The sequence below is a fragment of the Chlamydotis macqueenii genome, chromosome 1, assembly GCF_036417535.1.
Source record: "Chlamydotis macqueenii isolate bChlMac1 chromosome 1, bChlMac1.mat, whole genome shotgun sequence".
In the NCBI taxonomy this organism is placed as follows: domain Eukaryota; kingdom Metazoa; phylum Chordata; class Aves; order Otidiformes; family Otididae; genus Chlamydotis; species Chlamydotis macqueenii.
The window spans coordinates 134495487-134566823 of NC_141556.1; the positions used below are offsets into that span (position 1 = coordinate 134495487).

The 71337-nt window shown below is 42.6% G+C and overlaps 2 protein-coding genes across 6 annotated transcripts; both read left to right on the forward strand.

Annotated features, from left to right (window-relative positions):
* The first annotated feature begins 340 nt into the window (after positions 1–340).
* On the forward strand, positions 341–14353 carry ASB11 (ankyrin repeat and SOCS box containing 11). Of its 3 annotated transcripts, none has more exons than XM_010117019.2 (7): positions 341–590; positions 3584–3663; positions 6560–6667; positions 9281–9431; positions 9635–9769; positions 10698–10889; positions 13913–14353. In XM_010117019.2, the coding sequence occupies exons 1-7, from the start codon at positions 341–343 to the stop codon at positions 14035–14037; spliced, it is 1041 nt and encodes a 346-aa protein (XP_010115321.2). In that variant the 3' UTR covers positions 14038–14353. The 3 variants fall into 3 exon arrangements, with proteins under 3 accessions (XP_010115321.2, XP_010115323.1, XP_010115324.1); XM_010117021.2 differs by having other exon boundaries at positions 413–590; positions 6611–6667; XM_010117022.2 differs by lacking the exon at positions 341–590 and adding an exon at positions 1839–1929.
* Positions 14354–29337: 14984 nt separating this feature from the next.
* Positions 29338–45868, forward strand: ASB9 (ankyrin repeat and SOCS box containing 9). Of its 3 annotated transcripts, XM_086767749.1 has the most exons (8): positions 29338–29639; positions 34958–35037; positions 36177–36284; positions 37207–37357; positions 37917–38051; positions 39596–39787; positions 42910–43066; positions 44293–44419. In XM_086767749.1, the coding sequence occupies exons 1-7, from the start codon at positions 29546–29548 to the stop codon at positions 43032–43034; spliced, it is 885 nt and encodes a 294-aa protein (XP_086623875.1). In that variant the 5' UTR covers positions 29338–29545; the 3' UTR covers positions 43035–43066; positions 44293–44419. The 3 variants fall into 3 exon arrangements, with proteins under 3 accessions (XP_086623875.1, XP_086623890.1, XP_086623882.1); XM_086767764.1 differs by lacking the exons at positions 39596–39787; positions 42910–43066 and having other exon boundaries at positions 44293–45868; XM_086767756.1 differs by lacking the exons at positions 36177–36284; positions 42910–43066 and having other exon boundaries at positions 44293–45868.
* Positions 45869–71337: the final 25469 nt, after the last annotated feature.

Below are 71337 nucleotides of genomic sequence, written 5' to 3' on the forward strand. Positions count from 1 at the left end.
ACCATGATGGGAAAGACAGAAAAGTATTCTTTTTGCAGTATCTCTGAACAGTTTCTGTAACTTTACCTATGCAGCCTTTGGAAATGGAACTGCTACATCAAAGAATAAATGCAATGTGGATGAATAGGCTTTCAGGCAGTATGGGGAGCATCTATCTGAAGTTTTATTCTAATTCATGTGGGTTTGGAAAGGATTTTCTGTTTGTTTCTTGTATGGCATGGGATGTTCAAACTATCTTATCCTTGGTATTGTTATTTAGTATCAAATAGCCCATACCAAATAAAACCAGAATGTATTTTTGGTAACTGAGGAACAGCAGGTTCTGGAGGGTTTAAAATAGATGACATACGATACCAAGAATAGCCCGGTGCAATTTAGCCGACCTGAGGAACTGTTCAAAGAGCAAACCAAAATGGAGGGCAGTTCTCTACTCCATGCTTTCACTAACATTTATTTCGCCATTTTTGCTTTGTTTTGCTTCAAGCTTTTAATTAAGATTTCCTTGGCTTTGCTGACCCATTTCTATATTGTCAAAGGCAACAGAAAGGAGGCTGCCAGGATAGCAGAAGAGATCTATGGAATAGTCCCAGGTAAAGTAAAAATATGGACACGCTAACATTTAAATGTGTATTTGCAACATTTTTGTAACTTGAGGATTTAAATCACTGACTTGCCATGAAATGAGGAATCTGTTGCTAAACGCATGGGTGAATGTTTCAACCTGAAATGCCTTCCATTTCTGGGGTCTTTGCAGTGTCAGTTTGTGTTGGCATGATTTAGGTGTGCAAAATCTGAGACTCCAATGATTACCCAGCTAGAATGAGGACATTTGCTCAAGGCACTCTAGTAAATAGAGAGATTGTTCTCGGAAGCAAGGCATTCTTTAGCAGGGGTTACAGATGGTTTTACTAAATAGCTAGCTTTTCTGCCAGAGAATATTTGGGGAAAAGTTTTAGCATGTTGATTTTCTGAAAGGAGATACTAGGAGGATATAACTAACAAGTTTATGAATCCAAGCCAAGAACCCCTGTTTTGTTAAATCAGATGATAAAAATGAGTACAGCTAAAATTATTCTGAAAAATATATGGCACAGAAATATATTGTATTTAGTAGGCTATTTAGTAGGTAATTTTTTTTTTTCAAGTGATTTTACTCCTTTACATCACTACCACAATAATGAGTAGACACGTGTTTGCATGCCTGGTAATTCCACTAATTAAAATGACACAGTATTTTAAATTTACTACTAATGAGGACATATTTTTCTAGTTGAAGATTCTGATCAACCTTATGACATCACAGATTTTTATGTGACTCATTTGTTGGGCAGTTGCTTCATGATGACTAGTGCCTCCATGAACAAGCATAGGAACGTGACCAGACATGGGTGGTGCGAGATGGCCACCCAAAGCAGAGGGATTAAGCTCTGGCCAAGAGAAATACTGCAGCAAAGCATTTTTTACAAAGCCTTTATATACAGACATGTCTGGGTTATGAATTTTTTTGTTATTCTCCAGAATATAATTCCAATCATTTATTACTGTGATTTTTTTTCCAAGTGCCTTCAGACAAGTATAGTCAGATACGTGGCAAACAGCAACTTTTCCTTCATGCAGGTTCCTATCGCAGTGCGTTGAAGTTTAGTTGACCACAACATATTTTTATCTGCAAGATGCCATTTGCAAAGAGCCACTAAGGATAATCTTACAAAACAAAAGATCATGTGATGCTGTTGCTGGGGCACTATATTGGGTTACAGGCAAAGCTTCACAGCCTTTTCTCTTTGCAGTCAAGTAGCGTAGCAGCAGGGCAGCTTAATTTCTCTGTAGACATTTGAAAAGGCACAGTGTTTTCAGACATGTCACTCACAACTGTGAAGGGAAGATGTACCCCGTACGGGAACTATATTTGCCACACGTTTCAGGGAGGTAGGTTACTGTGGCTGGCATGGAAGTATGCAGCAGCATGTGTTTTCATGGTGAGGTCTGTGTGTGCGTACACATGCATTGTAAATTGTAAATGCATGTGACGTGCGCTTGCACATGCTATACTGTATGCATAAAAGGTTAAATAAGGCACTGTAGTTCTGTTTTCGGAGATACTTTGGAATGTTCCTACTGTATAAGGGCCCTGGTTTTTGTCACTTTTCATGTCTTCTGACTTTCTGAACTGAGCTTGCCTGTTTCAGTCACCAGCATGATGAGGGATGTGGGGTTTTTTGGATATTTTCAGAAAAATGTTTCTCAGTCCCTACCTGGTTCCTGTTTCCATCATTTTTGCCTGCTGCATCCTACTTGTTCCTTAGGAGCCTGGTCATATATTGTGCCTGCTGGTCTTTCCATGCCAGCTTCCTGCCTTAGCAGCCCAGGAACAGCTCTTTAAATAAACATAAACAAAAGTAATAACTATAGTTAAAACCATAACCCCATGAGCTGAAGTGCCGGTTCTCGGCTAACAAAAGTTGATTCTTGGCCAAGGCTGAAACGTCTGTTATGTCCTTGGCCTCAAGTCCCCAGGTATGTGTCTGTGCCTCTCATTGATTTCTCCCTGCTTCGGGTAACGTCTGAAACGGAGATAAATCACCCTTTCCATTCTCTCTGGTGTGCAGCATAGCTGAAAAAAAATAAACAGGACAAGGGTTTCAAATATAGTGCTCATGGGGCTGCTGCAAACACTGATATTGCCTCTGTCCTGTGGCACTGTAAATGCAGCTGGCCTTTGGAGAAATACTTGCTGCACCCTGTGTCACGGTATGGTTGTAAATTTTAATATAGGACAACTCTACTTGAGTTGCAGGGATTTAACTTGGGCTAACTGACTGAGCCTGTAGGTAGTATCTAAGCTAAATATTTTTTTTTTCTTGGCGCATAAATTGATTAAGAGAGGAAAAAGGGCAAGCTAGCCTACATAGAATCAGAATAGTTTGGGTTGGAAAGGACATGAAGGAGTCTGAACAGTTCAACAACTCAAAATTATTAAGGAAGAAAAGTAAAACTTCCGGCAGAATTTATGTCTTTTCTGAAACCTTCCAGTGAGAAGGAGGATGAAACCTGCTACCTGATAGTTTGAGCTGGAGGATATTATTTATGAAATTGTCAGTTCAGAAAATAAAACTGCCAGCGACATGCCAGAATTCATTTGATGGACAACTCATCCCTGTGTCTCTCTGCTATGAGTCTCTTAACAGAGTGCAAGAGAAGCTGGAATATGATTTGTGACAAAAGCTCTGTAGGAAAGACAGAGGCTGATATGGTTTTGAATAGGAGAATTGCAGGTCTCTGAAGTCCTTGGGTGAGTTCCAGCAGCACTAAACTCATGGTCTGCACTGAAGCATGTTTTTAGCCATTTTTAGAAGTTCTGCCAAGAAGATTTTGTTTAGGTCCCTTAGCAAGAGGCTGGTTTTCTCAGGAGTGCTGAGCCCTCAGCTGCTCTGCTGAAATCAATTTATCAAACAGTTTCACCGCTGACCCCACATTGATTTCAGTCCCGATTGGCATTTACACGCAGCTGTTTGTTCCCTGACTTCCCTGGAGCTGCTTTTGCGGCTCACCTGAATTGACTCCCATGTGTTGGCTGTTTCAGGCAGCTGGGCAGACCGATCTCCTCTTCATGACGCTGCCTTCCAAGGACGCCTTCTCTCTCTGAAAACCTTGATTGCACAGGTAAAAGCCCACAGGTAAAGAAAAGGTTGGGAAGCAGCGTAGTTTCAATTGAATTGCATCGGTGAGTTGGTGGGCTGGTAGTAGACTGCAGCACGGCATAAGAAATGCTGTTGTATAAATAATATATCTGCATTCACGCCTTTGGGAACATATTAGTTTGCTTTGTTAGGATGCTGGGGACAAGCCCAGGACAAAGACTTACAGCTTGTAGCTTGCTGCATGATAAACAATGATCCTTGGGCTCTTTCTCAATTATAAACCATGCAAACTGGGCTTGAGAATAGGGACACTATGTATATCAGCTATTTTAAAAAAATCGGTGAAAAGCTGTAAAAGTACATCTTGACAACCCTCTGCTCCAAGTGAAACCAAGAGTTCAGGCAAAAGAAAGAGAGGAGGAAAGAACATACTAGAGAGGACAAGAAGCTGGATATGAAAGTGGGCAGCTCTGACAGGACAGGTTATGGTTCTTTGTGCCTGCACACCGTCTTCCTTACCACCTTTGCTTAAACTCAATGCCCTCGTCTGGCACAAATGAGCAACTGCCCCCCACCCTCTCCTGCAGTCGAGACAACTACAGGGAAATTAATTCCCTGAGTGTAAGTTCTGTGATTGGCCATCAGACTTCTTATATTCAAGGTAAATAATTTTTACCGGTGAGGCTACAGCTTGAAGGGACAACATCCTCAAGGAGTGGAGCTGCCAGTGTGAAAGCCTCCGCTCCAGACATCTGCTGAGGCATGGCTGCAGCTAAAAGAGGTTGCTCTTTACAGGCAGTATTCCCCCTCCCATTTCTTGGTCCCTCTTTCCTTCACCTGCTGATACCAAATTATTTTTACAGAAAAGCAAGTGATGAAGGTTAGGGATAATAAGGAAGAGGGCTTATTCATTCGGGGCTTTACCAGTTTTCTGATCCCCTCTATCACCATTTAGGCTGACCTTACACCATCTTATTAGTGAGGGGCATCCGGTGATGTGGTTATACACTAGATGGCCTGGTTATACTGGTCATGGTTGTACACTGGAGAAGCATCCAGCATTGTGGTTATGCATCATTTAGTTAATCCACCCTTTCTCCTTCTCCTGAAGACATTTAATTTTGGGAGTGAGGGATGAGGGTCCTTGCTGATGAAAAGTGAACACGGCAGCAATGCTTATAGAGGGTGAATCGGAGCTGATTCACCATGGCTTGATAAATCTGGGACAAAGCTGTTCATGGAGCAGCATAATCATTGCTCATTGCTCCTAATATAGTTGCACTACTAGCCTAAAATTAAATATGGAGCTGTACCTTAGGGTTATGTGGGACATTCTGAAGTCTTTGCTGTAGGACTAGAGCTTTCAAGGAAGCCAGAGTGGCTTCTGCTCCCCAGGAGATGCCTGGGCTTAAGGGGACAATGGAGCGCTGAAGTTTTAAAAGAGCTCAAGAACTCAGCAATGCCTGTTCCTGCACCAAAAGACGAATTTGATTTTTCACATACCTTGAGAACAAGGTTTAACATGAGTGATGTTTGGCAAACAGCTACAGTAAGATCTATAACTCATTCTCCATTGCTGTTTGCCCAAGTTATCAGTACTTACTCTTTCGCTTGCAACGAGTGAGTTTCATTTGTTAAGTGTATATTCTGAATAATGATAGAGAATAGATCTCCTTATTAGGACTCTCTAGAAGACATTCGTCTTGAAGGAATGTGCTGATCATTAAGTGTGAAACATCTATACAATTAGAAAATGGAATAATCTCAACTTTTTTTCCAAGGTTTTATCTATCCCCCTGGCACTGATGTCATGCACTGGAAGCTTTTACACTAATAATGCTTTCACATGACTGCAAAACGATTGCTTTTCTATCACAGCATTTCTATCTTAAACTGATTACTGTGGTGTCTTTTAATGTTCATTGCATTGGGACTGGGGACTTTTTTACAGTGCTGTATCGCTCACAGATACTTATTTCTGCCCATCGCGTTTGCTACTGTGAATCACGAAGTGCATTGCTGCCATCTTGTGAGCTGCCTAGTTTATAGCACAACAAGTAGAGACCAACTGTGTTATAAAATAAAAGACGACAAGCGGAAAATGGAGCTGCTTCCAGGCCTGTTACTTACCAGTAGATTTAGCTGCATTCTGGGGAAAACACATATGACAACTGTTTTCTCCTGTTTAAATTTGTCTGGTTTCTGTTTGCCCAGGAATAGATGTCAGAACTGTCGTTTAGGCTAACACTTATAACGAGGCATTTGTAAATCACAGTTCTTCCTTCCAGTGTAAAACGTTTCCTGGGTGGTCAAATAAGAGTCACTGATTCATGGGTGGGATTTGTCTCATCTATCTTGTGGGTTTACCAGGTACTTACAACCTCTGAGTGATACATGCTGGGGACCCCATATAGTCAGTGGAAGTACTTTTAGGACACAATTCATCTGACCTACTAGAAACAACTCCTTTAGCATCGGATGAACCATATCCTAGGGGATCCTGTTTCTCCCCACTGAAGGAGCCAAGGGCTCCAGCCGAGCGGTGGCAGATGTGTCCCCATTCAGGGAGGCAAATCCCACAAGCTGTAGCTCCTGGTGCTGGATTTACTAGGGAAGGGAATGCCACCCTTATAAGTTAAAGGATTTTGATGTCTTTCCTGCATTGTGAAGAAGTAGAAATAGAAGGCATAGCTTGTCCTTGCTTCCTCTGTAGCCCCGTCACCAGCTGCTGTCTTTAGGGATGAGCACTGAAGCACCAAGCAGCATTAATCCCACCCATGCACCTTCCCTGGACACGCACCCAGCGGTGTGGCTCTCCCCCGCCATGCTCCAACCTCCCTCTGCACCTGCGCCAGCCCCGAGGGAGCTGCGTGGTTCAGGCAAGGCTTTTCCCTCATGCCCCTTGCTCTGTGTTGCAGGGTTTTGACGTGAACCTGGTAACGACGGACCGTGTGTCGGCTCTCCACGAGGCCTGCCTGGGCGGCCACGTCGCCTGTGCGAAGGTGCTGCTGGAGAATGGCGCTCAGGTCAGTCCCAGGGACGCGGCTGGGGATATGGGCACCTGGAGTATGGATGCTCCCTGCATCAGTGGGGATGTTTGACAGGCTGCTTGCAGGGCAGGGCCAGGCTGCAGATGGAGAGGAGCATCCTGGGCAGAAATGGGGGAAAATAAAACAGTGTTTGTTTCCATTGGTAATGGATTTGCTGTACGCCAGTGGTTGCTTGGGTCACCCCGTTATTCTGTTTTGTTTTCCCTCTGTATGTGAAACATAGTCATGATTGATGGAAAAGGAATGAGAGATGCTAGGTGAAAATAACCTTGAAGAAAATGACTTATCCCTTTTTTAGTCCCATAATGATCACGGGGATTGCCTCCCGTTTTCTGTGGAATGGTTGGGGAGTCTCACATAAGTAAAAACAGATGCGCTTAAAACAATTAAACTTTTATCTGCTAATAAAATGATGTTTCCTCCAGTTGGACCTAAGGTAGAATACATGTTTAAAATGTCGATACAGGAATGGATTAAATATATAAGAATATATTTCATTCAGCTAGGTTTTCAAATACAATTTATATGGCAAGAAACTGAGCAGCACTGCAACAGGCAATCAAGCAATCCTCTGTAGAAGAAAATACATTTGTTAGATTCCTAAACTGTATGCCAAATTTCAGTCCCTTAGAAAGATGAAAGGAAAACCCCTTTCTGCTCAGTTTTATTTGATTTTTGTATATTAGTATCATTGCTTTTTTTTGTAACTCAGAGAAATCATCTCTGAACTACCTGTTGCTTTCCTAAGAAACCAGCCTGTTCCTAGTATAATATACAGCTCCAGTGTTTTTTGGTTTTTGCTTTTGCCCTGCTCTCTGTTCATAAATAAAGCTGCTGGCCCTCTTGTGGAATGGTGCTGACAGACCCCCAGTGCCTCCCGCAGCTCCAGCCACATCTGCCCAATGAGGCTGGGGGAGACAGGGGCAGTGATGGGCTGCAGGGCTGCAGCATGTATTCTGTCTGAAATACAGATATCCCCAGAGCACAGGTATTTCTTTCCTTTTGCTGCTTTAGAAGCTGTGCAGGACAAGGGACAGTTTAGCTCAGCAATTAGCAGGAGGGGAGGAAGATCAAGGCAGAGGCTGGGATCTGTAGTGATTATGCCGTTGAAACAGAGTCTTAGTCGGAGCCTTGCAATTTCAGGAACAGCAAACTGCATTTTGGGCTCCAAAATGTGAGCAGATAGATGTCCCCCATGCTGTGGTACCTGGTATCTCCACATGCCATGCCAGCTTGCCCACCTCCTGGCCCTGTCATCATTATTTTCCAGCCAGGTCCATTCCCCTCACTGGTTTTCCACAAAGGTGAGCTAGCAAAGGAGGCACCAAGGAGCAAGGGATGCCTTCTGCAACATACCTGCCTAATCTGCAAGCGCAGCTTCACATTGGGGAGTGTGGCCTCACACCAGCTGCTGCATGGTTGGAACTTGCTGGGGACAGCAAGGACTGAAACACTGGAAAAGGCAAGCACCGGCTTGTGGTTGTGGGAAAAGCACCTTGTGGTAAAAGGAGTTAACTCCTACAGCATCATAAACGAGTCAGTAGTTCAGATGGACATGAACAAATGGAATCTCATAAGGTATCAACTGCAGACAGTCTGCTCCTGAATCACCTGGAATAAACCAATAGGTTCTTAAACATCACTGCCTTTCTCCACTTTAAAGGCAAAATGCCTTGCTAGTTAAATTGTGTGAGTTAAGGTCTTTCTGCTCTGGTGCTCCAACCCCTTTGTGATGCAGCTCCTGTGCTTGCACAGGTAGCGAAGTCCTCCAGCTTCCCTGGTGGCCCAGGACTTCTCCAGCCCTCCTTCTCCCATCTCTTTCTTCTTCTCCCTGATCTGGAATCTGCACAAATTGCCATGTGCTTGCATCTTCCATTGCTCTTGTCCAGTGTGCCACATGCAGATTTGCTTCATAAATTGCCTCTGAGGGCTTGCTATGTGAACACAGCAGCGACGGCTCTGTGCACAACACGAGCCAGGGACTCTACTGTCCCAGGGAGAATGACAGACGGTGGTTCTTGCCAGGTCTTCACATTGGAGGTGGAGGAAGGAATTTTTTTCTCTCTTAGAGACACACACACACGCACACATGCATATGAACAGAAAATCAAGCTCCTTTTCTGTTCAGGATTAAGACTATGTTTCTGTGAAATTTCCTTTGCTAGAAATGCATTTTCAGGTGAAAGTATTAAACACGAAGAAAACTTTTTATTTTAAAAGCAAAGTCATTTTCATCTGAGTGTATTTAGCATTAGGTTGGTGCAAACTAGATGATCATGAAGATATTGAAGTTCTCCACATTAAAAAAAAAATATAATATCTGTTTTCTGAGCAACTCTAGAAGGAGCATTCATAGCAGGCAGTTGCTACTTTATGCCACTAGCTATCCAGGAAAAACAGCAGACCTCAAAGGAGAATGTTATATAAGTTGTGCCACAACATATAACTCGGAAAGCTGTTAACAAAATCAATTCTGAAATTAAACAAGACAAGCGTCTTTTTCTGGTGCATTTCTGGTGTGCATATGAGGCATGTTGCAAGGGCGTTCCTCTTAAATCGGATTATCCTGAGCGTTTCTTGCTGTTCCAGGTCAACGCAGTCACCATTGACGGCATCACTCCCCTGTTTAACGCCTGCTGCAGTGGCAGTGTGGCCTGTGTCAACATGCTGCTCGAGTTCGGGGCCAAGCCGCAGCTCAGGAACCACCTTGCATCGCCCATTCATGAAGCGGTCAAGAGAGGTAACATTCAGGCTGTGAGTGAAGCTAACAATAACTGAGGAATAAATCTTTTATTGATGTTAAAATACTTTTGAAAAAAAAAGTTGTCTGTACTGGTATGGATAAATAGGCTTGGCTTATTCCCAGCTCTTGTGCCTCACTGGTTGCATCTGGGTGGATTCTGCTCTACAGGACTTCAGTGACATCTCTTCTTCTCTCCACAGGTCACAGGGAGTGCATGGAGATCCTTCTGGCCCATGAGGTTGACATTGACCAAGAAGACCTGCAGCACGGAACCCCACTCTACGTGGCTTGCACGTACCAGAGGACAGACTGCGTCAAGAAGCTTTTGGAGCTAGGTACACCTGGAAAAGGGGCCGAGGGAGAGCTGTGGTGGTGGGAGCCAGCGCTGTTGGTCTCTCCGAGCTGCCTCTCTGCTGCAAACATCATGGGTTACTTCCACCAGAGGTGTTCGGGAAGCCCGAGTCTTACAGACTCATTTGAGGCTATTAAAAATTTCACCTGCATTCATGAAGAATTTATTATTTTCTCGTTAAAAAAAGCCCTAACTACAGAGAACCTCCCTGAGACTGTCTGAATGTGAAAATAAAATACTTTTAGTTTTCTAGAAAGATAACAACACAGACAATGCTGGCTAATACTATGGCCAAAATCAACTCTTGATTATGATCAACTGCCATGCTAAGCATTAACTTCACTTCCTGCTCAGTGGATGATGAAGACAGCAGTAAAGCTGCTTGAGAGAATAATCACTGCAGGTCCAGGCACAGCCTATGAGCCAACATAAATTTTTGCTGTCAGCGTACATGACCTGACTTACGCCTGTTCAAAGTGTGGCCCTGCTGTGCCTGGCAAGCCCAGGGTGAGCATTTCGCTTGCTGTGCTCCTGGAGTTATTACAACGAGGTACCTAAAGGGACTTTCTCCCCCACTCTCCATAATTAAATTAACATAATCTATGTTAGATTTTATGTTATTAACAGCTTTACAGAGCATATGGTAGGCTTTGAACATCTATTGTGGTGAAGGTCAAGCTGCTTAGTTCTGTCCATCGCAGACAGGGTTCGGTGGCTCAGCAGACATTTATACAGTAAGTATTTGACCTGCTGAGTTTCGTGCTGCTGCTATTGAGAGAAATGAGGGAGGCCTGTGTGCTGCCTGTTCCCTTCATTTATTGAGGCTACTGGTGGAAGCCAGCCCATGTGGTGCGGGTTCGGACAGTTCCTGCTGCCTCCCAGATCTAACCATCCACTATTCTTCGCTCAAGGAGCCAACGTTAATGCAGGGAAGCGATTAGACACCCCTCTTCATGCAGCAGCAAGGAAATCCAGCGTGGAGGTAGTCGTCTTGCTGACAGACTATGGTGCTGACCCGAAATGCAGAAATGCTGAACTCAAGTGTGCCCTGGATCTTGCCATACCCAACAGCAAAGTGGAGCAAGTGCTTCTGCTTCGGGAAGGTAATGGTTTCCTTTCTTCTTTTTTTTTCTTTTTTTCTTTTTTTTAAGTAGAACAGTATTTACTTCCTTTACCTAAATACATTTTCTTAACTGCTTTTATAAGTAATTCTCTGTATAAGTTCTCTCATCTTCTCTACCAATTTCAAACCTGCGGCACATGACACAGAAATGAGTAAGAGATCTCCGTTTCATTGCTAGATCTGCAACCAAGTGTTAGGGGTTTAGTGGGTAAATAGGTCAGTTATTCTGTGCTTTCTTTTCCTGTCTACTGAAGGAACATGATACGTATTTACCTATCAGGACTTTAAGGATTAAAAACTGCTATGAGAATTTATTCATGCATAATATTTTAGTACCGCCATCTTGTGTTCAACCCAGCACCGTGGCTCAGTGTCCTGCTTCCCACAGAAAAAGCGACACAAATGTGCGTGCCCTCCGTGGCTAGGAGAAAGCACAGCTGTTTGCCCGGTGGCTATTCAGCGTGGCAGCACACAGCTCTTCCATGAAGTTCATGGGGCTGTAATCCTGGCACAAACCAGCAGTGCCCTTTGCAGCTTACTTTCAGCCTTCCTATGATTAATTATCTTTCCAGTCTTCTGGAAGAAACTTCTGAGCAAAAATGAATCTGGATCCTCTTGTGCCATTTTCACCTGCACCACATACAGCCAGAATTTGATGCATCCAAAAGCAATACCCCTGGGATATACATAGGTTGAATTAAGTCATCCCCCCCCCACTAACCTCTGTGTTTCCCACCTTGCTGGTACTGTTAGTCGGTCTATGACCCCTGGGGCTTTGCCGACATGGAGGGTGAATGGTGGTCGCCCATGCAGGCAGCCATCTACCTTCCTGAGCCTGCTCACTCTCCACCAAGGAGCAAAGCACGATGTGCACAGAGAGCCAGCTTCCAGCTGCAAAATAGCTCTTTGATGGTAAATTAATATTGCCAATGTTGCGCATAGGCTTTGTGCCGGCCCTCTGCACACAGGTGAGTTTTATGGAGGAAATGAAACATTGCCTTAATATCCAGCTGTCCTGCTCCCTTCCTCTGTGGTCTGTCATGAAGAGCTTTAATTTATCATGTCTAAAACCTTCTGGGAGGACTTTTGCTTCAATGCTCCTCATCTCTTATGACTTCTGTCATCTGAGATGTTCAGGGCTCAGCAATGGCAGACTGCGTGAACAAAGGCACTGCTTGCAGCTGTCCTGTTCCCGTTGCCCTGTGTGATTAAGAGTTTGTGTAGATCAAGAAATATTCCAATACTAATAATTTTCTCTTCCTGAATCTTCTTTTTGACTTCAGCTTTCAACTTCTCACCTCCTCCTTTCATACAGTCAGAGGGATTATAGGGGCACTTCACCTCGTGTTGGCTCCTCACTTTTCAGAAATGAAGTTTCCTCTGTTTCCTTGCCTTTCCCATCAGTCCCACTTTCAGATACTTTGCTGTATCTAATGTCTACAATTGCCCTTTTCACCTACTTCTGTGTTTTCTGAGGTCCTTCTGTATGAAATAAGCACCCCAGGGACCTGTCTTTAGGGGTTTTCTTTATACTCCTGGACTTCTCTTCTGTGGTTACTTAAATGGCTCCACTTAATTGCTCCACTTCCTAGCTATTAAGTGATGTGAAATATAAAATGTTTCTGTTTTCCTAACTGCTCTGGGAGATGGTAGCTTCTTTCTTCACTTGCAGTGACAGTAATAAAAGTGCTCTTTTGTCTATGTCCCATAATTTTCTATTAATTTCTTCTCAAAGGGGCATTATCAGCCTGTTTAGGCTCCTAAATTTTTCCGTAGTAAAAGCACACGTTATGAAGCTTGCCTGGAAGATACAGGGACGGGCTTTTAAGCACACATCTCTATCCATTGCTCGCCAAACACTGCTGTGATCGCTACTTTTTGGTCGGAAACGGGAGGGGTAGGGCTGAGCGAGGGCTCCAAAACTGAACCCCTCTGAGGAGGCCTAAAAGCTTGACCGGGAGCAGCTCCAGCAAGAGGAAGATGAAGGGGAGGCAGTGTCACATTCACTAGCAAGTTGCATTTGCACCTGCAAGCATGCTATTGCAGAAGCAATGGAACCACATTTCCTCTGGTTTTGTGCCTGCTGTGCCCCTTGCCTGGCCAGCAGTGGCATGGGTTGGGGGGACCTGCCTGGTCCCCCTGTGGAGAAGGCACCAGGGCAGCACCACGGGGAGCCACCTCCCGGCCTCCCGATGAGTTCTCCCATGGCTTTCCTACCAGTGGACCCTCCGTTATTTAACAACAGTTTTTTTCATATGCAGCAACATTTCCCTGGAGGCAAGGAAAGGCCAAAAAGGCTTCTCTTTTATTTATTTATTTATTTATTTATTTTAAATTTGTTTTTTACCCTTGGTGCCTTTTTGCACAAAACTTTTGGGGACTTTCTGTCTTTGAGATGTTTTCCTTTCAGTCAGACTTAATTAAACTTGGATGACACATTAAGAACTAGTTTTGGGGAGCAGTGTGCTCATGCAAAAAAGCTAAGTTGCAGCTATTATTTGTGCAGGTAGCTGCTGAGACAGCGGCGGTTGGAAGAAGCATGTTCTGTATATATGAGCAACTAACTGTGTTTACCATATCCACTCAATTATGGCTGGTCTACACTGAGCACCTCTGCAGCTCCTCTTAATCCCTCTTGTCTTTATCCTCACAGCACTGCTGGGAGTTGTCTTACTCCCTGAGCAAGGGCTATGCATCCTGGTGCTCTCTCCCCAGTGCAGACACCTTTATGGTATTTTAAGTATTTGCTCAAGAAAAGATGCAGAAAAGCCTAGCTGTGCATGCAGAAAAAGACTTTCAGTGCTCATAGTTTTCAAATTGCTGAACCAATTTTGACACCGTAAATTAGATATGAACGATCATATATTAAGCTCTCCCTGACTTCAGCAAGTTGATGTGTAGTGCTTGATCTCATTTGCAAATATTGCTGGTACTTGTTGCTTTCTGACTTATACTGGTGATGGAGTTGGGGGTCTTTGTTCTTGCCTTTTTTTTTTCCTCCAGGTCCTGCCAGCCTTGCTCAGTTGTGCCGGTTGTGTATCCGAAAGCACCTGGGTCGGTCGTGCCTATATAAAGTCCACAAGCTGCACCTGCCTGAGCCACTTGAGAACTTTCTCCTTTATCGATAAGTCTGTGACTATTTTTAAAGAAAGAGGAACAAATGGTTGTTTACTCCAAAATTATTATACCAAAGAAAAAAAAAATCAAAGACATCATTTACTGTCTGCTTTGGATACCAAACATTAGCTGGTGTGTGACAGTGTAAATTGAGACCGCCTTTTCACAGACAGTGACTGATACTATGGATACAGTTCCCTCCCAGTTCGTTGCCACATCCACTTACAGCAGCCTGAGAAGCTGTAATACATGAACAGCACTCTTGACATGTGTTTGTAGATGCACATGCACACATCCACCTACCCACAGACACGCACAGAGATTTCTCCTGCATTTAGTATTATATTTTTTTCCTGTAGTATCTGTGCAGCTTCTTCCTCTTGTCTATCCCATCTCACTGTCAAAATCATGGTAGTGGCTGTTATTCAAGAGGGTTGGACTAGCTGACCTTTAAAGCTCCCTTCCAACACAATCTATTCTATGATTCTATGATTATTCCAGTAGTTTGAGAATGAAAGCCTTCAGTGCCCACCCTCAGGCGTAATGAATTGCACGTCTTTTGTCAGCTTTGACTTTGCATCCTGTCACCTCTTTCCCCTGGTCTAGTGGAGCCATAACAGCCTCTGGCTGTCCAGCCACTCTATGTGCCCTCGCCCTAAGCCCAGCTGCCCCCTACACTAACACATCTTGTCCTCTGAGGTGCAAATGGTATATCAAAGCAGATGCACCAGTTTGGAGTAAGCCCACAAAAATCTGTGAAATTCTTTAAAAAACCTTCCTCTCTTCTAATAGAAGTCCTAAGCTATATCAGCTGAGATCTTTCTGTGTTCATTACATGAACTATTTTTCTCAGTTGAATTCCAGGACAGAACTGCAAATGCTTTCATAGGCACAGTAGGTGAGCTCTCAATGTCTGTCCCTTGCAAAGCTTAAAGATAACCAAAGGAAGAAGTTGCTTCTCTTCTTTCAGGCTTTGCCTGCTTTGATGTTTCTCAAGATAAGTCCTCGGACTGCAGAGCAAAAGAGAAGCAGGACCCCTAAGGATGGTTGTGCATCATGTAAATGTTCTTGATGGAAATTGCTCCCCAGGAGCAGAAGTTTGCAGGCTTGTCTGCTCCCTCGTCCCCTACTCTAGAGGCTTTCATTACCTCCCTGGAAGAAGGGATTTTTAAAGTGTTACGACTCTGCCCATTGTGGCATTAGTTTAAATATCATCAGGGTTAGTAGCTTGAACACAGCAAAGCTGAAAATGTGCACCTCTTTGAGCTGAGAAATATGGGATCCAATGAGTAGTGCAATGCCTGCGTAGCTCTGTAAAGGTTTGTTTGTTTTCCCCGTGGAGGTTGTTCCGAGGGGAGAAATGTTTCTTCAGACCTGAGTTTTGGCAGACTTCTGCCATGAGACAAGCAATGACATTTCACTAGTTGTAGTAAAATGGGAAGTAGAGTTGAAAGGAGAGTCTGTCTCCACTTAGCTCAACTTCACAGGTCCAAGAGGCTGATGACACATTTTCAAGCTATGAAATGTAGTGGCTTCGTTACAAGCTGTGCATGCTGGTACCAATTTTCACTGCCCATCCATCTTAAGTCAGGGGGAATTGGCCTGCTGGAGCCTGAGTACGGGACTGGATTCCAGCAGCCTTTGAGATCCTGTCCCTGCTCCAGCAGCAGCTGCCTCTCTGGTTCGATGCTAATCCCTTAATTTCACCATGAAGGTTTCCCTCTCTGGGACATAGGTCTAATGTTTCCCGTACTTCCTTATGATTAATTCAGCACAAGTAAGATAAATTGTGCTCCCAGCAGTTCATGAGACTGGGCCTGCAGTATTACAGCCAGAAATTAATGTAGTTTTCAGCCTGTGTTTGCACATATTGAATGCTGTCTCATGGCAAGAGCTATTGCCCATAAAGTTGTCAGTGACATGAATGACCTTGTATAGCACAGTATATCATAAATCTCTGAGATTTGAACTCTAAATTCTCAAGAGCCTCTGAAAATCAAATACTATCAAGAAAGAAATGTCTATATTAATTTGGTGTCAGCAGATCTCTCTCAGTCTTATCTTTACAACCAGCTCCCCTGCTCTGTTTTTAAGGTGGCAATCAGAATACCATCCTCTATTGAAACAGAGAGACGAGACAGAGCCACAGCTGTGTGGGTTGTCAGACTTGCATTGCAATCAAGGAACTAAGGCAATTTATGGGATCTGTTTTGGAATGTGTAATACTGAACTGATTTCCTACTGCGATCATCAATGAAAGCAGTATTTCATTTGCATAGAATTTTAGACTGAAAAAATATATCTCTGTTAAGGAAATGCAAAGTCTATTCAGCCTTTCAGAAAGGTTTATGTTAAGAAGCAGCAGAAGCTGCCCTATATTTATTACCAATACTAGCTTCCCATCAAAAAATCACCTCGCCTTTGCTTCCTCCTGGAGATATCATTCTTCCTAAAATTCAGTATATCAGAGAGTCTGGAGGGAACAGAGCCTTAATAAATCAGAAGAGAAGTCCTGATGTTAAGAAATTTCATTAGAAACTCTACCGAGACTTTCTTGCTCTTATGTCAAAAGATTGTTACCCATTTAATTGTCATTGACTGTGCTTTGTGTTGTAACAATGCATGGAAATATTACTGAGGAAATAGCTGAAGGAATAGCCACATTTTTGCAAATATGCCATCTCATGTAAGAATAGGGAAAGGCTGGGACAATTTTCTAGGAGACAACTGAATCTCATTGGTGATTTTTCAGAATGAGTTTGAAAAACATGTCAGGTGTGGATACAGCTGCTTTTCCCCAGGCAGGAGAAGGGCTAACTAACCTCACAAGGTCTCTTTCCTTCAAAACAGGTGGTGTCTTCTATGTCATTCTATGATCATTGATAGAAACCAGTTATTTGGGTAAAATATGGTTTTCCTGGGAACACAGCATTTTTTTTTTTTTTTTGTGCTGCAATGTCCACTGCTATACCACATCCCTATGACTTTACCCCCAACAACTGCCAGTACTGTCTGCTTCAGTGAAAAGTGCTGCGTATCTCAACAGGACTGATAACACAACGTACTGGCTATGGGAAAAGTTCTTCTGAACCACAAACGCTTCTGATTCTGAGTACAGACACTGACTTGCAGCATAAAGCACGAGCATGGGCTGTGGATGCTTGCTAGCCATAAACTCCCTGGTCCTGAGTATATTTTGCAGGAGTGGCTTAAATAGGTTATTGCTGTGCAATATAAATCCAAAAGACTTCCTCTTACCATTCTCAATCTGTTGGGACACTTTTGAGTTTTCTTATCCAGCAGGAGACATGCCACTGTTGTTCACAGTTTGCAGAAATTTGTAAAGACAGTTGTGGTGACACTCTTCTTGCTCTCCCCTTGTTGCCATCTCAGCACCTTGGCCCAAAACCTGGCTCCACAGGTTTCCCTGTAGCTTGAGAGCACTTTTTTTTTTTCCCAGAGTCTCATCTGCAAACAGTCTAGCTAATGGGCCACCTCCTCAGGGACACACAACAGTGAAAATAAATGGACCAAGACATTTTGAAAGGGTTTAATGAACAATATTTCTCACGGTAGGTAGGAAAACTTACATTCTAATTTGGCCCCTAAAATTTCTCTGTTTTCATCTCCTGACAAGCCTGTTGGGTTCAAGGTGACCTCTCTCTCCTTCAGCACAACTTGACTATTGGCATTTAACAAACCTCCATCCTCTCTAGGACTCAACTTTTCATAACAGACGTGCTAGACCCCAGTTTTCTGTCTGACTGACTGAATCTCCCATTCACAGAGTGCCTTCACATGCCGACATCCCACCTTCCTAGGCAGATGCAGGCTCTAAGGGACGCTGTCCATCCATCCATCCACCTGTGTACTCCCTCTTCTTGTGATGGGACGTGCCCATGCCACTTTGGACGGTGGGACTAGGGACTAGTCTTCTCTGGCCTCTGTCTTCCGCTAGGGAACTTGAGCCTAGTCAACATCCACCTCATGGCATTTAGACTTCTTGCCACCCATGCTAGAAATTAGTGTTGTGTTGCCCCTGTGCAAACCCATGTGAAAGGGGTCAGCATACTCTCTGTGGAAAAATCGGTCCTCCACTCGCTGTCTGCTCTGCAAGGCAGGAGGCGCAGGGCTGCCGGACACCTTTGTGTCTCAAATCTGACCTCTGTCTTCCACAGTGCAACTCTGCTATTGGCATTTAACAGCCCTCCAGTCCTTATTGGATTGAAAACTGGTGGTGTGTCCCAGCAGGGCATTAGGGCAAGTCTGATACTAATGAAAATGAAACACATTCACTGACTTTTAGTTGAAAAATCTAGCTGACCTACATGCTAGGCTGACAGTTCATGATGCCTTTGTGTATGTTTTTTCAGAAATTAACTTTTTTTCACACACCAATTGTTCCTCACTGTCATTTTTTTGTAATGTTCCACAAGAGTTGTATAATATGTTAGTGTCAAATACAGATTATTCCACACAAATCTTCTGTCTAATTTTATTTTTATTTCCTGAAAATTCCTTTCTCTTGAGCTGAGAAGCTCATGATGCACATTGCAAGCAAACAGAAAACTACGTCAGGTTTGGAATTGAAAAATCTTCAATAAAAGGTACAAGAAATTGTGGAAGAAAGCAAAATTTGCATATTCAGTTGAGAATAACATCTGGAAGTGGGGAGAGAGATGAATCAGCAGAGAATGTCATTCTAGCATTTTGTTTAACAAGCCAAAGCAACACATTAGTCAGCCACTCATTGCAACTAACTAACGATGGATCAAGTTACATATGTGTGAAAGATTTTGAACTTATTTTTTGGTGAATGAAAATTATATATCCAGAACTTTCATTCACAACAATCAGAACAAAACTATTGTAAATGCAAAAACCTGCCACACATCAATATAGCAATTTTAGTCATTATGCACCTAGTCTGTGATATTATCTTATACATGTCTGGGTTACCAGAATCACAGTCCCTAACTTGACTTACTGTCATTCAAGCACAAAACTGACACCTGAGAAATACAATTATGTTCCAGCTATGTAAAAAAAAAATAAAGTGATTTTGATATTTATGGTAATGAGTTATTTAATGCTTTTAGCTACAAGACGTACCAAACTCTGTGGTTACAGCTATCACTACAGCTACTACTACCTAGTACCAAACTAGGAACATGGGAAGAAGTGAGACTCCCAGAACTGACTTTGTGGGGAAGTCTTGTGATTTGGGTTTAAACCCATGTTTTCTTGAAACAAGCTAATGGACTAATATGCAGGGCTTTCCAGTTTTGACCTTTTCCCCAGACATAGAGATTCAGTGGAAAAGATCTGAAGATGGTGAGAGAAGAAATATCCTACTATTTAATAGCTTTTCAGGGTTGGAGGCTGAGGCTATTTAATCTGATCTCCATAATGCAAACCACGGGATCTCACCTCGTAATTGCGCTAACCAAGACTGTGCTTTGGGCTACAGCATGTTTGACAAAACATGAAGGGCACGCAGGCTCCCCTGCCCAGCCAGCTTCCCCAAAAGCCACTCCGCCTCTGCTAGCACCCCAGCCCTGGGGAGATGGTAGGTTGAGGGTTGTTTTCTCCTTTGCATACATCTGTTCTTGCCCAGAGCCAGGAGACGGTGTGCCGTACCAGAGGGTGGTTCCTGGCCAAAGCCTGCTGAGTTAGCGCCTGTGATTCTGGTAATCCAAACTTGCAGAAAATAAGATGAAAAATAAGATCAGTAAGAACAAAAATTGCTATATTGACTATGTGATGGGTTTTTTTAGCATTGGATAGATGAATTTTGCAGCATCCTAGCATATGTTTAGCTGTATGTTACTGTAGGCTTGCTAGCATTATGTTTTTGTGGTGTTCATTTTCTGCCAGGTCTCCCTGCTGACTGTAGAGGTTAACATGCTGTAACAGTGTAGAAATTAGACAAGATGGAAATCGGGGGAGATTTAGAGATTTCCAGAGAAAACTTGTTCTAACATTTATTTTCTGTCCTAGGAGTGTTTCTGAGTAAAATGTGCTTCTTCTTTTTTTTTTTTTTTTCTTAGGAAAAGGAGAATTAAAAACTCCACAGGCCTTAATCATTTAATGATGCCCATGTTGTGCTCCACTGACTTTACATGTTAATCCCAAGTTGTTTGTTTGTTTGTTTTTTTCCTGGGGTGATGAGGAACATATATTATGCTTTCTGTTTTGATAAGGCAGATGTATGAACTTACTGAATCCTGGAGAAAGTTAATTTAGAGCTAGGATGTTAACAATCTTTGTCACTGCACTTTTCTCGCAGTAGATGCTGACTAAATACCAATTTTACACTAGTCACAATGAACAAATGGTTATAGGTAGTGAAAATGGCCCTGTGTTTCTTTGAAGGTTGGTGTAGCAATCCCCATGAGGGTGATAGGGTTTATTAACAGTGGAAACAAGGCATATTTTTTTTTCACATTTTTATACATTAACAAAAAAAAAAGTATAGCAACTAGTTGTGGCAACTGGGAGAGAAGTATTAAATGAAGAATACTAATAGTGGCTACTGGCTACTATTATACTGGAATACTCATAGTAACACTGGCTGAGCACAAGGAATGTGTCAGGGGCACATCACATTCAGTGACTAAAAGGTTCATCATTTTATTACGTTTCAGATATTAAATCAGAGTATAGCTATCCCCAAATATGTTGCAAATAATATGTCCACTTTTCAGATGGACCTTTGTGAATTGCTCCCTGCTTAAAGATCATTCTCAAACTCTGTGTAAACACTACTGCTCCCTTTTCATGCTGTCTCCATCACAATGTAAGCTGAAATTTTTTTAAGGACACTGGCCCAGAGGCACATCCTTTGCTTATTTATTTGTATCTCATTATCCTGCAGAGAGATGCTTGCTTTCAGCAGTTTCAGAAGGTGAGCTCCTGCTGCTGGTAGCCTGGGATGTGTACAAAGATACCCTGGCTTTGTTCCAGGAGCTTTGCGCTTTTCATCACTGAACACCTGTCAGAGACCACTCTTCCCCTGATATCCAGAATGGCTCCTAATTAATGAGTGAGACAATTTTGGTTTGCTACTTGTGCTATCAGTGCCACTACAGATTTGCAGCAAGGCATATATATGAAACGTGGCATCCTGAGCAACTACAGTGACTAAGGAACGGATTTTTTGGGCTGAGGTTTTCCAAGACTTCAGTGAAAAGTTTCCTCTAAAACAATGCCAACAAGTGGCGCCAGCTTGGTTCCACAAGCAGGTTCCCACAAGCTGTTGGTGTAGGTAGGGCAAGAAATTTCACCCTGAGCTTGGCACCGCTTTTTTGCTAGAACTGCTTTCTGGTTCTGACCTCAAAGTGCTCCCCTCCCACCCACTGCGGGGAGCCATGGTAGCAAGGCACCATAGCTGCTCTACCTGTCCATGGGGAAGGCAGCTCATCGAACATTTATTAAAGTCTTTCAGCTGAAATGACTCATTCTGTGTGAAAATTTTCCCTGTCTAAATTGATGAGAAATACCTAGGCTTTTCATGCTTCCAGCCTTTTGGGAAGGAATATGTTTTTGCCACTGACCATGAAATCACTTGTTAGTGATTTTTTTTTCTTTTTTTTTTTTTTTTTTGTCTTAGGCATAGCAACTTAAAAGTCTCATCCTTGTGAGATTTTAACAGATAATTCTCTTTGCCAGTATAAATCTCTAGCAAACTTAGTTGTCAGAAGAAAAAGTAAGCTGAGTGAGGAGGTTGCTCCAGATCTTCAGATGCCTACCCCAACAGCATTATGAAGAGAGGTGGTGAGAAAATAATATCTGTCTGCAAACTGCTCCCCTTTTTGACATGGAGAATGATTTAGAGAACTCTTTTTTTCTGGTCTGCAGCTGCAGGTAACTTCCAGGTCTGCTCTGAAGAGAGTGGGTGCATGGAGAACTGGCCCCTCCAAGCAGTCTGAGGGGATGCTCAGGCCAGGAGGATACAGGAGCGTGTGGGTTTGACCCCCAATGCCTCCCTGCACCCCTGCCAGGGCAAGAGCTGGGTGCAAACCTTTGCCTTCCCACCACCAGCCAAATGGCAGTCAACATCCCAGGGAGGCTCTGCCATTCGTGGTCTCAGAGACGGGGGATGATCCTAGGGCCTGGTATGGAGTGGCCCACACGGCAGGTGAGGTGCAGCCTCAGAAGAGGTCAGCTGGAGGCTGCTGTGCACCAAGGATGTCCTCACAGCTGGAGGAAGAGGAGGGCCAGGTGCACAGTGGTCTTTATGCTTCAGCTTCAGGTAAGCCTTGCACTCTGTACAACAGTTTCCAGAGGCACTTTCCCTTCTCCCACAACATCAGATATTCAGATAAGTGGTGACCAGGACAAGCCTGTATACTTGTCACTGTACTAAGATCATAATCCTTTAGGAAGGGAAACTCTTATTTCTATAGTATCAGCATTATGAATCAGCATCCGTTGGCTGTTTCAGAGGATTTCCAGCCTCATGCAAAACAAAAGGCAAGCTGTGCTTGGGAACAGCAAAGGAAACGTCTACCAAGGCACAGTACTGCTGTAGATGGCTGCTTATTGCAGCCTCAAATTTGCATTTTCAAGACAGAAAATATGGATAGCTCCTGGTGTGAGCAGCTAATTTTTCTGATACCAGGTGTATGGATTTCTTAGGACCGAAGATAACATTGGGAACAATTTGGATCCTATGGGCTTGACTTAGGCTATTCTGCAAGCCCTGTTCTCCACAGCACTGCATGCCATCTTCCAGGAGTGGGGCAGGGAGACAAGAAGTATGTTGTTCAGGAGAGCCTAGTAATTTCCCTCACCTTAATAACTGGCTAACAATCTTTGCCAAAAGAAAATCAGAGCACCTGCTATGCCGGTGAGATGCTGGAGGGAACAGAACCAGATGCAAGGTCTGGGGACATTTTCTCTCTCTGCCCTTATTGCCCAAGTGATTGAGCTGGCAGTGTAGCTTTCTGCAGGCCACTTTTGGAAGCCACAGAAGCCTCAGTTCAGGACAAGTGCTTAAGGGATCACGAGCTAGTTTTTATGCAAGGCCACAAATTGCATGTTGCAGTAGTGACAAGGTGCTGGTAACTTTCCCCATGGGAAAGTCCTGGGAGGCCATGGCTGTGAGAACAGCTGGAGCATGCTGGCTGTTCCCATCCCAGGCAAGAAGTGTGGAAAGATACATCACATGAGCGAAATTTCTAGAGGTAAGCTCCAACAAGGTCTGGAAAGCAGCCCATGAGTGTGGGTGGAAGAGCTTACTGCAATGCAATTTGCTAGATGAGCAGTGAACATCCAACGCCAGTGAAACTGGGGCAGAGAAGCACCAGAGCAGAGGAGCCCCTTAATTAGACGCTTCCATCCCACGAGCCATTTATCACCCTCCCATCTGCCTTTCTGATGCTCTTCAAGTTACTGCTGTTGCCTCCTGGTACTGATAGGCAGTGGGAAGAGAGAGCAACCAGGGGAAGACATGGGAAGTTTCTTGGTTTGGTAAAACTCACCAGGGGTCTTTGGGCTTGGGATGATGATGTGTGTTGGCAGCCTGCATACTGGGGAATGTGCTCTGAATGGGACCTGCCACCATGAGCACTCCTTAGTAGGGCTAACTCCCTGACCTCTGCGGCACTGAGCTTGCTTGTAATACATTTGGGTTTTCTCCACACTGGTCTGATCACTGAGATTGATGGAAGAGTATCATAACTTTTTTTTTTTCTTTTAAATTGAAATTGTTTGGGTTTTTTTCTGACAAACCTGATGGGTTTTTTTTTTTGTAGAAATTATTTTGCTTTCTTCAGAAATGTCTATTTTACACTAGAAAGTTTGGGAACCAAAAAGATTTGCCAGCAAGCCGAAGAATTTGCACTGTTTTTCAAAACTAATAATGAGAAGTTAGAAAAGAGGAAGAGAGAAAAATTGAAATCTGCTCTATCGCTGGATTTGGGTTTCACTTAAATTCAGTATTGGACAAGACTACCTTACAGTTAGCCAAATTCTAGGAGACTGTGGTAAAAAATTACCAGAGCTCTCAAATACTAGGTTAAGGGTCTTGCTGTCATTACACCTACCATCTTCTTACTGGTGTATATGTGTCACATGAGATCATTTCACCACAGTAGTAACCTGGCAGTGTTGACAAACCATGATTGCAATCCATGAAACAGGACAAAAACATCATAAGAAAGACCTGAAATCACATTAATTTGAAAAAAAAAAAAATCAGGGTTTGAATTATTTTTGCATGGATTGTAGTGTGCAAGTTTTAAAGCCAGTTCAGAAAGCAATGTCAAAATTTATTTTGTAGCATATGATGACACTTACGCAGATGTTCACTGAGAGACATTTGGCACCAGATGGTGAAAAATGGACTGTTGCTTCTCTTCTCTTCACCAGGAGGATGCTCCTAATCCGCTCTTTGCCTCAAAGAAAGTACAAGAAACTTGTGTGCAAACTCTCATGCTAAATTTGTCCTTCTCCCTGGGAAATGTTGGCGCTTCTGTACACCTGCAATGAGCTAAAGCACAGATCCAGGTGCTGCTGACACCAAGATGTGTTTGCTACTTCCTTCGGTGTTTGTTGGCTTTGATTTAGAGACTCTCTTGTTAAGAAAACCTGCCAACATGCATAAGGGAACGGCATTTACTTGCAGAAGTCTGTCTGGTCCCCAACCAGGCTGACGGGATGTGTGCAAAGGAAAGTTTCTGCAAGAGTGACAGGAAGGGAAAATAAAAACATTACAGGCTCTGAACAACTGTAAGAGAAGGAAAGCTTCTGGAGGAGAGACTTGATGTGAGGAAAGGAAATTAGGGATACAAGAACTGGACAATATCATGAGTTTCCCCAAGGGAGAACTTCACTCTGTGTCTGCTCAAAGATTTCACAGCAGCTTTGCAAAGAAAACCCAGGCGCCTCTGGAAATGACGCTGGTGATTTATTACTCCTGCGGACAAGCTCTGTCAGATTTAACTGCTGTAATTTAAAACGTGGCTGTCCCAGACGCTTGCCTTGCTCGTCAGCTGGAAATTTCTGCCTAAGGGGAGAATGGGACATGTGCTAGTGTCTCAGGGCTCAAGTTTACAGGCTGGAGAAGAAAACTGTTTTTATGGGGTTCAGAGCTAACACAATGGACTATGTACTAAGTTGCAGCATCAGTTTGTGGCCAGTGCTGTCATCCCTGGTGAGGGTGTGGGTAACCTCTATTGAAAGTGGGGAACAGAACAGGGGTCAACAGCTTAGACCAATGCAGCTAAATCTGACAGAGCTGTCTGTCAAAATCCTCCCCTTTGAGATGTCGGTGCCCCAAAGACAAGTTTTTGTGATTGAGGCATTGGACAACGCTGACCTTCTGCTGGAGTGAAGAGGTTTCACCCTCAGTTGTTGCATCCAGATGCTGTGTGGTACACAGTACATAACAGGAGCTGATGGGTGGTCCGGGTTGGGTCATTCGGCTGTGAATGTAGCCATCCTTTTAAGGTGGGTTTCAGTTGATTAAACGTACACACCTACATCTCCATTCATCATTTAGGGCTCCATTTTAGAGTCAGTGGAGGCTGACTGTACAAGCCCAATTCATGTCCTCTCAGAGTAGACATCTAAAATAGGTCAGATGAATCATGGTCTTAAAATGCCTATTTCTCTTCACTAGCTGTAAAGGAAAGCTGGGATTTCTAGCTCTGATTATGAAGTTAAATTGAACAAATCCCATGTTTTGTGTCCAATTTTTCAAAAATTTTATGTAATTCTGTAGTTTGCTTCCTCAGAAACCAATGCTGAATTTGCACGCCAAGGCAGATTTACCAGCAGTGCGTTTTCACTGTTCGTAGCAATATTTGTGCTAATAATAGTAATAAGTGTTATACTTGTCCAAAATAGTAAATAATGATGAAGTGTTTTCTGCAATGAATAATTGATAGGCACAATTTAAAAACTGATTAGCAAGTGGGAGAAAAAATATCAAGACAGCAGAACATTTCACTGAATTATTTATAAAAATGTAAATTTTTGAAGGAGGAAAAAATGTGATTCTGTTTATAAGATATGCTGTAAACAGAAAAAGTAATATTGAGTGTCACAGGTTCAACTTTACTGTGTACCTTTATCCACCAAGGATGGTTGCTTTTGAATAATGATGAAGTGATTTCTGTAGCTGGCTCTGTTTATGTAGAACTTAGGGTTGTAGGTGCTATTTAAATGGAAAATAGTATTGTAATGACTAAAAGCTCTGGTGTGTCTCTGTGTTGTGTAAACTGTTTCTGATCTGTATTTGAAGTTGTGTGCTGTTTATCTTGAGATCCAAGTCGATGTTAAAACATGTTCCCTTGTTGCTGGAAAATATTCTGCTTGCTTCCAAAAAAAGATTTGCAACTAAGGAGGTTAAATGAATCAAAGCTTTCTTGTGTACTCCTGGCACCCAGCGAGACTGTATAGACTCTATAGAAATCTCCTGACTCTGGGAAGTTTTATTTGAGGAGTTTCATTTGGCTTGATATTGCCATTTATATAAAAATTATGCTTAAGAAGCAAGTGACTCTAGATGGTAAAATAATAGTATTTGCCACACCAGGCCAAAGCCAGCACACTGTCTCTGTAGGTATGTCTGAGCTACTAGGTGAAGCCAGAGCCCAAGAGACAACTAATGTCCATCAAACTCTTGACCTATGTGTTTTCTAGCTACTCTCTGCTGCAATCTGCCTGCATATCAGGATAAGGGTGTCTGTGGTATAACTCAGAGTAGTATGATTCTTGATCGGCAGAGAAGGTGACTCCACTCTCAGCTCTGAGCATGCCCTACACTTGCAAATGATGTGAAAGAGAGCTTGGGCTCACACTAAAGCAATATTTCAGGGCTTGAACCTTCCCTCTGAAGCTCCCTAGAGCTCACTGCTCCAGGGACTCATGCTTCATTGCCAATGTATGTATAACCAATAAGGCTTTGGGAGATAATGGTACATGTCTTATACTAGAGGTTCTAGGAACCTCACACACTGATTTCCTGGCTGCCCATACTATTGTGGGGAAAAATCACAGCAAAGAGAAAGGAATGCAATTGTGAAACTAGGAAGAAAAGTGATGTTTCTTTCTTTTTCACTCTGTTCTCTCTGTCACTAATTTAGCCTTTTTACTCACTGTGCCGCTACTACAAACTTAGCAGAATCTAGAACTAGACTCCTTACAGCTGTAAAAAGTACCAACCTCATTAATGCATGTGACACAGAACGTAGGTGAAATCTGGCCTAACAGCAAATAATTCTTTGTGGAGAAGGTGTGCATGTGCTGGAGAGAGGCTGTGGTGAACAGCACAGGACAAATGCAAAGGGTGGGGAAATCCAGGAACCTGCTTTTTCACAAATTGCAAGAAAAATATTTATGGACCTATGATTTGAAAATAAGGTCCCATTCATCATGGATGAGGACTACAAAAGCATTTCCAGAAGTGACAAATCCTGGGAAAAAATTGTTTTTCCATCACTTACTTTACATGTTAATCACCAAATCCAATATTTATGCCACTAAACTCAAGCAATACTAAACGGGAAAAATTGTTTTTCCATTGCTTACTTTACATGTTAATCACCAAATCCAATATTTATGCCACTTTCTCCATTTACACATTTTTTTCCCACAACATTTTAAATGCAGAAATTTCAATGGCTAAGACACAAATGTAATTTCCAGTCAGACCAAAGTGTCGGCTCTCATCCAGCATGCCGGGCCAAAGCCAGGAGCCAGGAGGCACTGAGCAGGGAGAGCCCTGCCAGGGGTTGGCCCTGTCCTCATCCGTATTTCATCAGCAGTTGCGCATCAGCATGTGGCCAGGTTGCCTTCACAGATTACCTGCTGGCAGGGTTTGTGGATGATGTTCCGCTGCTGTTTGTATCTTTTAATATAACTGACTATTTTTAAAGGTATCGATAAACAAACCCTAAATATGATTCCAGATCTCTTGCATGTGTTGTAGGTAGGAATAGAAATGAAACTAAAGTGTTTAGGCTTAGCTGAGTTAGCATCAGAATTAGCCCAGGATTAGCAACTTTGTATCTCCAAATGCACAAATGCAAATTCTACTGTAGTAGACAAATTGGAAAAAAAACCCAAAACCTTAATTTTTATTTACATGGTTTAGACTTTTGCATGGAAGTTTTGCCTACCTGTACTTGTACACAAGTAGGCAAATATTCAGTAACAGAAAAAGGATAAAATCATAGAATCATAGAACAGTTTGGGTTTGAAGGGACCTTTAAAGGCCATCTAGTCCAACCCCCCTACAAGGAGCAGGGACATCTCCAACCAGATCAGGTTGCTCAGAGCCCTGTCCAACCTGGCCTTGAATGTTTTCAGTGATGGGGCATCTACCACCTCTCTGGGCAACCTGTGCTGGTGTTCCACCACCCTCAGTGTAAAAAATTTTTTCCTTATGTCCAGTCTGAATCTACCTCCCTTTATTTTAAACCCATTACCCCTCGTCCTATCACAACAGGCCCTGCTAAAGTGTTCCTCCTCATCTTTCCTCTAAGTCCCCTTTAGGTACTGGAAGGACGCTATAATGTCTCCCCAGAGCCTCCTCTTCTCCAGGCTGATTTCACGTTTGGAAATTATACTAATTTGGAAAAGAAATAAGTGCAAATGGAGATCGTCCATGTGCAAAAAGATCCAGATAAATGAGACAGAGGTCCTCTTGAAAAAAGATTGCCATTTGTTTGCTGGTACTGGTTTGCAGTTTGTTTTTGACCGAGAAATTGCTTAAAAATAAAAGGCCACTGCTCAGATATGAAACCCCTAGTGTGACTGTGACTCAGTGAAATCGATTGAACCAGGGGGGAAGGAAACGAGCCCGCACAACACTGCGATTTCCATGCCACGGAGACAGCAGTGGGACTCCAGCGGGAAGTGCAGCTCCCCGGACATGTGGTTTCAATATCTGTAGGGTACGCGGCGACCACTGCTGCGCAGCAGGCGTTCGGCTCTCCATTTCTTGCATGCCGTCATGGGCTTGGAAGATAAGAGGGGTGGTTTTACACAGCGTACGGTGTCCAGGGAGGTGCGTGGCAAAGCTGTCTGCAAATAACTTTCTCAGGAGTGGTGCAGATCCGTGTGCGTCTGTATCTATGCAGGTTTTCTTTGCAAATCCCCTGCAGGCAGACTTTGCTCAGCTAGTTGAACTGGGTCTTTCTGTCTTGTTTTTTTGGCAAACTAAGAATTTCCTTCCTGATAAAAAAACGGACGGCAGGCGCCCCGATTGGGTGCCGCGTTGGAGAGGATGTGACATCAGGCACATCTCTCGCTTCGCCGGATTGCTGGCTGCTTCCCAGGGCAGCCAGGGAGCTGTTTCGTTAAATCTCAACCCAGGTACTCGAGTTTCTGCACAAAGTGCCGACGGCACCACGTCCCAGTCTGCTGCAAGGTCTGTTTGACTTGTGTGTGCTGAGTCTGCTTAATAGATCACTCCCACTGCCGGGGGCTCACTGGGGGCGATGGAATTTGAACTCTCCAGACTGACCGTGAAGTGAAAAAAACAGAAATTGGACAGACAGGGCTGAGATGGATGATGAGGGAACAAATCGGAACGCCAGCAAATTGCAAGGAGCCGGAGGCCAGACGTCTGCAACGTCTCTATCAAACCCACTGATGAGGGGTAAGTAACGCTCCTGACTCACCACCAGCCTTTGCCTCTGCCAGCATCGGCAGAGGGCAAGGTCAGGCTACGGTGGCACGCTGCTCCCAATGTCCTGCTTCCAGGGCAGGTCCACAGTCCATCCCACACAATGTCCCCACACCCTCACACTTCAGAAAGAATTTTAATAAGTTTTACCTATTCAAGACTGAATTTTTGGTTGGTTTTTTTTTTGGTATATCACAGAACAGAGTATCTGATTCTGTACAGCAGTTTATACAAGTGGAAACAAATGTAGCACTTGAACTACAGCATGCTGAAAAATAAGTTTCAGTGTGGCATATTTGGCTTAGATTAGTGCCAGCTGGATGCTCAGCACTGGCTCAGTTCCTCTTTTCTTTTTCTTTCTTTTCATTCCCTTCCTCCTTCTTTTCCTCCTGTCCTTTCTCCTTTCTTCTTATCTTCTTTTTTCTTTTTCTTTTTCTTTTTTTTTTTTTTATTTTTCTTCTTCTTTTCCCTTTCTTTCCTTTTTTTTTTTTTTTCAGATAAGCAGACCCAAGTCGTTTTGCCCAGGCTGACCCACCAGCCCTTGGGGGTTCTTCCGCAATGGCCAGGACATTGTGGTCAGTTGTGACCAATGATGTTGTGGCCATGGGTGAACAGTTATTCAGACAAATGGCCTCACTCTGATCACTGCTCTGTTGTTGACCAAAAGCCATTGAAAATACGACACACTGGCAAAAGACAAGTAATTTAACTTCATGTAACAGTTTAGCTAGACATGTTCCCTATAGCTCTGTTTTCTGAGAAGCTACCGCTACAGCTCAGGGCAAGTGCAGCAGGAACGAGGTAAATTAAGATAATGTGACTTTACACTCTCCTTCCTCCTTTCCTAGGCGGTTCAGGACACTTCCATATATACCAAATAGAAAATTAAGACCCTAAAACCAGATGATAGGTACATCTACTGTGTTGTCTGCCTCTCCTCATGAGTGTTGCATATGTACATACTGAGGCTGGGGTGGGAGGGAAGGGACGGCGATGTGGTTAACAGTATGAACTGAACCAGGTCCACACAGGAGATGAGCTCCAGCAAAATGCAAGCTGGAAGGAGAGGAGCCCACATGCCTCACTGCTGCACACACATTATTTGCCTCTTTGAAAATCAGAGTTCAGTCCATTTCTCTCGTGTCTGCCTGTTCCTCAGCAGAGTCAATAAGCTCTGCTGGTGACTTACAGCAGGAATGTATTTGGCTCTGGCTACATACATCAAAAACTTCAGGTGAAAACCTTTAAATATGAAAAATACCATTCATAGTACTGTTATACATAATGCCATAGGCATATGTGTGTACAAATGTGTAAGCAAGAGCATACTTCAGGAGAAAGGATTTCAAAGCCCCTTGCAACTTGTGCCGTGCATGACCACTGCAGAAGGAAACCAGCCCAGGGACAGGCACCGAGTGTGCGACACCCTCCACATGGTCAGAGGCTGGAAAAAGGTGTTTTTGACCATCACCACAGAAACAAATGCTAGGAAGCTCTCTAGAGAGATCCTGTGAATGCTCTGCTGTCCACAGGGAGCAGTCAGGTTTTGTATGTTTGTGTGGTTATTGCTATAATGCTCCCTCTGTATGCATTACCCTGACAGCATTCATGTGCCCAAGCAATGGCAGTGTGACCAAATATGACCTGAGGTTTAATGTAACTTCTGGGCTGCCTGGGATTTTCAGCCGTGAAAGGGGAGCTAGGTGACCCAACGCCACCGAAAGCCAGTGGGTTTTGGATGTCTAGATGCTGAAGCTGTTGAGGCCTGACTCAGCTTGCCTGTGGACTAAGGTGTGGGCAAATTTCTAATTTGGGTGAACGGTCTTGTGCCTCTGTGAGAAAGCAGTTTTACGTATTTTTGGCAATCAGAAATCCTTGTTGCTGTGCTGATACATGCAGTGAACACAGCTGTGCCACCTACATATACCAGCCTTGCTCCTTCATGGGCAGCTCTGGTGGGCAAAGTGTTTTGAGGACCTTCCCAGAAGTCACTATTTCAGGATTTTAAAAGTCCATGACCAGTTAGCACTCACATTTTCTCAGGCTTTAATCAAAAGCCTGTGTGTGGTATATTACTGATGGCGTTGCTCCTGTGCTGTGCAGAAGTAGGAAATGAGACCCCAACATCCACTGCAGCTTTCCTCCTCCAGGCAAGAAACACAAGTGCCAGCCTGCAGCAGGAGGAAAGTAGAAACGTTGTGATGCCAAGGAATGATGCTTTGGTTGCAGGAACTGGGAAAACTTACCTTTGCCTGCAGGGAGGTTGCCTCCCCGGCATTGCTTCGGGGTGGAGGTGTTTGCTGCAGACAGAACTAGGGCAGGAGAGATGGCAGCTTGGGGCCATGCAGTTCATGGCAGCAGATTTGGAAGTGCACTGTGGCAATTAGTCATCAGACAGGCCTTTCATCCCCCTCTTCTCAATGTATCCAAGGCTGGTGTGAAGCTACTGTAGGCCTCCAGTTCCATTTAGGATAAAAGCCTCAGTTCTTCACAGTATAGAATTCCCAGCTGGATTATGATGTGTTGGCACATACCTCTCTTTAATTTTCACTGACATTTATTTTTGGTGCTTATGTGGTCAATCTTTTAATTCATTGTTAAGACTTGGCAAAATTGCAAGCTAACGGCCAGTCCATAGATTGCTATAATCTGGTCTGGCTCTTTTTAGAGTCTCAGTAGAAATCTGCCTTTTTTCAAGCAAGAACTGAACGGATAAATTCTGCACAGGGATGTGATGGCGTGACCACACTCCTCCCTCTTTGTCACCAAAATGCTGACACGATGATATAACAACTTGGTATTTTGCACAAAACCCCGCCTCTATTTTTGTGTCCAAAAAAAGATCAAGCTACAGCTTGGAAAACTTGTTCCTCAATCTAGGCTTTTAGAATTATTGTAAACATGCTTCTCTTGCAACATATGCAGACTGGGCAATGGAGTTAGTTTCTGAGTGGGAAAATGAAAAGCTTTTTACAGCGCCTAGAAACACAACCAATAGCAACACAGGCAGGATCAGCAAGAACAACAGCGTGGTCAGATAAGCATCATTTGACACACATTACTTAAAGCAAAGCTGTTTTAGTCAATTAATAATACTGTGCTTTAACACTTGTAGCATAGTTTGGCTATCCTTATGTGACCAGAACCACAGCTTCTGGAAATGGCTGTCCATTTGCTAAAGTCAAAGATGTTTGTGAACTTACTGGAATTACATGTTTGTTGTGGGACATGGCCCACAGAACACGAAGGAGGTAGGCAAAGCTCAAATGATGCCAATAACAAATAATACAATTTTCTTTAAAAATTAATCGACATATGTTACTCAGATTTCCTGAGTTCATTCCTCTGTTCATTTCATGCACTCAGTACTGCCCATAAAGCTGTATTGGGGTTCTAATTTTGAGGCTTCTCCCAAGTATGAATCACATCTGAGCTGATGAATCTTTCTGTACCTGTGAAGTTTGATTTGACCTGCTTCTCAGTTTTTCAGTTTACCTGATCTAGTAGAAGATGTCCCTGCTCCTTGCAGAGGGGTTGGACTAGATAACCTTTAAAGGTCCCTTCCAACCCAAACTTTTATCTGATTCTATGTTTCTCATTTTTTTCCTTTTACTTTCTCTTTGTACGTAATACAAGACTGGAAAAGATCACTTGACTCATAGAGTCTCATCCTGTTAGCTGTTTCTATACTGCTAAATAAAAGAGATTGAGGCTATTTCTTTCTTTGAGTCCAAATCGCGCAGACTGACTTGCTTTCACATCTTCAGCTCTTTAAAGCTCCATGCTGAATTATACCCCTGGCTTTCTTCACTAAATCTCCTTTGTGGCCCAAGGGGCACCCAGCGACAGCTTAGATCACATAAATATAAACCTAGCATAAACCAACAAATTATGTAGCATTTTATACAAGCCCTCCCCCTTACCTAACATAGTTATACAGGCAAAGATCTTCTGTGTGTGATTGATAAACAACACATTTCAGATACCTCTATCTTCAGGTCACCATCTACTTAGTGCAGAAGTTTTCAATAACAAAACCATTGTGAGACTTGCTATACAATCTTATCTTGTCTAAATTTGATGTCCTTTATTGAGCACGCTTAAAGGTGAGAGAGCAATAGCCTGACAGGCTGGCAGATGGCTGACACAGTTGATTGTCACCTCTTTCCAGCACACTGTGGCACAGCCAGAAGGGACAGGATATTGGCTGTGAGGGCTTCAGCTCTCCCATGCACGTTCATACCTGGGACAAGATCTGCAGATCTTGTATAAGCACTGATATCATCAGTTAATATGTAAAAATTATTTTGAAGAGTTATGGTAGCTTATTCAGTTTTGTTGCTGAAGGTGGACTTCTCCCTGTTAAGCATCCTATTCCACACCTGTGATCTAGTACAGTCCCTGAAAACCCCAGCAACTCGTCCAAGACAGCCAGTGGGGTTTTCTCTGTAGCTGGTGGAAGGGGAGTGGGACAACTCCAGAGAGTAGCAAAATGTTTTTCCAAAAGCAGCTGTGTGAAATGCCCTTTGGAAATGCTTCTCTTCCTTTCCAGGGGAAACCTGGGCTGCTGATGTAGACTGGACCCTGGGTTTTAAGGCAATGAATGCTGAAGGAGTTAAAGGTCTCCCAGAGGGATTATTGTTGGCAGCTAGCTCTGACCTGTAAAATCTGTAATACTGAAGATCCCCTTCTATTAATATTTGTATGGTACATATGTGCTGTACCTCACTTTGTGGTTTCAACAACAGAGGACACAGCTGTTACTTAAAATGCACCACTGCACAGGCTAACACTGAACACTGAAAACTGAAAGGCAAAATCAACAGGTAACACAATTTATCTCCTTGTACTTTGGTACCTTCCCTTGTTAGGTATTGCTGACTCTAGCTCAGCTCTGAGCAGAGGTAAATGACGGAGCAGCCATATCCTCTTCAAAACGTGGTGCTTTTGAGCTAATTGGTAAAGTGTAATGAGCTTGTGAAAACAAAAGCACTGGAAATAATTCAAAGCAAGAGACAAGCTCAGTCAAAGCAAGGTCATGTTCTGCAAATCCCTCTCATTTTCCGAAGGAGAGCGCAGCTGCTCAGTGCCAACACGGGATGAGTTAAATACACACCCAGAGAGAAACCGTCCTCTTGTCTCACTCCCTCCTGGCAGCTGCTCCAAGAAAGGCTTTACAACTCATCTAATAAATTAAAGAGGTTTATTGGGGTGATACAGTTGAAGTAAAAAACACTGAGGAAACAGTCCACAGGGTTTTTAGCCTTTTTCCTGTCTCTCTTCTTATACAGACTTTGTTTCAGACTGGTCTCCTTTACACGATGCTTCTATCCATGGGCGTCTGCTTACCCTGAAGAAACTCATTGAACAGGTACCCCTCTACTGGGTTGATATGATCTCTGCTGGGTTTGTTCCGTTGGTGAATGCAGTCTGTGCTTTACTGTGAAACCTCCAGGGTGAGAAAATCGAAAATCATGTTGACCAGAATGCAGTGAAATCTGCGTCTAACAGATATTTTTTTTTCCCACAAACGGTTCCTTGCCTAGCACAAGCTCTGTACACTGAGCTGATGATGTGTGAAATGTCCTGGGTTATGCTTTAATTCTGGTGCAGGTAATGGGACGCCACTCTCTGGGATCTCTGAGTGGCTGGGGGATTCCTTCTGCAGCTTCTGTGTCTGCGTTTGGTGCCCTGGGACCAAAGGGACCCAGGCAAGACTACAGTTGAGGCTTCAATTCACCCACACATCTGTTTCTGAAGTGCCTGAGGGTATCTGGGGCCTCTGCTCCCCCTGCAGAAGGGCACGGCTAGGGAGAAGTGATTTCTGAACCTCACTGCTCTGTTTCTTTGAAATTCTTGGATTTAGCCCATGGAGGAGTTGATGGAAAGGGAAGGGTTATTGGAAAGTTGAAAACTCTTCCAGCTTAGCCTTCTGGAGCACCAAGATTGCTAGAAACAAAATATCTTGTAGAATCAAACAAATGGTTTCTAATGCAGGGGCTGGCTTCCCTTCAGAGCATGCCACGCTCTGACCAAAGACCAGAAAACACCTCAAAAGCTTTTCAAGATTCTATCCAGTCAAACAAACACAGACTTGGCACGCAGGAGGTCAGAATGCTTGAGTGGTGATATAAAAAAGGCGGCAGTCATGACCCTGTCAAGAACTCTAGCAGCATTTTAAAATATTTTTATTTATTTCACAGTTTGTTCTTCGTAACGTACTAGAAATAAAATTATACCGAGTTCTTAAAAGGATGTCTGTATTGTCCCATGAGACAGTGTGTAGAAGGCATGACCTCTGGTACACCATGCCAGTGTCCACTCCACTCAAAGCATCACAGACTCTTTCTCTGCTTACAGATTGAGATGAGCAACTCCAGGGAGCTGAGGAAGGAGTGATTACATAAAACTTTAAAGGTCATTATAAATAGGATTGGGTTTTTTTTTTTGGTTTGTTTGCATGGGAGTTTCGATAGTTCATTGCAATAATATTTTCTATTAATTCATCAGGGGAGTGATGTCAATCTTGTCACAGCAGACCAGGTGTCTGCTCTCCATGAAGCCTGCCTAGGAGGTCATGCTGCTTGTGCCAGTGTCCTATTAAAACATGGTGCTCAGGTGAGTGCATGACGGACAGACCATTGTCTCCAGTGTTAGTGTGTTGTATTATCACTTTTTAATGCTAGGTGATCTACCATTTCATGACAGTGTATCACTGTGATGTACGCTCTCTACTTAGCTCAGCTTAAAGTAGTTCTGTTCTAAAATGCACTCCTTGATAAAGCAATCCAAAAAGCACAGATATAAACCACAGTTACTGTTGTTCCTTAGATGAAGATGTAATGTTCTTATCATTTACTGAAAGCATAAGAGGAAGTTCCTCTTGCAAAGGGTTTATAATCCTGCAACAATTAAGGGTGCGTTTTATTTTCTGCACACACTAATCCCATTGGTGTCAATATGCAGTCTGCAGCAGAGGTGTAGGACTGTTAGGATCAACTGACGATAGAATGGGAAGAAAATGGAAACACCATCCAAGCATGATGGTGAAATGGGCGTGTCTCACCGCCTCTACTTTTCAAGCTAGTGCTGAAATTATACTGAATGAGAAAATTAAATCATTATACATAAATTACCTTTCAGTTTAATATTTTCTAAAAATGGAGGGGCTGCACACTTTTGGCTAAAAATGGACACTTTTAGGACAGGGCAAGGGGCAGGTGTGTTTCAGCTAAGATAACTGAGAAATAGGCCCACATTTAGCTCAGTAACTTGGTAACTCCTGAGAGACCTCCAAGTGACACTGGTTAGACATTCATTTGCAGGAGGAGGCACTTGGGAGCAATTTTTAAAAATATTTTTTAAATCGTCTTTTTAATAAAAGCTTATAATCCTCAGAAGCTGTAGGCAGTTTTTGCGAGGAATTAAATAAAAAGTATTGAGAAACCTATTCTCTGTTGAGAAATTGGATAATTTTAATCTATTTTGAAATACTGAGAAGACGAACAAAAAGCCTTATTGTTGGGTGTTTTTCCCCCAGGTGAATGGAGTTACTGTTGACTGGCACACTCCGTTGTTCAGTGCCTGTGTCAGTGGCAGCGTGGCTTGCTTGAATTTATTGCTGCAGCACGGAGCCAGCCTACACCCACCTTGTGACTTGGCATCCCCCATCCATGAAGCTGCTAAGAGAGGTAACCCCATGGGCTTCAGCACTCCTTTCCATGCTACAAGCAGTGTATTGAAGTGGAAAACAGAGATAAAGAAGAAAATTTTATTGAATTGAGTCACGTGGAGTACCTTCCTAGTTGGTTTCATCATGAGCGGTGCGGTTCCTCCCACCCGTGGTGCTCACCGAGGGCAGCTCAGCTGGGCTCTCAGGGCCTCAGAGTTCACGTGGTGACACCTGGAAAGGGTTGCATTGTACAAGTCAGTTGCCTACAATGTGGATATCTGAGGGAGTTTGCTATCTTCAAAAGCAGTGGAGAGAAACATAGCGTGATTCACCTCATCTTTGGTAGACATCTGAAATGAGTCAGACAAAATGCGAGGGCTTTAGCCTGTTTTGCTAACCGTGGCTTGGCAGCTCCTGTTTTCCAGGTCAGAAACACTGGAGCCTACGAAAGTATTACAGTATCATTTCTTGACAAAATACTGAATCTTTGCCAAATTATACCACTGCAATAGAGGATTTGCTGAAAAAAAAAAATTGCCTATTCTCTGTGAGTTGACTCTTCCTTTATTCCTTTTAAGGTCATGTGCAATGTGTTGAGTTCCTCGCATCCCGTGGGGTGAATATAGATCACAACATCAAGCATCTGGGTACTCCACTTTATGTAGCTTGTGAGAACCAGCAAGTGAACTGTGCCAAGAAGCTACTGGAGTCAGGTAAAAAGAAAAATAAAGGATGGTGTACTTCTGTCTCCCGCAACATCTATCTTTGGATTCTCTTTCCATCAAAGATTTAGAAGAGCTCCTGCTCTGGGACTTGGAGATGTCTAACTTTCAATGGCAGCCCTGGGTTAAATGGGGTAGCAGGGTAACCAGGGTCCTCTTGACCTAGGAACGCAACTTTACAGCTTCCAACAAAACAATGGGTGATCCTGGATTTCACACGGCCAGCGGGGCCTAGAACAAACACCATCCTTTCCAATGTCTGTGTGTGTGATGCTGCAGTTATTTGAAGTTCCTTTGAAAATCCTTTCTTTCTTTTCCTCTTTCTTTACTCAAAACAATTGACTCAATCATTTTTACGTAGTATTTCTGCAAACATGTTTTAATTTCCACTGAGTTGATAAAAAGTCTGAAATGTTTCCAACACAGAAAAAAGTTCAGCACTATATATTTTGCATCAAACAAACCTAGCTAAAAGTCTAAGCACTTGGATAATGATTCAAGACCGTTTCTTGTTATCTAGAGTAGTGCATCTCTTCTAGCCAAAGGGGCCATATAACCTAAAGTAGCTATATAGCTAGTACAAAAATGATGGACCAGCAAAGAAGCTTTGGGAAAAACAAGCAAATATCATGTAGATCAACTTATGCTCTATTTAGCACAGTCATCTTTTTTTTGAAGAAGTCAAATACAAATTAATCTAAATATTAAATAGTTGGCTATTATTTTCTGGTTTCTGCCATTTTGGTTTTTGCTGCCTTCTATATATGAGAAGGAATAGGGGTAATGGTTTTAAAATAGAGGGGGGTAGATTTAGATTGGAAATTAGGAAAAAAATTTTTACGATGCGAGTTATAGAACACTGGAACAGGTTGCCCAGAGAGGTGGTGGATGCCCCATCCCTGGAAACTTTCAAGGCCAGGCTGGATGAGGCTCTGAGCAACCTGATCTGGTTGGAGATGTCCCTGCTCCTTGCAGGGGGGTTGGACTAGATGACCTTTGAAGGTCCCTTCCAACTCTAACCATTCTATGATTCTATGATTCTATGAATACTATAAAAACATTATAAATAGTTATGAATTAGTTCTGCAGCTCACCTTTCTTAGGGTGTATTAGGAGCCATTATCCCCAGATAATGGATGTGGGAACACTCATCAAGGACACTTGCTTATATCCTCCTCTACCGAGGGTATCTAAAACTTTTCCATCCTTACATTTTTTTTCCCTAACAAATACTTTGGCATTTGGAAATCTCACCGGATTAAGCATCTGGTACAGAGCAGGTTGAAACCCTTCATGTATTTTAAAGACTTCTTCATGCACTGCTCCTCTGGGATAATTTTATTAGTCACAACCCCACTCCCAACCAGTACGAGCTGTGCATGCATGAATTGTAGTACTAAGCCCCAGCATATGGAAATCCACCTCTGGGTAGATGCTACAGCATTTACAGATTATTCAGAGAAATAGCAGCTAGTGTAGGAAATGGAAATAGGCTACTCTCTATCCATTATTCTTTGCAATCTCTTGGTAATCAGGAGCAAATGTGAACAGCGGCAAGGGTCTGGACTCCCCTCTGCACGCAGCTGCCAGGAATTGCAGTGTGGAGCTGGTGACGCTGCTGATTGACTTTGGAGCGGACATTTGGGTGAAGAACGCTGAAAGCAAGAGGCCGATGGAGCTGGTCTCACCTGGCAGCCCTGTGGGCCGACTCTTCCTGCAGAAAGAAGGTGCCCCTTAGTGCTTGTTTCATTAGTTTATTCAAGATTCAATAGCAAAAAACCACAAAAACTGCTGCAAAGGCTATGCTATTACATGCTACAAGTGCTAAAAAAGTGAGGATAACTAAGCTTATCTCCATTTGCTGGCATATGGACATTATGTTTTCTAGTGTCGGAATGTAGCGGTGTGTTAATAGGGATAGCGGTAACAACAATAACCCATCTTTCAACGTTTGGGTTGTGAATCTACTGCATCTGGGAGCAATTGTGTGGAGCTTCAACACAATGCAAAATAGGGTTTAGGGTGAAAAAACAAGCAAAATGCTCCTTAGAAATTAATGGTGGCTTTTTATGATTAATTAAAGCACTGAAGTCAGTGGGAGTCTCTCCATTCCCTTGTTTCTGAGATGGGAGTAGACCCAGGTGTATTATCTGGAGCGTGCTGACAAAAGCAGGCAGAAAAATCACCTCTGATGGAAGTTGAGGCTAGCTGGTGAGGGCTAGGACTGGGATCTTTGGCTATACAGTATGCTGATGGCTAGGTACGTGTGAGATGCTAGTCTCAGCATAAATGCAAAATTGCAGCCAGAAAAATTTTAATGCACATGATATTGGGAAAAAAAAAGTTTATTAAGAGACTCTTCTTCTAGTTCTTTGCTCTTTTATTGTTGGGGCAACTTCTTATGTTGGTCCAAAAGTATCTTTAAAATGAAAGACTCTATATTACAGTTTTTTTTGGGGGGATTAAGGAAAATTGCACAAGAAGGATATATTGAATATATGTTTGTATACACATTTATAAACAAGGCTTCTTTTAAAGGCCAACATTATATGCTGAATAATCCAGTAGAACCAAACTGTAGGCTTAAACTTTAGGAAGTGCTTATTTTGTAACCATAAATGAAATAGTTCCAGATCTATTTTATTTTATTGATTATGAATACATTAATGAATTATTGAGAGAGATCTTACTTACCAATCTTAAGGAAAATTAGTATAAGGTCTCTTGTGTCTAGCTGTTGGGGTACTTGTGTTCTTCTTCAGATGTCCTCATTCAGTCAGTAAACTATACACATTACTAAATAATCTAGATTTTCATTATTTTAAACAAGTTGCTGATGATGTGGTCCATGACTATTACTATTTCAGTTACATGTTATTGTCATGAACAGATTTATACCAAGGTAAAACTGGAATAATAAAGCGATGAATCAGGCCCTGCTTGAAATAGTAACATGAAAATAATAGTGTGAAAACGCTGTGCATGTTATGTGTAAGCAACGGATATTTTGTTTCCCTGGCTAATCTATGGTGCACAGAGTGGTGATCTTTTTGAGCTTGAATCCCTGCTGCGTTAGACTCCTGACTCCCGTCGCACTGTGTGTGTCTTGTTTATTTGAGATAAAATAACATTTCAGACACACCCTGCGGAGCTGGCCTGAGAAGTGCTGCTCGGGCTGAGCTGACAGCTTGGGCAGTAAGGAACTTTCCTACATGAAATTCAGCACTCAAAATCAGAAATGATAGATGCCTAAAGGGCATTTTGCTGTTGAATCATGTTTTTCTGATGTTCTCCAACATGCCCTTCTCTGAGTAGAGCTAGGCCTGATGGCCAGCTAAACTTTGTTGGCTGGCTGAATGGTTGCAACCTGGGAGAATGGTGCAAACATCACCCCTCTGGTTTCACACAGAGGTTTGGCAATGTGCTGCAGGGACCAGAGTCACCCCACCAGCCCCATGGCCCCTCAGCATGGCTGAGCTGCTGCTCTCCTGCCCTGCTCCTATGCACGGCTTCTCCTCTCCCATGTTGCAGATGCTGGTAGGGAGCAGCCCCACGCTCATGGCCAGGGTGGGCTGGAGGGAGCTTGTTTTTTGACCAGAGACGAGTTGGCGAGTGTGTCGAACCAGAGTCATCCTAGGACTAGCCCAGAGCAGGCATACTACATGTGGTGGTCTCCCTTCCTGGGACTTCACCATGCTGCCAGACCACTCTCCTATGTGTGGGAGGGAGAATGAGCGGATCATCCCAAAACGCACCACCTTTTTGAAGAGTGTGCTTGCCCTTGCTAAATATTTTCAGTGTAGTGACACTGCTTGTGTTTTGATCAGTCTTCAGTTTTTCTTTTTCTTTTTTTTTTGAACGGAAGCTTTTTTTAAATGAGATCCTTGCAGACAGGGCACTTACCTGTGGGATCAGAGTGGTCAAACACACGTGCAGACACTGCACTAGCCAGTCTCACTGGCCTCGGACCAGCTTGCCTTGTTGTACCTAAGCATAACGTAACCCACCGACCGACGCTCCGCTGTCCTCTCCTCAATCACTTACCTCCCTCCCACTTTCCACAATGTCTCTTTTCATCTCCTCCCCACTCCCAGCATCCAAACCCCACCTCCACGCTCAATGCTCCCTCCTCTGCCCTTCCTACCTGCCTTCCCACAGCCCCCCACCACCCTCCCCGCTTGTCACCACTGCACCTTGGGGGGCAAATGACATCTTGGGGGCCTGAACATTGACAGGCACCACAGCTAAAAGCATTGCACAGGATCTACCTCTTTGTGAAATGGATAAGCCTCCCAAGTAAGCCTATAATGCCACTCTACTTAAATTTAAAAAAAAGAAAACCACCACAGATTCTTCAGCAGGGCTTGTATTTACCAGCATGGGACCGGTTAATCTGGAAGGTTTAAATAAAGGTTTATATAGTATTTCTTTTGTTATGTGTTTGTCACTATTATGAAATACATCTCAAGAAAGCAGTGGGCTGCAAACTTTGATCTAACTGGTGGAGTCGTGGGGGGAAAGGCCTTTGAAGGAAGCATCAATCATCTCTTCTTCTCAGAAACACAAACTACATCGGTGCAGCTTAGAAGGGAAAGGCTGATGCTGCTAATGCTAATTGTAGCTATGTCATGATAGAGAGTGACTAGGCTTGAGTTGAATCTCAGTGATGACCTTTGGTGGGCAAAGGTCTGGCTTTTCCCTACTGAGTGTCCTAGGGTGGCTGCACACCCCCTGCACTGGGTGGGTTGCAGGAGTTGGGGGGAGTGGTAATGCACGATTGTCATTTCAGTTTTACAATTCTGGGACAATAAAGCCACATGTGTAACTTCTTCCCCGGCTCTTTCTCCAGGCCCGCTCTCCTTGATGCAGTTGTGCCGCCTGTGCATCAGGAGGTGCTTTGGACACAAGCAGCATCAAAAAATAACTGGACTTCTCCTCCCAGACGAGCTGAAACATTTCCTTCTCCACGTTTAAGTCTTTAATGGTGCCTTTAATAACACAGCAAGGTTCGTGAGGAAAGACTCTTCTCATCAGTAGTGTTGCCAATGCCTGCAATGTTAATTTATGATAATTGCTGGTCCCTAGTGAAAACCTGGGTCTGAGAGGCACAGGAGTGACCAACTCACTCAGTCCTCACTCCCACCACCCCCAGCAAATTCATCATTTAGGAAAGAACAATTCTGCATGGTTGCATGTTTGAGCTTGAAAAATGTGACTCAAGAGCTCTCTAGAAAGTGTAGAAAATGGGCATGGCATTTTAAAATAGAACTCTTGATTGTCTGTATCCTGGCACAGTTTCAGAGGGCTTGCGGTTGACAGCCCCTCACAAAGAAAATGCATATCCCAGCCCAGCCCTGGCAGCACTTCATGTATGCATTAAGGATGCTAAGGAGAGCTACACTTTCTCTAAGCAGCACTCACATGCCTGTCATCTGTGAGGGCTGTACCCACACTACTGTTTGGATAAGGAAAGGGAACCCAACTGGACCTCGCTGCAAAGCAAGAGGGGCCCTCTGGCAGATGTTATTTATTTCCTAAGTACATCACACTGCGGATAGATGAGCACCAACCAACAATCATCTGCATTTAGGCCAGCATCTGAACCACGTGTTTCTGCCATCACATCAAGTAGGTCACTGCTGATGGCAGCTCCCTACAGTGCAATAATAGTGGGGGAAATATTTTAATCATCCATTAAAATAACTTATTACTGGTGCTTTGAAACATAATGGAGCACACTTCAGTATTACAAGTTTTTCCTTCTAGCATATTATTTTTCAAGGACACAGGCTAACAGGCTATCAGTTGCAAGCATTGAGTGCTCCTCCTTTCTTTCCTTAAAAGTAGGTGATATTTCCTAAGCATTTCTCAGCATGCATCAACAGCTTCTATCCCCTTCCCCCACTCAAGAAGAGAGATCATCTTAAGAGTGGGATTTTTTTTTCTTGGAGAGGTGCTACCGTATTCACAGCATTTTCCATGGGAGCAGTAATAATAACACCTCTAATGTGTGGTGATAAAACAAACAATGAAAATGCTGAAATTAAGGTCCATTCCAAATTTAAAAGATAATGGATAATTCCTGCCTCCCACTTGGTTGCTGATCTGCTGGCTCAGTGTATGTGTCTCTCAAACAAACATGACATATGTGGTTCTTATTCCACCGAGGTCGTAAGAACAAATATTTCCTCCAGCTAAACTTTAACACTGGATGTTTTTCTTTCCCTCCCAGAAACACGTCCTGCTGCCACAAACCACAGTTATGACCACTCTGTGCTCTCCCAGGCATTCCCCTGGGAATGTCGGCTGCCTGATACATGTGCGAACGAGGATGCTGAAGCTCCGGCTCTCCTGCCTGCCACCCTGTCCCTTCTCCAGCTCTGAGCCACAGTGCATCTGCATCACCTGGGAGCAGCAGTGGAATCACCACCTCCCCTGTGGGGCTACTGCCACATCACCCATGTGTCAGAGGGACAGACCGAGGACGTCAGCACTTTTGGAAATCCTTTTCATTTTCACTTTACTGTGGAGACTCCTGCAGGAGTGGGCTTGGTGTGTGAAAACTGTGATGACATCATTAACAACAGCAATGAGATATATGGAGTCCTCACCTTGTAAGTGGAGAGACTGATAGCCTTCAAATACACAAACGTATTTTGATGTTTACTGGTGTGCCAGCGTGCACAGTGCAAGCTTCCTTTCACGTATGGGAAGTTAAAGAGGATGCATCAAACGCTACATGGATGCTCATAGTTGATGTAAATTACAATTCAGCTCCTCGGCAGGACAACATGACTGCTGATTAGAGGTATCCAGTGTGACGGTTTGATCTTTTTACGCTGACCAAATGCAACAAAAGCAGTTCTACTGGTTTAGTAGGACACTAATGGGACAAAACAACAAATACAATTAGATCCTCTTGGTGATAGAAACACCTAGAAATCTTCGCTGACCCGACCCAATTAATCACAAATAATTTGGGCTATGTAAAAATTCACTGGCAGTTTTAAGATGGGAGTCTATATTCTTTCCTTCCTGACGGGGAAGAAAAATAGACATCTGTCTTCATAAGCTATATGAAAGCAAGTATCTCAGATGGGAAAGGTGGACCCTTCTAACATCAGTATCTTGGTTAAGCTGAAACTGCATTGAACAGGCAGGGAACAGAAAATGAACATAGTGCTTAACTTCTGACGATTTAAGTGTGAAGAATCCCTGGTTTGGTAACACATCTGAAAGCTTATTGTATTTTAGATGATGAAGAACCTTTTTTTTTTCTTTTTTTTTTATGTACTAGTTTTATCATTTACCCTTAAGCATCTTCAGCCAATGGGTTTATAGGAGTAATGCTATTATCAGGAGAAAATTGCTCTGATCAAGTGGTGAGAGTGTTGCTTCTAGATTGCTTTTCTTCTGGAAATTTCATAGTGAGACTCTGTTTACTTGAATCCCTCTGATAACTATAATTAGGATGAATTCTGTATGCTCAGCTTTTATCATCTCAGTATGTTTGCTTATTTATTTTAATATTAATTATGATCTACACTGGCCAATTACAACTTTATGCATCAACAGTTATCCAGTTATAAACTGTAAAAGTTGTACAGCTGAAAACTGAATAAGCTAATTGAGATTTTGATCTTTTTTTTTTTTATATTTGAAACCATTTGAAATGTAATGCAGGACTTGAAAGATTGTCAGGAACACATTTTATCAGATTCTTTGCTATTATTTTCTTAACAGTTGAATGGTAGTCAAGCAACAATTGTATAGAACATTTGCTCAAAAATAAATGGTTTATACTCTTTTATTTTTTGTTTTAATTCATTTTTTAAATGACAGCACTAATTTTATGGACTATCTGGTACAATGGAGTATTGAACTGAACTCTAATTGTTTGCGATCCTGTGTACAGGCAGGTGTTGTACAGAATAATTCCTTCAGATAGACCTGTAGTAAAAATAAGACTAAAATGCAAATACTGTGCAAATCTTGCCTTTTGCTGATGTTTTGCGGTAGAGTTGGACTCTTGCAATTCTTTTTCTACTCACTTGAGGGTTAGTGAAAAGGAGCCAGGGATTTAAAAAATTTGGAAAGATTTAAATTAAGAAAGTTGCTGTCTTTACTTCGAGTTTTTTAATGATTTGCATCAGTTTGTTTCTCCTGTCTCCTCAGTAAGAGGCACATGTAATGATCTGGGAGCTCTTGTGCCTGCCTACACAACAGGAGCCCTTTACTGGAAGTGAGCGTGTGGAAATCCCTGTACGGTCAGAAGTCCAAGGGGTGTTTGCCAGCATCCAGCGGGTACACTGTGGGACTGGAGAGATGTGGGAGGGCACTAATTCCCTCTCCATTGGATGCAATGATTCATTGCAAAATTGTTTTGGCTCTACAGCAGTTGCTAGATGGAATAAGCCATGTCCCAGGTCTCCATTCTTCATTCTGCAGTAGCGTGCAAAGGTCCACAGCTGTCCTGCACATTTCCTACTGTTTCATTATTTTCTCTTAACTGGAAACCACAGATGTTCTAATCTAGTAAATGTAACATACAGCTTTGGAACGTGTGCAAAGAATGTTCTCTTGCTCTTCACTGACACAATTTCATTTCAAGATGACTAAGAAGGAAATTAATTTTACTTTATTAGCTTAGCAAAATGGGAGAGAGCAACTGCAAAACAGCAGATTAGTGATGCTAGAAGAGCGAAAAGAGTGCTTGTATCCCTAGATTGGGATATACTCAATTCCCCCTCAGACTTATGTTCTTGAGAGACACAGGTCCAGGACTTGATGCTCCTGAAGCCACTTTTTCTTGCTTAACACGTGCACTGTATCTGCCAAAATGGAGACTGCCTTGCCCTGCAGCTCCAGCCTGAACCCTGCTGGCTTTGAATAAAAATTCCCAGGATTTATCTCTCTGCACATTGAGCAATTATTTTACGTTCCTTGATACACTGCTCAGCTCACTGCTCTGAGGGATACTAATCTTCATGCACACAGGCAACATGTGGTGCAAAAGTGCTCTCTAGGATGCCTTGGGGAGTCTGCTTTTCTTTAAAACCACAGCAGTGAACTATTGGTGGGAAGAGAAATGTTTCAAATTCTTATATCCCCATTTGACATGGTAACCCTTATTCCAGCTCTACCTGAGTGCTCAGGTAGCACGTCTGGACAATACCTGGGTCACGTCACTGTGCAACAAGGTCTTGTTTCTTTTCTATGACAAGTGAAGCCTTTGCTTTCTGAACTACTGCCTTTTGTATTTTTAAAGGCCCTGAAACCCATTAATTGTCACTGATTCAAGACACACAAGACTCAATGCATGGCTTTAGCACCTGTGAAGCAAAATTGAGTTTGAAATCTCTCAGATGTTTCACTTCACAAATTAAACTGTGGAGTCTTTGTCGAGTCTGGGGCTTTTGAAATCCCTAGAGCTTTCCTTTCTGTGGTCTGAAAAATACAGTGGTAGCAGTTAAACTAGCTCTTGGTCTCATGAAAGCATGCTGACTCTGAATCCCAAAGGTTCATAGAGACCCTGGAAAGATGGTATGAATACAACAAGTGTAGGATTGTCTCGCCACTGAAACAACACTTTTTATGGATTTATTTTGGGGAACAGGAGTTGTGTTGTTTTTGTCTTTGACTAAGTAATTGTCCCAAAAAAGGAACTGTTGGTGTTGCAAACTTCTGTGTGGCGTGAAGCTCCTAGCAAGTCCTTTGCTCTCCCCAATTCTCCCCGAAGGTGGGTCACCCCTGTACATGTCTCCCCATTTGTGTCCTCCTGACGAGCATGAGGTCTGAGGCTGACAAACTCTTTCTTCCTTCCAATGGTTTATATATAGTTTTTTCCTATAAGCTAGTAGGCAGCACCTCCACCTTTCCAAGCCTCTTCAACAAGAACTGTAGGCCTCTCTTTCTGCCATAGCTGCATTTGTACTTGTCGGTTCAGAAAAGGCAACAAAGGTATTTTTGCACCTTAGCTAACCAGACCCCAGTGAGCGCAAGGTATGAACATATCCCGACTTCCTTGGCATTAAGTGTATTAATTCATCACATGAAAAAGGCAAAGCACTCCTCAGGCCCTGGGAGTACCACATTACTGTCTTTGCTCACAGACTGCTGGGGAGAGATGGCTTTGCTCACTGCTCCCAGTTATTTTTGGCCACACAGACACCCTACCCAGAACCTCTTCCACACAGAGCAAAGGTTAAGAAGTATCTTTTTGTCTCTTCCAAGCGATAATTACTTTTATTATTTCTGAGGCTAGAAAGTAAACAAAACCAGCCCCAAGCAGCTCAATCCAAATCAAGCAAATTCCTCATTTTTCTTGCAGGAACAGGACAAAAGCTATGAAAAATATTTCCCACCAGTTGAGCTTTTGGGACATATTCTTTAGAGGTGATAGAAGCAAATTCAAATCCCCTCCTAGAACAAAATAGATTCAATCTCTATCTTTGCTATCCTTGAAGCTTTGGAAATAGAGCCTCCTCAGTTTTGGTGAACCTAAGCCTCTCTCTCACCCAATTTATCCAGCAAAACTGTCTGACTTGAAGTCACTAATAGTTTCTCACTGATAGTGCCTCAGTACCTAAGAGCATAAGACAGGATGTTTGGATTAGGGCATTCCTGGAGCAGGGATTGGCAGCCCTAGGGGGCTGAAATTGGGTCCTGGGCCATGGGTAAGGTGAGGGACACCCAGGGAGCTGCCAGGGGGCAGTAAGGGCTGGTGGTGCCCTCAGGGCTTGGATATCTGAGTAGCCATGCAAACTCTTAGCATTCATGGCGTCCTATAAAGAGGAATGCTATAGCTCTAGCAAATATTTTGTGTATGGCTAATTCCCCCCATTTGTTCTGCAAGAATTTCCAGCTAACTTTATCTGAGAAAATTAGCAATGTTTCCTTACTCAGTCCTCAGTCCTCCTTTGATAGTCCTCTATCTCACCCCTCCCTCGTAGCCTCTTTTTTTTTTTTTTTTCGCAGGCCAAAGACTCCCAGCTTCTTTAGCCACTCCTTGGACAGAAGTTGGTTGACTGAAATATTGTGATTCTATTTGTAAATAAAGTATCTCCCTCCCCCACAAAAACAGAAAAAAATGGCCAGAGCTGTCTAATGTTTCCTAGCTGCTTTCCTTGCGTGTCCTGTAGTGTTTCTCAGATATTTCTCTGTTCCTGGCTCATAAAACCAGGCAGCTTAATACAAAACAAATGCCTAGTGAAAACATCCTCAGCACAGTTCCTGAGTGAGTTTTGCACATGCTCTCTCTTTTCAGTTATCTCATTCCATAAAAACAATCTTGGTTGTTTTGCATGCTTATCCTGAATTAAAGGGTGACTGCTACATGCAAAGCTCCGGCAAAGGGCATAGTACAGAGAGCTCTTCTTTTCCTGAGATATGGAGAAGGGATTTTGCTCAGTCCCTGCGCACAGTCTGGAGTTCAGGTCTGCTCTTCTGTGTGCCTGGGCAGCTCAGCAGAGAGGTTGGCAGGCAAGGCATTGCTTTCCTGTTAAGAGTGATTATTAAAAGCTCCCAAATCCTCAACTTTTATGAACTGAAAGACAGAATCATAGAACAGTTTGGGTTGGAAGGGACCTTTAAAGGCCATGTAGTCCAACCTCCTGCAAGAAGCAGAGACATCTTCAACTGCATCAGGTTGCTCAGAGCCCTGTCCAACCTGGCCTTGAATGTTTCCAGGGATGGGGCATCTACCACCTCTCTAGGCAACCTGTTCCAGTGTTCCACCACTCTCATTGGAAAAAAAAAATTCTTCCTTACATCTAGTTGGAATCTAGCTCCCTCTGTTTTAAAAACATTTCCTCTCTTCCTATCACAACAGGCCCTGCTAAAAAACTTATGCTTGTCTTTCTTACAAGCCCCCTTCAAGTATGGGAAGGATGCAATAAGGTCTCCACGGAGCCTCCTCTTCTCCAGGCTGAACAGCCCCAACTGTCTCAGCCTGTCTTCACAGGAGAGGTGCTCCAGCCCTCTGATCATCTTCGTGGCCCTCCTCTGGACTCGCTGCAACTGGTACACATCCTTCTTATTCTGGGGGCTCCAGAGCTGGATGCATTGAGAGAACATTGAGAGAAATGTGGGATAAGAGTAACTGAATTAATTTCTGGCTTGGGAGGCTGAGAGACGCATTTGCTGCCTTTCCCCTTCCCGCAGCAGTTCCCCACGCTGGCTGCCTGCTGCCCCAGGCATGGGAGCCCCACTGAGGCATGAGGGCAGGGGGCAGAAAAGCTGCTGCAAAAGGGGGCTTGTTGGCCCTGCTGCCTTTGCTTGCTCCTCCGGCCAGCGCTATGTTCATGCTACGTTTAGCCAGCAGATGGTATTGCTGGCACATGTCTCTGCAGAAAATTTTTGCGGGAGGAATAATTGGGGGAAAAAATCGAGCTAGGAGAGTCGTGGTGCTGGGAGTGAACACAACCCCAGGCTCACATGGAGCAGGGAATCGCTGTCATCGCCACTTCCAGCCGAGAGCCGTGCCACTTTCATTTTTTACTGTCCTGCTATTGCCCACCTTTTCTGCATTGATTCTCTGAAAGCAGGATTCAGCAGGTCAAGCTTTCTCTTAACTGATGGATTAATTGTGCTTTATATTTACCTTCCTTTTATGTCCTCTCTACAGTGTTCTGTTTATACTGCTTTCCATGATCTACAGCCCAGGAGATGCATGCATTTCATATGACTATCTAGTTCAGCTTCATGTCTTACAAAGAAATGTCTTCACATACTGACTACATGTAGGCCGGGCCTTTTAAATATAATATATGCTGTGAATTATTATGGCAGATCTTTGCACATCCTTCTAGGTGAGGTAATTTACTAAGACATATAAATGGCTGCCTGAAGATGGGCTTTTGCCTCATGCAAACAGAGGCAGTTACTTTGGCAGTGCTCTCGTTTTCCTGCATCTTATATAGGAGCTGCCTAGAACATTGCAAGTATCAGTGCAGGGCAGGAACAGCATTATATACTTGGTATGTCTGCAACTTCTGCGCAGCAAATTGCAGCTGGCTGGTGTACATAGGATGCACAGCTCCTTCATCAGTTTCTTCTGGCTCCACAAAAGCCATAAAGGAAAGGAGACAGGAGGTCTGTTTTGCTCTCTGTCACACACATGCCTCTGGGCTCGCTCGGTTAGAAATCACCCTTGCATCCTGAGACCGTGAGAGGGGAAGTGTTGTAACCAGCTGGATGGAAACCATGCACCACAAAGATATAAGCACCAAAGAGTTTCTGGTTTGTTTAGTATGTGCCCCATCTTAAGTGACGCGTATTTTAATGCTAAGCTCCAGCTGTGGTCATCTTGCAGCCGCTGTTCCTTCAGCAGCGCTGCATTTTGTGTAGTGGTTGGTAATATGACGCATATGGGCTGGGATGAACAACCTCGTTCCATATCACATATCAGCCTTTGAACCTACAGTGTTTTAACTATGATTTTTGGCCTCCTCAGTCTTCTGTTAAAGTGCAGATATTCTAATATAACCAGGGGGGAAAAAAGACAATTTCTTGGTGGCATTTTGTACAAATTAGTTCTGTGCTCTTTTTCTGATCATTTTACACAATTTTCTCTTTAAGATCCCATTCTTCCTTTCACTAATGGACTTATTGACTCATATCTATGGAAGCACCTTGCCTTCTGGCTCCTTTTGCTAGCTCATTACATGTATTTATTGCTGCATATCTCTGAAGAAATTTCATTAAATTCTGCTTTATTGTTATCCCAGAAACCTACTGTTAGTATACAGTGCCCTTTCATGCTCATAGCAAGTGCAAGTTCGTTCTGTCTCTTAAATTTTATTAATCTCTTTCAATCATTTAAAAATGAAAAAAAACCCAGGTAAGTTACTGCAGGATTTTGCCTCCTTCCATTAACAGCAAAATAAACCTAATTTCCTGCAGCTTTCTGCTTTATAGCTCAAAGCTTTGGTGTGGATTACTTTTTTGAGAGCTATTATGATTGCCCACAGGCAGAACAAGTTCAGTAAAATATCAGCTGCTGAATCTCCAAAGAAACATTCATTGGGGAAAAACTTGCAGCTCTTTGTTTGCAGCATTTTGTAGTTACTTAAGAGGCATTCCTGTTCCCTTAGCCTCATGAAAGGTGACCGTTAGTATTTTTAAAGTGCCACAAGTATGAGACATGAATGTGGTTGAGGAATTTGGAAAGCACTTTGGAAAGAACTCAGAAGGCAGATTAGAAAACCCAAAATGCTGAGAATTAGACATTGGCCTAAAGCCACTTTTGCATCCAAATCCATGCCAAAAAGAACCCCAAAACAGACACCAGTAATTTTTGGTAACTATTGTTGATGCTCCAAATGACATAGTCACACAAATTCCCTTGACATCCAGACCCTCAAAGCTATGTAGATGCCACAGCACACAAATTTTGCTTGGACAGCAGTGTGAATGAAAGGCCCTATGGACTGACAGGTGGCCAGCCCTTAGCCTAGTGCCGAGTTCACTACCTTGTGCAGTCCTGCTGCACTTTCAAACCCATCTCAGGAATTCACTGCAAGGAAATCCCCAAATTCCTGTTACTCCACACTGTAAGGTGTGTAACGTGTACTGCCCCTCTCTCCAGTAGTTCCTGGATCCCTTACAGCCAGCTTCTGTGACTGTAGGGGATCTCCTTCCTCTGACATGTGGATGACCTGAGGATTTAGATTCCTGTATCTTCATTTGCATTTCATCCATATGCAAATGCAGTATATGATGAAACTGGAATTAAGGATTCCCATCTGGTGAGTGTTTCATAATTGCTGAAAAGAAGCCCATGGTTGATTTGGCTTCACTGAGGCTGAACAGCATCTGGGTGCCACAGGACATTCTAATTTCTGTTCCACCCATTGCCAACATCATGGACCAAGCTGGAGAGTGCTTTTGCTTCCTTCAGACCACTGTGACTGGGTGTCTTTCCCACGAGGAAGAAGTGGGGTATGAAGCAGACGCAGTATTTACCTGAATCTCACCCACCAAAGAGGCAGAATGATGTTTCATGCACATCTGAAATGTACTGGTAGGGTCAGACTGTAGATGTTTTTCTCAGTTCAGTTGAGAATTATAGGATATTGTTAACAGTCCTTATCTATCTACACAGTCCAAAGTTTTTGTAAGCTTATTTATCCAATAGGTGGGTGAACAAAGAAAGGGTGTCAAGTTGTCATTAAGGGAATCAGAAAAATTTGTTTGGTTTGTTTCATGAAGTATTGGATGTTGTGCTTCTCCTGGAGAAAATAAGTGAAAACATGACAAAAAATATTGGTGGAGAAATGAAAAAGGAAAAAAAAAAACCCCACAACATTTGTCCTACAGCTTTGTTGAGAAAGAAGGATGTCAATGGGATAATAAGCAGAACGTAATGCGTCCTCTGATCCATCCCTTGTTTTCCCCCCTGTTTATAAAGGGAAACCCAGGAGGCTTTGCTGGTCTACTGTACTTTGCACAAAAGCTTTAGCTATTTCTCCAAAACACACATTTTTTTTTACCCAGGATATCTTGACTTCAAGACTGGGTTTTGGATTTTATATATACATATATATATATAAGTGCACTGTGTAGTACAGTTGGCTGTGTTTGGAGAATGCTCAAGCTACAGCTGCTGCAAAATCAAATTGCCCAATTGTTCAGCAAAGAACAGACACTGGGAGAACAGCAGCATTACTTTTGAGACAGGTCTGGTGAACTACCACTTTAATGGAGAGTATTATACAAACCTAGAGAATAAGCTCTCTCCTTTTTAGCACATAAGTCCTTAACCCAAGGATCTCACAGGGCAGAGACCCTAGATGGAGTTTCTTGTCACCCTTCTAGAGAATAGGTGCTAACTTGTCCTATGTAGATTCTCTAGTGTCTAATAATGGCTAGGCAGCAGCCTTGTTCTCTGAGTGGACACAGATAAGCAACAGCTGTGCTAATACATGTGCTGGGGCTGTTTGCTGGTTCTGAGGGCAATAACAAAGAAACCTGCCAGGCCCCTAACATTAACCTCTCCCACTCCAAAATATCAGCAATTAGGGCTTGTCCCTCCTGGCCTGCACTAACTCCCAAACCAATCCCTTTGAGGAACATTGCTATTCTAAGAGTTTGACAGTAAGGGAAGAGATTTTGAGTTTGTGTTTCTGGGAAGTTGTCTCTATAATGCACTGGTAGAGACATAGCTATAGAGTTTCTCTTATCTGCCTGGCCAGCTGTTTTCATCAAAATTTAATTGGTGAGAAGGACGGCACGTACATGCCACATACTTGCATCTCTCTTGGAAGTCATGCACTGCACGGAGTGTGCACATTCTTGGAATATCTCAGGTGTCAAAATAACAGAGAAGATGAGAGACGGGCCAAAGACAAGGAAAGGGAGGGACTGCAGGCCACTAAATAACTGTTGATATCCTCCTGCCCTTCTCCGTGAGGGGCTGTGGCAAGCACGCAGGTTAACCCACCCAGCCAGGCAGGCACTGGACTGTTGCCCTCAGGGCTGGCCTTCTTCAGGAGAGTGCTGAGCTCCAGAATGTGTAGTTGGTTGGGAGCTTTGCATGTGAGTGGTGGAAATTTTACTGGACTTAACCTGAATACTACTGGGAAAGGCAGCACTGCAGTTTCACAACCACCATTCTTTTGCTTACATCTGTAGTTTTTTAAACATGCATGAAGCAAAAAAAAAAAAAAAATTTGAAATTATTTCTCCTCCTTTTTTTCTCCTTTGTAGTACATTTCTTACTAACCTATACCAACTCATTATGACCACAAGAACTAAGGCTTCAGGATAAATCTCTGAAAAGCTGGGCAGTGCTAGGAGCAATCCTGCACCTTCAGCCTCAGTTCAGTTTCCTTGGACTTATGACTCCTGCTGTGCTCTTTAACTATGTGATACCTGTTCTACCCCTAGACCCTGTGTCCTCACTGCAGACATGTGGAGTAATGTGGTTCCTTCTCATGGTTCCTTCTCATTGCTCAGAGTGTCAGTGCTCTGCCTCATTCATTGTAGGCAAATCAACCACGCCCTGATGATAAGGTTATTAATTTCCTCCAATGCTTTTCTTTGGAGTTGATCACTGCTGTGACTGTCTTCTCACAAGCATTAGTCAATGCATTGTTACAGCTCCCCAGCAACGAATTCCCACTGCACAATCAGGGATCAGAGTCACAGCAGATTCCTAGTCTTGGATGCTCATTTGAGGTATCTGGCATATTTTTGTCCCCAGCTGTTTAGGATTATGTAACATTGTAGGTACTTAATACACAGCTGGTTTTCGTTTCAGTTGCAACTGTGAGAAAGTTATTGATAATCGAGATAGATGTAGAGAAAATGCATCCTGCGTAACTGCTGCTTTTTAAAAGCCATGTTTCTGTATCTTTTCTGGTGGTATGTACAGAGCAATTGATAAGGGCAAAGCAAGACCCACATCTCCAGGACAGCATACAACACCCTGCGCCAGAACTTCATCCTTTCTCAGGAAATGTAGCTTCCAGCTCCCATGAGAAATAAATGTTACAGGACCAACAGCATCTGTGAAGTCCACAGGACCTGAGGGACAAGAAGTGAACGCTGGAGATGGAGCTGATATTTCTGACAGCAGGATATGGTGAGCTCTGCTGCCAGCCCTGCAAGGGCTATTTCCACCACGGCCCTTGAGGTCTCAGTAGATGAGCATTACCACTGCTACTTTCTCTTCCTCATTCTCATCGTTCCCCACCACTGCTTTTTCGTATCCTCTTCTGGCACCTCTCTTTTCCCTTTCTTCCTTCTCTTTCCTCCTCTCTTGCCCCTGCCATTGACAGTGACTGGAGAAATGCAAAACTGTTGTGAAATGCAAATAATCACAGCAGACTTTATTCATTTGGCCTCTGTTTCAGGCCACATGATACTTTCACCGTTGGTATGGCTCCAGGCTTCCTCCCTGGCAGTCTAGCATGTTGTGAAGACCTTCCTTCTTTGACCCCATCACCAAACTCATCCCTGATTCTTCCTCCCTCCGTCCCTGCCTCAGTAATCTCCCACCTGTCCACCCACACTTTTCCTGTGTTCAGCCTCCATCTCCATACAGGCTCAATCTTTCATTGCTTAGGTTTTCTGTCTCTCTCTGGCACCTCCAAGCTCCCAGTTCCAGCCCTGATTTCCCTCCAAGCATTCTCTGATTTATGTTTCCTCATAGAATCTCTTTCTGCAGTTATTCCCACTCCTCTACATGACAAATCTTGTCCTCATTCAAAAAGGGTGGGTTTCTGTTGTACCATACTTGGGAGCCAGCAGAGAGAGCACAAAGGAATGGTGCTTGCTGCTCCCTGCTGCGATGGCTAGCACACCATGGGCACCAGTGTTTAGGAAAAGCAACCAAAAGGAATTTAATCTTCACCTGAAAATGAAATTGAGGTTAATAAAGACCTCACTTCTAGCCTTTAGTTTCCAGCTGCTAGCAGCTCTCTGCAGACCAGTACATGAAGGACAAGAAGATGACTGGGAGTAGTCAATATGGATTTATGGAGGGGAAGTCTTGCCTGTCCAACCTGATAACCTTTTATAACAAGATTATTGACTCGATGAATGAGAGGAGATCCGTAGGTGTTGTTTATCTCAGCTTTAGCAAGGCTTTTGACACTGTCTCCTGTGACATCTTCATAGATAATCTGTTGAATGGGCAGATAAATGGTCAGTGAGGTGGCTTGAAAACCAACTGAACTGCTGGGCCTGAAGGGTTGTGATCAGCATCATGAAGCCAAGCTTGAGGCTGGTCACTAATGGTGTACACCAGAGTTTGATAGCAGTATGACTTGGAAAACAGGCGAAAGAGCTCCCTCAATAGGTCTGCAAGTTTCACAAAACTCTGGAAGGAGAAGGCTCATGAGGTTCTTTGACACCAAGTGAAAAATCAGCCAGCAATGTGTCCTTACAGTAAAGAAGTTCAATGGTCTCCTCGCACTGAATTAGGCAGGGCATTGCCAGCAGGTCGAGGGAGGGGATCCTTCCCCTCTACTCAGCAATGGGGGAACACATCTGGAGTGCTGGGCCCAGCTCTGGGCTCCCCAGCACTATTGGAGTGAGTCCAGCAGAGGACCACAAAGATGATGAAGAGACTGAAATACCTCTCATACAAGGAGAGGCTGAGAGAGATAGGGCTGCTTAACCTGGAGAGAGGAAGGCTCAGAGTGATCCTGTCCATGTGTATCAATAGCTGATGGGGGATAAGTAAAGAAGAGAGGGCCAGACTCTTCTCGGTGGTGCCCAGTAATAGGACAAGAGGCAGTGGCCACAAACTGAAACACAGATGTTTCCACTTAAACATAAGAAAAACTTATTTACTGTGAGGGTGACTGAGCCCTGGCACAGGTTGCCTGGAGAAATTGTGGAGTCTCCATTTCTGGAAATACTCAAAATCTATCTGGATGTAGTCTTGAGCAAGCTGCTCTAGCTGACCTGGCTCTGAGCATGGAGTTGGGTTAGACAATCTCCAGAGCTGCCCTCCAGCCTCAGTTATTCTGTGATTTATTCAGCTAGTACAGGTATCTTCCAGAGGGAAAAGAGCTTGGTCCACAGTCCACCATCTGCTTACGTTTCTCCATACAATCAGAACAGCAACGTTCAGTTACCTGCACGTCACCTTCACATCTGCAGTAACTGGAAGCAGATTTAGGAGTGTAAGCCTGACCTCTGTTTCTGGCCCTGAAAAGCTTTTTCATAGAAATTCAAAGGAATGCTACTGGATATTTTTGGGCAGAGATTCACAAATTCTTCCCAGAGCAGGAAACACCATTCAATTTCTCTCCATTATTTTTTTTTTCTAGCATAAAAACCAGTATAGAATAATATTTTGCAAAACAGGGAACTGCAGATGTGGTGTGCAAGGCAATAGATTTTAAGGAAACTTTTCTACATGCCTGAGAAAGATTTCTAGCGACAAGCAGAGCCCACGTAGCAACAGCAGAGGTAAACAGTTCATCATTGAAGTTTTCATTTGAAAAGCATGATTATATGAATTTTATTATTTTGCAAGCTGTAATGTAGCATTGCCACTGCTAGTAACAGGCCACAAGCTTTGTACCAAGTTTCAAGGTCTCACGCCTGAGGCTTGTCAGGCTTGTTCTGTATGAATATTTTGTGACCTGCCTGCAGCTTTGTTTTACTTGTGTTAGTTGTAATAGCAAATTTTCTAATTGACTGGGTGTCTGTGGCTAAAGACTAAAGGTGTAAAAGCATGCTAGCAAGTATTAAAATGCCCCCAGGTGGATCGTGGACTGAGGAAGATGAAACTGTCAATGTGAACATCCTGTTCTTCCCAGCAAAAACCTTCAAATGCTGATGACTTGCTGTAACAACCTCCTGCCATCACCAGCATGAAACCACCTACATTGGGGCCCAGAAAAGCAAGGAGAGGGTCAGTACCCTCAAAAAGGGTGGAAAATAAGAACTGTTTGTGTATCAGTTATGACTGTATTGTTATTATTTCTTTACCTGTAATAATTGAATCTGGTCTAATAGTAATTATACTCTTAAGATTTCAATTATACTATCAATAGATTATTTGCTTTATAGGTAAGGTACGTTTCCTCTTTGGCTGGGAGCAAAATTTTGAGCATAACAATTCCTAGTTTTTAAAATCCAGATTGTAGCATGTCACTTGATAATCACCAATAAATCCACAGATATTGGATGATCTTAAAACTCTCATGATTTCCATGACTGCAACCAACTATAAACCAGGCCATAGTAGTTCTGTAAAGTCCTCCATGAATGCAGTTTCCATAGGTCTATTACACATTTTGTAAGACCATAACTGTGAGATAGATTTCTTTATTCAAACTGAGTCCAGTTTAGCTCTCAGATGCTAAAAATCCTCATCTCGAAGTTAGCATTTAAGCCATTCACAATAAAATATGTTTTGATGATTTTTTGCAAAGGCTAACTCGTTTTCCAAATCTTCAAAAGCATTACTTGCATCTCTGTACCATTCTGTCACTTTGCTGAGCTGTCAGGAAGGAGTAAGAGATGGTATGTAAACCCAGTAAGGCTGTTTTATGTTATGACTTCCCAAGCAGGTAGGCTTTGAAAGTGTTTAATGCAGAACCCTGCAAAATTTTCATAGCTTTTATTTTTCTCCTTGGATGGCAAGGAAGAAAATTTGGGCTAAGGTGGAACAGCTAATAGAACAAAATCATAGAAATCAAAATTGCCATCTCTACATTGACCTCAATATTCTGAGAAATTAATGTCCTCGTGTCAAGGGAGCAGATCACTTTAATAGATTGAAAGACTCATCATATGAAGTTGCAAAACTTCAATCAAGGACTTCACAAAATTCAAGTCATTTAACTGGAGAATTGCTGACACTGCATATGTCTTCAAAAAGCAGAAGAGTATGATCTGGACAACAAAAGAATAGACACGTCCCTCTTCTTCAAAATTGCTGTCCTTGGTGTTAGCTGAAATTGCATGGCGAGATTCTTCAGTGGTTGAGGAGGTAGAACATAAAAGTATATTGATTGTCTTAGTAGCCCTGTGTCCACATTTTTCTTCTACCATTCCTTCTTGTCTCTGACAATAAGATGTTATTGTTACTGTTGGGAAGTTTGGGCTCTGTAAGCAGTTTGAGATCTGAGTTATTCTGTGGCATGAAGACCTTGTTGAGTAATATCTTCTCTGAAGGACATCCTTTGCAAGAAAAGGACTGTGATTGTGTAAGAAGATGTCCATTCATGCAAGAGATTCTTGAAGAAAGCATCCCCAGGTTGTGAGTCACATTGGTTCCTCTGCTAATATAAGACACTTTGGAGATGTAATCTGTTGTTTAGGAAAGTGTGATGCATCTGGTATGTTCAAAAAGGTGGGATGACTTCTTTCTCTTAGAACACAGAAGAGAATTTCTCTCCAAAATTTGTGCTTGTTAATAGCAGTCCTCAAAGACTCCCTTTGCAATTTATCAGGAGACAGTCTAAATACTCATATGTGCCACTCTGAACTGCCTGCACACACTACTCTTTTTGGATTCTCTGCTTTTGGGAAAACTGACTATTATATGTTTCTAAGTTGGTCCATAATTTACACTGCCACTAAGGCAATAAACAGGCATACTACTAAAAAGAAAAAAAAAAGAGGCAAAAGTTTATATATTGAGACTTTAAGGTCAGACTTTTCATTGCAAGGTAGGAAACAAAAGGTTATAGGTTAAAAAAAATACATACAGTCAGAACTGTTTCTTAACAACAGTGTATTCTTCTCGATGCTCATTTTCTCTTACCTCATAGTCCCAGGATGCAACCTGGCCAAAAGAACTGGAGGTTTAGTATGAATGGCAAAATCTCCTCTTCTGAATGGTGCCCTCAGTTCTTATTTCAGGGTTTCCTGCAGGGCAGTCACCTCAGTGTCTTCTCTCCCCTTCCAACCTCAACTAGTCTAAGATCCTGTTATGTTATTCAAGTCACTGCTTTGCCTGATGGAGACCAGGACTTACCATCAAACTCTCACACTGATTTCTCGAGCCTCAGGTCCAAGTTTTCCAGTGTCTCCTGTGCTCCTGGCCTTGTTTAACTCTGTACCAATATCTAGTACTAGTGGAAGGTGGGATCACAGTGGAGAAAAGCACCCTAATCATAAAACTGTAGACCATTAGGATGTTGATAGTACACCTTCTCCACCTGTGTTTGAGTATAAACTCCAACCTATCACTTTCGTAAAAAAATCTTGCCTTCTAGTGGTTCACATTTTGCCTTTCATTAGAACTCCCAGTAAGCTCTACTCTTAGATAGTTTAAAATGTCATTTATCAGGGCTTTTCACTTTGTCTTTGGGGACTATTCGGTGAGTCAATAGACATCAGCATTAGGAAAACTTCCTTCATATCAAGCCAGTTTACCTTTCCTGGATTGCACCCTGTTAGTTCAGGATTTACGTCTTTGTCCCTTCTTAGCTCTCTCACCCTGCATGTGAACTGTCATCTGTGAAGCAGTACGGGAAAATGTAACTGTCATGGTTTAGCCCCAGTCACCACACCGTTTCTCATTCACCCTCTCCCTCCCCAGCAGGATAGGGGAGAGAATTGGGAAGAACGGAAAACTCGTGGGTTGAGATGAAAACAGTTTACTAGGATAGCAAAGGAAAATTCCAACAATAACAGAATATAATGATACTAAAATATACAAAATTAACAAAGCATGATTTCTCACCACCCAATGTCTGAATGACCGATACAGCCTGTCCTGAGCAGCGATCATGGAAACGAAACTGGGCAGCAAGCAAAGGAGCGAGAGGGAGAAAGAGTAAGGGATCCAGAGAGCGAGATGGCCTCCCCAGGCAACCCCCACTTATATGCTGAGCATGACGTTTATGACATGGAATACTCTCTTTGGCCAGTTTGGGTCAATTATTCTGGCTATATACCTCCCAGCTTCCTGCACTTGTACATTAGCGAGACCTGGTCTCATTAGCAACAACTTACAACATCAGTGTGTTTATCAACATGCTTCACATATGAAATACAAAACACACCGGCTACTGAGAGGAAAAATAACTCCATCCCTGCTGAAACCAGGACAATAACCTACATCAAAGGGGACTACAGCAAAATTGTGAGACAATGGCCATTCCCAAGCAGAAAAAAAAGAAAGAAAGAGAAAGAAACATGGGCCTACTGAGTGGCAAAAGAATTTTTTTTTTTGGAAAAAAATATTACTGAAGCTTGTAAATTTATTGAATGGGAAGACTAATAGCAATTTCAGCTCTTGAATGACAAAGTACTATTTCCGTGGAAGGATATATATGCTGTATATGAATGGTATAGAAGGTTGTAAGTCTTAAGAACAACTGTGTGCTCAAGAATTTGAGTTTTTCAGTGCCAAATAGAGCTGACAAGGTAGGATGAATTGTACAAGCAAAAGCAGAGCTGTACAAGTTTGAGTTATTAACCAATGTCCCAATAAGCGACTGGAACAACCACAGAAAGAACGTGAAAATTTCTGTGACGGATTTTTTTCAGTATAAATGCAACAAGCTACAAGGCTGTTATGTACATTAGTGGGCCACGGACTGACAAACACTAAAGCATTGTTGCTATGGTAAATGTGTTGTCAAATGTAGTTTTGGGCAACTATGCAAGAACTACATTTTCTGTAGTTCTTTTCTGTCACATTAAAGCTAGCCTTGAGGGTGTTTTTTAAGCTTTATTGAAGAGAATCATGACTGATAACTGACAGTTAACAAGTTAAGCAAACAATAGTTTTATAGTCAGCCTCATGTGTCTATTACAGCAAATGACACATGCTGGGAGCATATGTAGCATCTTGGACACCTACACTTTCTTAAGTATGTACACAATTATTCTTGACTTTGAAGTACAAGTAATTAGTAAGGATAAGCACAGTCTTCATTGGTGAAAATCAGTAGCACTCCACATCTGCTGACACTCAATCCATCCTCACCGTATTTTCTTTTTGAATCTCTATGCCATATGCAAAATTCAGAGAGAAGTGCCTGTGGCAGTAAAAACACAGACTCTGTGGATGGTGTTCCAGAGACCTCTATTGTTAGTCAGCATTAGTCTTTTACAGTCTATCTAAGTTACACGCGAAGTGCACACACTTAATCATCTAATTTGATTGGTAGCAATATACTGTTCACATGCCTTATGCTTCTTTTGGATTGGTCATAGTTTTTTTTGTTGTCTTTACTATTTTTGCCTTTGGTATTTCCTTATCTTATTCTAGTTGCTGAGTTTTTTTTGTTATTGACCAAGTGGTGTTCAAGGACATAGCTCAAATTTGTCAATGTCAAACAGCTGTGCTGCACTCTCTGCCTTCACAAGTGCTCACTAAAAAGGAGAAGAAAAATTACTTCTCTGCAGGGGGCAACTACTGGATGTTCTCCTCTAAATGATCCTTCTGCTATGTGGAAGATTTTTACATACAGGATACGGTGAAGCAGGGATAAAGGTTCTTCCTTTTTATCCAGCACAACACACAACACTTCCTTGCAGCTGCCTCTGAGGATACCAGTGACCTGGGGTCTCTCTCCCATCTGAGGGGATTGAAATCCTTCTGCTTTATCTCTCTGGATATATGAGCTAGTCTGTGACAGAAGATGAGGAGCAAAGGGAGGAAAGGGAACATGGCTCACTTCGTACCTTCATTACAATGACAAAGGGTAAAATCTGGGTGAACTAAAGTAGGATTTCAAAATATGACCCTTGGCTTTTTGGTCAACAATAAGTGAACTTTGATAGTAGGAATTAATATTCTCATCTTAGGTATCTCTCAAAGTATTGTCCAAGGGATATCATTCAGCTCTATTTGGAGGGGAGAGCGGCACACATTTGTCAAAACAGAAGATCCTAGAGACTCCAGCTAGGTTTTGAAGCTGGTTACCATTATTTTGGTCACTATTTGAAGGGAGAACATGACTTGTAGCAGGTCACATAAGGAATCCTGCTTCATAAAGAAATACATTAATATTTTGAATTCTGAAGCATATAAAATACCCTACTAAGCCTTCTCATGAAAGTATAAAAAAAAATTCTATTTAGGGAAAAGCACCAATACAGCTCTCACGGGAAAGAGCAATTAATAGAGAAAAAACAAAAGAATTGGCCTCACAGCCACACCAAGGAGGTCAACATCTTCTGAAGCAGGATGCAAAACACTGCATTCACAGACAGTCTCACCATGTTCAAAGGGTTTATTTGAAATGCTGCAAGTTAATTAGAGGAAAATTGAAGGGCTGTCAGATAATGCTAAGCTTCATTAAATATGGGCTACCTGGCAAAACCTAGGAGAGAAACATGACACAGTTGTTTTAATTTCTTCATGCTTTTACTGCTTCTTGGCCACCTTAAATATCAACTGTCTACACATATCTAAATAACTGGCATAAAGCAGAAGACAGTAGGGAAGCCTCGCTGTCTTGGCAGGGGTTACACTAAGCCAAGGAAGTAATTCAGGAACATATTTTTGTTTACATCAGACAGGCAGATAATGTTAACTACAAAGTACCCTCAGAACCCACTAGGTCTTTCATAGAGTTAGGAAATAAGACATATGAAATGTGACAAGCAGAACTGAGCAGAATGATCTTTTTCTCCAACTTGAATAAACTTAACTGATCATATTTTCTTTAGACTTACTGGAACTCCCCCCCACACACCCTCCCACACAAACCGTTCTCTGTTATGTAAATAAAACTTCAGGATGTTGGAGAATTAAACAGGGCTTGGGTGAAATTTTTAGTATGTGGGTAAATGTGGATGCTGGCTGAAGACTAAAGTGGGTAGCAGAAGGATAACAGTGCATGAACTCAGAACACTCATGAACTCAGAAAAAAAAGCCATTCAGTGCAGTGGTTTTTAGGATCTCAGATCCTAAAAGTCCATTTTCATGGCTATTTCCACAGCACATAGATAGGGTAATAAGAAAGAGCAAATTATTTCCTAGCAAGCTACAGTACACTACAGAGAGGCTTACTGAAAAGTATTTAGGGGTCTGCAGATCAAAAAAGGTTGCAAATCACATGTTTAGTCCAGGCTAACAAGCAAAGAAAAAGAGCATGAGTGTCTGGGGTCCTTTACACATTTGTGGCTGCAGTTCTGAGCTGACCAACCACATACATACATCGTACTTAGCCTTGATGGAGAAATATCCCCTTACTAACATGCTCCTCTGATTTGCAAAGTAAATCTTTGCGGAATATCAAGAACTGTTTTTAGAAAGAGAATAATTTTTAAATCTACAAAAGACCTTCTATCATCATTTATCAGTACAAATCACATTGAGCATTTGCTCAACAACTCCTGCATGTAAAAATCTTGACTCTGTTTCACTAAATTTTCCCTTCCAGAGAGATTTGAACTACAGGGTAAAAAAATACAAATGACAAGGAATCTGCCACATCTCTAGCTGAGTTGTTGTAATGCCTCACTGAAGATTAATTGCATTTCAATTTCAAGTTGAATTTGCCTAGCTTCTGGTTCAGAATAATGTGTTTTCCCAAGGCCCTCTCCCCTCGTCCTTTCCAGAAACTGTCAATTACTTATTTCAGTAACTAATGCAAAATACTTATTCAACATGCTGGGATTTGGAGGGGGTGAGGAGCAATCAATACTGGGCACCTTGGGAGCAGTGATCTCTGACCTCAGGGATGGTGCAGCAAATTACAGTCTCAGCTCTGAAACCTTCCCAGGTAAACTACACCACAGAAAAGTTGCAAGTTGCAGCTTTGATTTTTTTTTTTTCCTCTTTACAGATCTGCTCAGGCTTGCCTTTATCTATAGGGATCATTAAGGACTGTATGCATATCCTGTCATTCAGTCAGCATGAGAAAACTGTTTTTGACAGATATTTAGATACAGGATAATGAGGAAAACAACACTCTCTGATGATTTCTGTGGACTTTGTCTAAAGCATATAGCATTTGCTTACAAACCTCTGGTCTTTACTAACTAGTTTTCCTGACAGGTATGGCCTTGTTACTCTTTCTGGTTTTACATGCAGAAAACACCAAGCCTACTGCTTTGAATCAGGCATCTCGGACAGAGTTCATCCCTGATAACATACCTGAAGCAGTGTCCCTGTCCCTGTGGGGACACAGAGAGAGGCCACGCAGCCCGGAGCATCCCAGGCAGGGCTTGTTGTGCCTACCAGTGTTACCGGACACTGTGGGGCCAGCCCACGGCACTGCTGCTGTCCCCAGACTGTGCAGGGGGGGTCCTGTAGCCAGGTCCCCTCCAGAGCAGTGCTAAGGGGCAGTGCAGAAAAAGCCACCGAGTTTTATACATATGAAGTGGCTACTCTTTGGTCCCTATTGGGAAATAGGGTGACAGGCTTATTCAGATTTCTCCCCCTTTCCCAGGGAAAGAGCAAGAGCAGAGGAAGAACATGGTATTTGGGATGTCTGACTCATTCGCTCTGCAGGCTAAAAAGACAGGAAGGTAGGGAAGCTTTTGGAAAGAGATTATTCCAAGGAAGACTGAGGTGTATTGCAAATGTAAAAAGTTAAGTTGATGAAATTATGCTGGTGTTTTTGATCTGAATGATGCATTTTGTAATTCACCGCTAATTTGACGGCTGGTGTCAATCCACAGGATAGGTTTTACCAGGATTACATCACCTCTTGGAATTGGGGGTCAGTGAAAAAGGAGGGTTTCTTTTCCAAGGGAAGCCAGAGATCTCTTCATATCCCTAGCCAAAGCACCAAAGGATCCTTCCATCCAGAGTAGCAGGGCTATGGCAGTGCATACATTTCAGTGGGTGCAAGGACATGCACCCTCCTGCCAGCAAGGAGCCACCTCTCCCTGCTTCTGCAGTGACTGGGGCAGCACGGCACGTGGACATCTTCCCCACTGGTGATGGGGCGGGTACATCAAGAATGGACCTGCAGTCCAACTAGAACTCTAACCCCCACTTCTCCTTGATCTGAGGGTGGCATTTTTCACTCTGAGCTACTGTGAGCTCTTCACTTGCCTCATTACATTGTCATAATTACCAATGACAATCTGCCCTTCAGTAATCCCCAGCAAAAGTGCACATATAGCTGCTTGCCTTATTAAGTGGATGAATCCATGTGTGAATTAATTCAGCTGCATATTAGTAAAAAACCTTGGCAGAGAACACTGCACTTGGAGTTGTCTGAAACTCTTCCTTTTTTTTTTTTTAATCTCTTTTGTAATGTTGTTCTCTGTCACCAAAGCACATTAGGTGAAACTAGATATGTGTTGTGTAACTCTTGCTTAAAGAATAAAATGCAGGGTTGGTTTTTTTTTTTTCAGTTTCCCAGGTGATGAGCACCTTGTGACACACTCTGTGACACACCAGGAAAGTCACCATCAGCCAGGGAGACACGTGAAACCTCCTTTGCCAGTTCAAGGGAGTTGTCCTGGAAACATGGAACAAACATGTTTTTCCTGAAATTTCAGGCAGATGTGGGGTGGTGGTGTTTGCACCAAATAAATAATCTAAAGCTTGGGAATCTAGGATAATAAATTCTTCTGTGTTTAGTCTTTTTTTTTTTTTCCTGGGAGTTATGTTATTTATTCAGCCTGTGGTGTCCCTCATACCTGTTGGCTGGTGAAGATCTTGAAGAAAAGTTTTCTTGTAGACCTCTGTGTGTGTGCACAGAAGAGGTTTAAGGGTATTATACGGTAAAAAAAGAACAATAGTGTAGATTATTTGTTATCAAGTTGAGCCTAACAAGACAAGAATATTCTACTTATATGCTGGAAAAGAGAAAAAAAAAAGGACAATACCTTGTAAAGGACCTTGTAACAGTCTTCTGTGTGTCCTTTTCCATGCTTAACCTGAGCTGCCCATGTCTGCTAGGTTGCGGACTGTCAGTGAAATCCCCACCAATGGTTGCTGTGCAGGCACACGCATGTCCTTTCTCTGCTGCATATATCCTCTTCCACCACATGCTGGTGCCCATCTTGGTGCTGCTGAGTGCACTGACAGCACTTGGCAGAGGATAGAAATAAGGCTAAGAATGATTTTGGGAAGGGTTTTCTCCTGGATAAAAGCATCCTTGTGTTAAATATGAGAAGTTATTCCTGGCCTTTTTGTTTAAAAAAGATCAGATGTCTCTAGGTAGAAAGCAGGTAACTTTATCCACAGAAAATTTAGGAAATGCTACCATATAGCTCCTTCTCCCCCTTTCCTCTCCCACAGCATCCATTTCATAGTCTGCTGTGATGGTTGCTTTGACTACAGGCACACAAAGCCATAGAAAGTCTTAAGAAGTACCTGGCAATATGCACTGCATTTGAAATCAAGTTTTCTATTTTTATGTAGTCATTTTAAAGATAGATTTTTTTTTAACCACCACACAAAGGGTAACCTTTCTGGCTTTTTTTTTTCCCCCTAGCTTTGTTTAGATTCAGAAAACTCCATTTCTGTCTTTTCTTCATCTACTTAAACAATCACAGCAGCCTAATGCTTTGTGAGCTTGTGTTCATTAGAGATTACATTTTATTAGATAACCTTCAATCAAGTTGCATCCAAGGTCATGGGTGAATGCAGCTTGTGTCTCCATCTCAGTTCCCATCCTGTGAAAATACCAACAGTGAAAAACATGAGAAAATGAGAGTGCCTCAGGGTAGTGTGCTCTGCTACCTGACTTTTTAGATGCCTGACCACCAGAATGGGGTCTTCTACTCCATAAAGCAGAAGAGTGGAATCATGAGGGGATGCAGAATGATAATCAGGAACTAGTATGCCGAACAATGAGATATTTAATATTGCCACTTATAAATACCAAGAACAGAAATCAGTCTTAAATCCCAGCCTACTGTGGGATGTAGGTACCTACCTCTTGGCCACAAGCCCCCACATGGCAGTTTCACAGTGAACCCACTCCTCTACTCCTCCCTTCTCCCCAGGCAAATGCTTAGTCAAGATTTGCCATAAGAACTCAGTTGAATGATCAAGGTTTAATCTTTTTCTCCAAGGTAACAAGACTAAGGGTATTCAGATTGTTGGTTTAAGGGTATTCAGGTTAATCAGGGTATTGGAGGTTTTTTTTTTTTTTTGTTTTAGCTGTTTTGCTTTTGTTGTTGGTTTTAGGTTTCTTTCTTCCCTCCAACCAGAATGTCCTAATCATAAAGCTATGGCCTGTTTTGCAATCTCAGATGTGCTTTGACATGAGGGGAGATGTGCCTGTTGAAACTCTTCTGTGTTTGGCAAGCCTTAGCAGGTGTACGATCTAGCAGCTAGAGAGCTGGTTTTGGAGGGGCAGCACATAGGCTGAGCCAGGAGAATACAGTTCCTGCTTGCTGGCCCTGCCATTTGACTGTCACTGTGCTGTGCTGTGACAATCCTGAGCTGACATAGTGTAAGGATCAGGCCCCTCCACCTGCACAGACAGAGAGGTATCTAGCTTGTGAGTGCCATGAGGATGGAAGAGTGGGCCAAGAGAGGGGGATCTGGACTTTCAAGGCTTTGGAACATTATTTCCACTTGGAATAGCTGAATCTAACTTAGATTCATATGGATGCTGCACTAAATATGTGTATGTGCTTCCAGGCTTTCAGCACCAGATGAGACAGGTTTTAAAGGATCACAGCTTGGGACATAGGCAAGATTTAAGTACTAAAAGCCTTTCATGGCTCTATTCCCAAGTCATTTGGAGTAATTAGCTGCCTATTCTCCAGGGAAAATGAAAAGCAGATGAGGATATATGTAGAAGGTCAGCAGTTTCCTATTAATCACTCTCAATATGGTTTGCAGATGTAAGAAAAGCTAAGCACCATCCCCTGTCTTCATTTCCCCAAATGCTAATCTCATCTGCAGACTCTCTTGGTCTCTACTGCACTTTCAATGTTTTACTGGGACCACATTCCAGGGGAAGTCCCCTGCATTTTTAAACATAGATCTCTTATTGCTAAGTGCTTCTAGTATACTCATTGTCTGCAATAGACGCATGGGACATCATCAAACCTAGACATGTGGAGCTTCATGCATGAACCATCTGGAGAAGTGCACCAATACTACAAAATAAATGGCTGCAGCCACAAGAAAATCATGCTCCCTTCTGAGAAGATCTTTACATGGAACAGAACATCTTTGCTCTGCTGCAGCTGGATTGGCTTCAACCATATTGCACAATTCACACTTGTGCAAAAGGAAAAAAGGGGAGATAAAACCCAACATTTGTTCAAACTGATCTTCTGCTCTTTTCTGTTGGAAATACTCATTTAGCCTGAAAAAAAACACCAAAATAATGATGAGAATTTCAACATGTTTATTTCTAATGCTTATAGCTATGGGCCTTCCTTTTCCAGTATATCCTGAGGCTTTAACTTTAATTCAAAGATGCTGTAACATTTCAGAAATGAATCAGCCAAGGCTGAGTTTTTATCAGTGGGTAAGCCAAGTTGTCCTTTAAAAACTATTTTAATCGAGGTACCCTAGACTGAACATTAATATAAATACTCCTGTGCAAGTATGACCATTATTTTAGAAGAGTCTCAAGTAAATGTAATGAAGTGCCTTTCCGAATCCTTTCTCAGTCCTTAAGTAAGTAAACTCTTCCACGTTGTGAATGCAGGTGAATGAAGAATGGGAAGGGCAAAAACTAGAAATAAATTTCCTAAATAAAACATAAGTTTGCATTATTTCAGGTTATTTTAAAGGACTGCCCTGTATTAAAGCACTGGAAAGTATATCAAGTAGACAAATCACACAGCCCCAACTTTATTAGAAAATGTTTTGATGCAGTAAAAGTTCGTTAAACACTAAAGAACATACAGATTTTACAGGCTTCTGAATTAAGATGGAAGAAAATACCAATCATTGAGCCTGTTATTTAAATGATTTTATTATAATACTCATCTCATTCTAATTTATAGTGTGATATTCCTTCAGTGTGATAATGGCTTGCAGATACTTTAACACTATCGCTTTTGCATGACTGCATCAAACTGCCATTAATTACATTAAGATGTTACTTTTGTTAAAAGGACTTTTTAGAAAGGCTTTATAAGTTTCATGAAAGCTAAAGTACTTCAGGAATTATTGAGAGGTCTCTTGGCAACAGCTGAATTCACAGCTGGAAGAAAAGGCTGTAAATGAGTCTAGTTTTACCTCCTATGCATCTCTGACCAACATCAATTCTTGAATAGAGCACATTTGCTTTGTCCATCACCACTGAAGTCCAGAGCATTGACAAGTGCCCTGGAATGACAGTTGAAGGTGTTCCACGTGGGAGATCACTAGATCTACATGGGAGATCCACTGATGCCTTGAATTCGGACCTGCACTCATATAAACAAACTTTAGCGCACTGTCTCTCCTCCCCCTGGAAAACCAAATATGGCAGAACACTTCTGCTCTTATTCCTTGATGCTGCCAGAGAAGCCTTTCTTCCATCCAAAACTGGAATGACACTTAAAAAAAATATATCAACTTCAACACCAAAAATATATTTCTGATAGATAAACAAATATTTTGTGATAGTTTTAAATCAGTTCAAGTTTAAAGTTAATATTTTTACTGTAATTTGTAGCAACTTTGAAAGGAAAAGCCATTTAAAACCAAAACTGAGACTTTTATTTTGATAGCTTCAAATCTCCTTTTTCATTGTTTTCCTGTGAAACTAGAAGTTGGCAAAAAGTGACACTTTCCTAAGAAACTTTAGTTTCCACAAGTCACAGTGGAAGGTTTGAGCAAGTTTTTCTTGAAACCTCTTAGTCTTCCCCAAAGATTGCATTGCAATGCTCAAGACATGCATGCAACCAGATTTGTAAGCTGTCTCCTCAAAATCCACTGCCAGTGAAGAGCAGAGAGAGATTTATCTACCCTGATCTGACACCCAAC

Bases quoted from the DNA above. Each gene is read 5' to 3' on its own strand.
- ASB11 (XM_010117019.2), top strand. From the start codon at position 341: ATGACATACGATACCAAGAATAGCCCGGTGCAATTTAGCCGACCTGAG. The intron at 3,664-6,559 runs GTAAAAGCCCAC...TCTGTGTTGCAG, and splicing joins TGAAAACCTTGATTGCACAG to GGTTTTGACGTGAACCTGGT. The intron at 9,770-10,697 runs GTACACCTGGAA...TCTTCGCTCAAG, and splicing joins CAAGAAGCTTTTGGAGCTAG to GAGCCAACGTTAATGCAGGG.
- ASB9 (XM_086767749.1), top strand. From the start codon at position 29,546: ATGGATGATGAGGGAACAAATCGGAACGCCAGCAAATTGCAAGGAGCC. The intron at 35,038-36,176 runs GTACCCCTCTAC...TTAATTCATCAG, and splicing joins TGAAGAAACTCATTGAACAG to GGGAGTGATGTCAATCTTGT. The intron at 38,052-39,595 runs GTAAAAAGAAAA...CTTGGTAATCAG, and splicing joins CAAGAAGCTACTGGAGTCAG to GAGCAAATGTGAACAGCGGC.